The sequence below is a fragment of the Glycine max genome, chromosome 5, assembly GCF_000004515.6.
Source record: "Glycine max cultivar Williams 82 chromosome 5, Glycine_max_v4.0, whole genome shotgun sequence".
In the NCBI taxonomy this organism is placed as follows: domain Eukaryota; kingdom Viridiplantae; phylum Streptophyta; class Magnoliopsida; order Fabales; family Fabaceae; genus Glycine; species Glycine max.
The window spans coordinates 20,056,014-20,128,102 of NC_038241.2; the positions used below are offsets into that span (position 1 = coordinate 20,056,014).

General features: G+C 36.1%; 2 protein-coding genes, 1 long non-coding RNA gene and 1 pseudogene across 7 annotated transcripts; 1 reads left to right on the top strand and 3 right to left on the bottom strand.

The window, feature by feature from the left end:
• Window positions 1-4,505: 4,505 nt before the first annotated feature.
• On the top strand, window positions 4,506-5,096 carry LOC102659837 (uncharacterized). Its single transcript, XR_414309.4, has 2 exons — window positions 4,506-4,707; window positions 4,819-5,096. It is a non-coding gene; the product is annotated as an uncharacterized lncRNA (long non-coding RNA).
• Window positions 5,097-12,136: 7,040 nt separating this feature from the next.
• On the bottom strand, window positions 12,137-15,409 carry NAC160 (NAC transcription factor 160). Its single transcript, XM_003525716.2, has 4 exons — window positions 15,270-15,409; window positions 14,018-14,223; window positions 13,581-13,867; window positions 12,137-12,277 (listed from the first exon to the last, which is right to left on the bottom strand). Exons 1-4 carry the CDS (start codon window positions 15,407-15,409, stop codon window positions 12,137-12,139), a joined length of 774 nt encoding a protein of 257 aa, XP_003525764.2.
• A 2,965-nt stretch (window positions 15,410-18,374) lies between these two features.
• LOC102669659 (exonuclease DPD1, chloroplastic/mitochondrial-like) lies at window positions 18,375-18,918 on the bottom strand (annotated as a pseudogene).
• A 27,057-nt stretch (window positions 18,919-45,975) lies between these two features.
• LOC102659624 (probable xyloglucan glycosyltransferase 5) lies at window positions 45,976-48,465 on the bottom strand. Of its 5 annotated transcripts, XM_041015410.1 has the most exons (4): window positions 47,980-48,465; window positions 47,797-47,879; window positions 47,356-47,421; window positions 46,009-47,269 (listed from the first exon to the last, which is right to left on the bottom strand). In XM_041015410.1, exon 4 carries the CDS (start codon window positions 47,001-47,003, stop codon window positions 46,278-46,280), a length of 726 nt encoding a protein of 241 aa, XP_040871344.1. In that variant the 5' UTR covers window positions 47,004-47,269; window positions 47,356-47,421; window positions 47,797-47,879; window positions 47,980-48,465; the 3' UTR covers window positions 46,009-46,277. The 5 variants fall into 5 exon arrangements, with proteins under 5 accessions (XP_014631037.1, XP_006579871.1, XP_040871344.1 ...); XM_006579808.4 differs by lacking the exon at window positions 47,356-47,421 and having other exon boundaries at window positions 46,002-46,992; XM_006579809.4 differs by lacking the exon at window positions 47,356-47,421 and having other exon boundaries at window positions 46,009-46,974.
• Between the last annotated feature and the right edge of the window lie 23,624 nt (window positions 48,466-72,089).

The following is a 72,089-nucleotide window of genomic DNA, read 5'->3' on the forward strand; positions in this document are numbered from 1 at the left end:
AAAGGATTTTTAATTGATAGATTAAGTCAAATGACTCCTGTTCTTGATAACTCACTTTTCTCTCAAAAAGATAAACTTTTAAGAATGATAAAATGAGGTCACATGAATTTTTGTACTTCTTGATTTGAAACACATTTAATCAAACGTTGTTTTCTTTTTCTTTTTACTTTACATGTTAGCACTCTCACCAAACGTGTAGAACGAGCAATTTCTGATTGAACAAACTTGGAAGTCAAACTCAGGAACACAGGTCGCTTGAGCAAATAAACCAACGACTTACATTCATATTCCAGTGAAAGTTAAATAAGCAAAGATGTAATTTGTGAGAGAATGAGAGACAAGGACATTAAATTTATCCATATTATTAGCATTGTGACTGTTGTTTACAGTAATGGCTTAAACTTGAAAATCCTAATGAGTCATTGGAGACATCTAACAACAACCTTCAAATGGCCCCATGCATAGTGCCACTTGCCAACATCATAATTCATAAGCAATTATCCTCCTCAAATTTTAGCCAACCCACATCAATTAGACTTTGTACCTTATGTTTCAAGGTCATACAATGCTCAATGCAATGCCCCGGGACTCCTCCATGATAAGCACATGTTGCATTCGAGTTGTATCCTCGGAAAAATGGAGGTTGAGGAACCTTGGCTAGGGTTATGGCTACCATTGCATTATTGAGTAGAAATGGGAGTAAGTTAGCATACGACACCGGAATTGGGGTGAATTCTACAGGCTTTTTTTCTGGAAAATTCCTTCCTCAATTGGTGTTTCGGTTTGTGTTAAGGGTGGTGTTTGGTATTGGATGTGCGGCAGGCGGGCTTTATGGCTAATTTAGGGGTGGCCTTTGTGGATGATTGGGTGTTCTTGGCTGATAGGGTGGTGGGTAATGAGAAGGGCCGATATTGGCTGAGTATTGACATTGTTGAGCTGGTGGAAAATTTGGCCATATAGGAACAACAGTCACAACATGGGTTCCTCCCTTCTTCTTATTCTCTCCATTTGCCCCAGGCTTCTTATTTATCAAAGCAGGATGATCAAATTTGCCTCTTTTTAGACCCACGTCGATCCTTTCGCCGATAAAAACTAAGGCGTGTAACCCACCATCTTCTCATAGTAGAACACCGGTAATGTGTCTACTATCATTGTTATCATCTCCCTCTCCATCATTGGGGGCACTACTTGAGCTGTCAGTTCTGATTTCAAGGAAAGAATGCAATGACCAATGCCACCAATGTGAAAAATAAACATGGATGTATGTGAATGATGCATTGTCGAAGTATTGCAAATTTTACACAGGAATTAAGTAGAACATATGGTTGAATCAATTCAGATTTTCATTAAAACAACATTGTTTGTCGCATATTCTGGAAATAAAACATGGACGTCAATAGTCCTTAATTTTTGTAAATTGGCACAATCATGTGTTGGCAATAGACAAAGAAACGATGTAACTCGATCCATCTTATGCCCCAACTTTTGCAAGCTGGTTACTTCCATACTTGACCTTGACTTGATGAACCTTTCCTTTAAAACATGTGCTTGGTTCAACCCCATAATCCAAGGAATAGAAATTTTGATTGTCAGTACTTTGACAACATATCGTAGAGATGAATGACTAGGGCATACTTATGTTGTGCATGACAAATGTAATTATAAGAATAACATGAGATGCCCGAAGAACCATCATTTCCTAGTTAACCATGCATTAGGTACCATGTTCACATGATTTTCAATCATTTTTTTAAAGAGAAATGAGTGTATAATTCAAACATGGTTTGTCTATAGCTATGATCATGGTACCCAACGCATGTGACTAAGAATGTGGTGTAACCTTCATTCTTCATTGTGACTTTCTTTTGTTCTTTTTTTTTTCTCTTTTTTTTTGTGCAGAAAAAAATGCAAGGATCATGCATGAGTGAACATAACATGTGAACGATGAAAATAGAATGTATGCAGTTGGCAGAACCAAAACATGCTAAATGAGGATGTATGACAATGCAATGACTTATGCAAATGCAATTCATGGATATGACAAATGATAATTGCAGGAATGATATGTCCATTACGATGCCATGAAGAGATGCATGTTGCAATCAAGGAACATGCTAGAGTGAGTTTGCTATGTGCCCCCTAATTCAATAACCTAATGGAAAGGATCCAAAAGTCCACTTCTAGTGATAATTCCCAATGGTGGTTTCATGTAACTTTACTGGCTTTTAGAGATATCATCCTCTTAGGTGGCGATAGGGACTATCAGCGACAATGCATCACTAAAAGAGGAAAACTCTAGATGAGGCTTCACTGTTATCAAGCGAGTCAGAGACCCAGCATGACCACAGATTTACCTCCACTCCTTATGGCTCACATAGACCCGGGTATAGGGCCTAACATCTCAATGTGTGTGCGAGGTGTAGGTGCCATGTGTGCATAGAAAAAATATTTCTAACTATGAATGTAATAGATAGACAGACACACACCAAACAAAACAACATAGCAAAGGTTATATACAAATATGGACAAAACAAAAGATAAAAGGGAAAAAGGGAAAATAAATAATGAAGAAGTCACGATAAAAACATTGCACACTGACTGAATGGCCTAACTCTCTAATAGTCCCCGATGGAGTCACCAACTGTCGCAAACTACCCTTCGACGGGAGGGCGAGGCGATATCAAATGGTGCATCTTCCCATGAAGAAAACACGTGGAGTCGCCACCAATGTTTATTCGAGGAAAATGTTAGAAAAACCAAAAAGGGGTCTGCGAAATTTGAGAATAAGGGTTCGGGAGTTGTTGACGTGTGGGGAAGGTATTAGCACCCCACGCATCCGTCACAATGGATGAAAACCTTTAATCGAGTGTGTAAAATCATGACTTCAATATTTATTTATTTTCCACTTTTTATGTTTTTTTATACTTTTTGGGGTCGACAAGAGCGTTGCCCTTGCTCCTACGTATCCTCAAGTGCGATGAGGAACTCAGACCTACGTAGTTCTTTAAAGTCTGAAAGCTTGTGTGTTACATTGATTTTATGTTTTTTGAAAGATTGAATTTAATTGCGAACAAAAGTCGTTTAAGGTGTTGGACCTTGAAACGATGTTTTAAACTTTAAAAAGCGGAGAGAGTCGTTTAAGACGTTGGACCTTAAAACGATCTTTTGATTTTTGAAAAGAGGAGAGAATCGTTAAGGCGTTGGACCTTGAAACGATCTCAAGTGATATTTGATAAAAGGAAATTAGTTATGAGTTGGTTTTATCTTGGTTTTTGCTTATTAACCTTCAACCTTTTTTAAAGATAACTTGCGACACTAATGATCGGTTAAAACTTACTTTACAAAAGAAAAGTGATTACCGTGATAGGAGAAGGAGATGAAGATGCACAAAACAATAAAGAGGACCCCCAAGGGTCCATGAATCATGTTCAAATCCTTAAAGACAAACACTAACCAGATGACGAACGAAGAACGATGTAGACGTCGCTTACGGTCGCAATTCGGTAGTGCCTCGGCCTCGTTTCCTCTTCTTTCTTCTTCTTCTTTCTCTCCTCTTTCAATTCCCTCAATTTCTGACCTTGGAACCCTTAAAACAACCCCTAGGACGCCTATTTATAAGCAAAAGGTCACTTTGGGGCAGTTGCAGCTCGCCCAGGCGAGCTGAAACTTAGTGCTGAAGCAATGAGCTCGCCCAGATGAGTTGGTTTCTTCACCATGAAGTTATTTGGTGGCCCAAGCGAGCCAGAGGCTTGCCTGGGCGAGCTAGGGTCCAGGAAAATAATGGAAAAGATCCTTTTGCCCTTTTTTTGGTATTTTTTGCATTTTTGATCAAAACACTAAATGATTATCTGTTTCGCACTATAACTGACGTTCAACACCGTAAGTCGACTAACAAGAATCAAAAGATCAACAAACGATAGTCCCTAAACGAAATTAGGATATGACACATGTATCTATAGAGTATGTTAGAGACTCTGTTGTTAACCCTTTTTAACACCAAATAATAATCAAAAGTCATGTTAAAAATAAAATTACAAAAAACACATTTCTGTTGCATATAAAGGATCTTATTACTGCAGTTTTAATGTTTTATTACTTTTGCATATAAAGGATCTTTATTGCAGTTCTAATAATATAAAAAAAATTTAACCCATATAATATATTGGTTAAAATACTAATTTATATGAAAGTTTAAATTATTTTTAAAATTTAATAAACATACATTAACAGTGTAATACAAATTTCACAGTTTTATGTTTGATAGATAAATTTTTTTGACCTTAAGATATATGAATATAATATTAGACGGCTAAAGTTCATACTTGGAACCTGTTGCATAAGTTTAATGCTCTTTATTATTGATTAATACTGTTACTGTTTTACCCCTGCCCTTTTCAATATTTCCAAATTTAAAGAAAACCGCGTTGACACATTTGCCCTTTATTTAAGAAGTTTGTTTATTTGAAATGAATTTCTTTTAGGAATATTTGTTGGCGATTAAGGGGTTGGCATTATCGTTTTCCTTTAAAAAAAAGGCATGTTCATTAAGTTTCAGTCGGCGTGGATTTCCGATGGAATTGAGGTTTTTGGTCGTGATTGTTACTAATTTCGTTTTACCGTTGGTTGACGCTGATGATCTTCCATGTACAAGATTAAAGTCACACAAAACATGTTTGTAGAAGCTGAGAATCGACAACTGTCGTTAAGGTAATGGCCATTTCCAGAGGTGACATTAAGTATGAGAGTGAAGATTTTGTTGATATGAGTTGAGTTTGTGAAATGATTTTGTATATTGTATCTGTTTGATTCGTTTATTAGGTGTTTCAGCGTGGAGGACTTAGGTAGTTTCAGTCGCTGTCACGGTGCAATGGTTTGAAGGCGGAAGTTGAACATCAATTACGGGCCTCAATGGATTGTGGTGATGGACTATTGATTTGTTTGGTTAATGTTTATCCGCTTATGTTTTTGAAAGATATTTGTATCATGGGAACTGCTTGGGGCACCAGCATATTTGCAGGTACACCCAGCAGTTTTCAAAAACACCGAAAATATCCTTATGGGTATTTTCGGTTATAAAGAGCAGATTAGCTTTTTCATTTTTGCAGTGCCTTTTTTCCGTAAAATCACATTCCTTAGTGTAACTTGCTTTCGTTAGCGTCCTTTTGTAAGTATTTGTTGTCGTCGATGGTGTATGTGCGTTGTTTATGAATATACGGTGAAGTTCAGTAGTTTTTCGTCGCCGGAGAAGAAGAGATGCATATTAAAAAATATAATTTTTTACATATATAAATTTTTATGGAACTTATGATTTTTATTTACAATTTATATATGTAAACAATTTAATTATTAGATCAAAATTAATTGTCATAGAATTTATTATCTAAATTTATATGTACATTAAATATACATTAAAAAAAATTTAGTTATATATAACGACATTAATTATTTTATAACATAATTGACTTATTAGCTCAGTTGGTTAGAGTGTCGTGCTACTAAGGCAAAAATCATAGGTTCGGTTCCTGCATGTGTTGACAAATTATGATGGTCATTTTCCATGCTTTGTCTCCTATGTTGTGTATTGGAGAGAGAATGATTTTGGTTGTGTGTCATGTCTTTCATAAAGCTAAATGGTAAGGGCTTGGTTGTTTGTGTCCTTTTCTTAAAAGAAGGTATAGGCTTGTTTGTGCTCTCAAAAGTTGATGAGATTGGATTTTATATTAATTTGTTATTTAATTAATCTACTAGTATGAAGCATTAGAACATTTCATGTCCAATCCTAATAAAAACACTTATTCTTGTGAAAAGATTACGGTTAAGTAATTTAAGTACCAATAATATAAAATAAAATTTAACAACAATAATAATATAATTAACAATGCAAGAAAAGAAACATAGGTACAACAACAACTAATTATGAACAAAAAAAAAAAAAAAACAAGAGACACAAAAACAACAAGTATGATTTGGTGTTTCATAAAACCTTCTTTCTTTTCCTTTCAAAAAGTTTTGATGGTGGGGGACGTGTCGACCGTGGAGGTTATGAGGCATTCAAAGCTTCAATAAATCATTTAATTTCAAAATTTGTTGCTTTGAAACTTTGCACATAACTCGATTGGGCCTGAACTTTGATAATCAACAAAGGTTGATTGCATTGCGGCGATATGATCCTCACTTTCAAGCTCAAATAAATTGTAGCACACACGCTGTAGGCGATCTCTACCCGTAGGGCATCTGTCATAAATCTTTGATAAATATTCATCCACATTGTCTTCCATTCATAATGTTTCTAGAATTCATTGCTTAAGTTGAATATAGGTGCAACTGTCAAGACCTTACAGGGTTGAGGCAAGGAAGACTTGAAGTATACTCCTTATTCATTTGTTAGTATGTATCCATTGTGATAAACAAATGAAGCTGAGGAATTTGTCAAATGTAGAGTTGATGTTTGGCCGATCCATATCATAGTTAGGGCCTGGGTGACAAGATGATTTGTCAATAGAGTAAAGTTTTCACATTAACTTGATTTTTATAGGTAGACTATATCGCACTACAAGAAAAATGACTTATGCCTACGGACAAAAACCATCACTAAATGTTAAAAATGCGTAGGTAAAGGTAATAAAGACTTTGTCCTACAGACATGTTGGCCGCCAACTTTGAGAGGGCTTACAGTGACAGATTATAGTTTGTCAGTAGAGGTTTTACCTATAAATTTACTTTCACCTACAATTACATTTGATTGTCACTATATGTTATTCCTACAATTCACACTGTGCGTAGGTAAAAGTCATTAACTTATATATCTACAACCTCTAACGGTAGGTAAAAACTTTAACTTGTACCTACAATCTCAAACTGTAGGTAAAAGTCACTAACTTTGCCTACCATTGAAAGACTGTAGATACAAATCATTTACTTGTACTTATAGACTTTAATTGTAGGTAAAAGTCAGATAATAAAAGTCACATTGCTCGTTATCTATTGAGATGTTTTGTTTCCAAATTATTATGAATATTATTATTTAGTTATCTAGATAAAATGATTATCAATTGTATCTATATTAATTGTCTAAGCCTTTTATAAGTTCAAGAAACTAATCTATGCAATACAGTAATTGCCTTACTTTAAAAAAGGATTTCTGGTAATTTTGAAACATTGGAGCAAACATTGAAAATTGGAGCAATCTATTCTCCAATAGAGAATAACACATTTCACAAAGAGGTGCCCAAAGGTGAGTCTTTTGCTGAATAAACGAGATCCTTAATCTAATAAAGTACTAAGATATAGGTGAAAGAAACGTTTTCATGGGGAAGGATGGAAATTTCATTGTGGGTGGAGTACTATTTATTGTCACTAGCTAATTCACGATTCTTGTCAATAAGCATCTTCATAGCCTCAACATTTCCTGATTTTATTACATCAAACTGCATTGATGAAGGATGAGTTATCAAGTCCATTATCCTATTGTGTTCCAATTGGTTAACATGAAATGAAACAAACAAAAGTTAAATTAAAATTTTAAATAGCGGACCAGCTTCTGATTCCTTGTTGTCCTCCATGCCTAGCAAGAGGTATATATAGTTGATTGGTCCAACCAATGTTAAACATGAAATGAAACAAACAAAAGTTAAATTAAAATTTTAATCTTATATATGAAGCACCATTTATTATCTCTATTTATAAAATTCTATATTTTAATACGTACATGAAAAAAAAATTGCAAGATATTTTTACTCATGTGACTCGTGTTGGCAAACATTAATTAATTTGTGTTATTAGAATAACTCAACAAACATCTAATACCATTATTATACTGGATATTGAAAATTAAGCACTAATTCTTAATTTTTTATATAAAACAAAAATATATATAAATTTCTAAAATAAGAATAAAAATGGAAATGATGTCAAATAATATCTAATTTTAGCTTAGCACACAAAAAAAAGCCATTTTCAACTCGTACGTGGTTTTTTATATGCAATGTTGTAAGGTGGTCTTCATTTCTTGCGATGGCCAGAGTAGTTGGATGTTTTTCAAATAATCGCATTGCCAAATCTATTGTATGCACAAATTAAATAGTAAAGGCAAGTTAAAACTCCAACTAAATTGAAAAACCACGTACGAGTTCATATATATATATATATATATATATATATATATATATATATATATATATATATATCCATCTTGGTTAAAAGGCAGAGAAGTGAGAGAACTAAATATGAAGAAAATCTCCATTCTGTTTGTTGAATCATTTACTTATTAGTACTTACCCATTCTCCATTCTCCACATCTTGGTTTTCCGAGTTACCCCTGCCTGCGGTACGGAGTATCAAAGCAATTGTCATAACAATCTTTCCAAGTCCCATTGCATTTGCTAGAATCTATAACCTAAGATGAATAAATAATTAAATAATTGTAAGCAGGTAAAAATGTGTCTTTTGAAAATTGATGGCCTCAAAAACCTCACTCCTCTTGCCATCTGCATTGCCTTAGGAAGCTTTTTTGACACTTCTCCAGTAAAGATGTTCACATAAATTGTCCTTCTGCTAGAAACCATGTAAGGTTAAGTTGCATACTGATATTGGGGGAAAAACTCCATTCTGTTTGTTGAATCATTTACTTATTAGTACTTACCTATTGCATAGTGTAGGCTGACCAGCAGGGATGTAGATTTCTTTCTGCACTCTCAGTATCCATCCCTTTCTGCAGGAAGCTCCATTGATAGAAGTGCTACTGAATACTTTCCCAAGTTCAACTACGGAATTGGATGGCAAAGCTGAACTTTCTTTAAGCATAGATTCAACACGTAAATATAGAGTACTCAACCTCTTGAATGTATGATTAATAAATACATCTGATTTCTTATTTACATATCCTAAGGGTATAAGTCAATAACATTAGCTCTAAGACATTCAATTCCTCTACAAAGTAACCTATAAACCTACTTATCAATTCTTTAACCCTCCTATCAAGCTTTCCCAGTTTGAATTCCAATTTTCCCATTCCCTGAGCATACAACCTTTTTGCAGGCAACAAGTCGTCCCATACATCTACAAGAAGCTCTATTATCTGGAGATATAGTGAAGTAAATGTCAAAGCATCAACATCACTGGATCCCAAAGAATCAAATTTCATAGTGGTTAGCTCCTTCAAACACTTGCATCAATGACATCAGCACCCGAAAGGAAGCAATGATTAAAATAAACAAAAAGACATTAATAGATGCATGCATGGTAAATTTAAACAATCAAAAAATAAAAAAAAATGTCGTATTAAAGAATATTATAAGCTTGCAGGACATCTTAAATTTCATGCCTATAAACTGAAGAAAGGCACTGCTGACTAACTAGTATCCCCATATTTTGTATGTAATATAAACTCATCACAGAATTATACATCGATATGCCCAAAATGAGTTATTGTAGGCAAAGTCTATACACATGTTTGGGATTACTTATATTTAACATACGCATAATACAAATATTGGAAGAAGCAACAGCAAATGCCAAGGCGCATATGTTAATGAAGTTGTACTACAATTCATTTCCTCAAGGACCTTAGCACTTCACTTGTATGACTTGACTCTATAGCCGGCCACATATCAGGGAGCTTTGCAAAGATGTAATTTATCAAGTTTGTAACTTCATTATACACTGATTGTTGTTGTTCTACCTGATCATTTGCTACCTCTTCTGGCTCCCTTGTGATATGTGAATCAATTTTGGAGCCAATCACCTCATTGCTAGCAAAATTTGAAGCATCACCTTCAAATAAAGGCAATTATTGCTCCCTTTCTCCAAGGTTAATATTTCTTGCAGAATACTCAGATATGATTTTCTCACATAGGCAGGCCAAAAGGGTATCCCTATCCAAGATATCACTAAGAATTATAAATTCTACCTAGGAATGTAACTGCATTTTATCCAAGATATAGAAAGAGTTTAACAGTGCAATTATCCTTGCACTGTTAAATTCTATATTTCCTTCCAAAGTTGTTTCTACCTGTAAAAGCAAAATAAAAAAGTAATCAGTGCCACTCCTTCAAAGAAATATAGGTATAGGAAAAAACTTAGACACATACCATAAGTACTATTGGTATTGTTCTCCAGTCAGATTTGGAGTTTCACCTTGGTAATATAGGTATAGGAAAAAACTTAAATACATCCAAAATAAAGCCTACATCTGGTAAGCCTTCTCCTAAAGACATATAAGACGCAAAAGGATTGATAACAAGAGACACTAGAGATAAGTTTGAAGATAAAAATTGAAGTTGAAACACTAAGTTCTCTATCCTTAGGTTGTAGATTTTTGCAGCTCCAACAAGTTTAGTCAAAGCTGACTCTAAAAGAGCTTGTTCATCATTATTTTGCTCTACAATGGGCTCACCACCCTTTCTTCGCTTGATCAAAGGCAACGCTGAAGCTTCATCTGGATTAGCCTGTTAGCATCAATAGGATAATTAGGCCATTTTGCATGAAGAGATTGCTTACAGAATCAGGCAATATTCATGACATACTGATATGAACCCTCATGGCACAAGAGCTGACTTAGGATCGTCTAGGATTAAACCTTGATGGAAAATGCGGAAATTGATTAAGGAAAGGATGGAAAATAAGGTGGTTAATTTCGTGGGTCTTACTAAGGTGGTTCTTGGCATAAAATGGATGAATGGAATGGTAAAATGTAGGTTAAGTGGTGGCTGGACAGAAATATAGAAATGGCAATAACTGAAGCTACGGGGCTCCAAATGAGGTGATTCCAAAACGAGGTGAAAGCTCTCGTTTTGAAAGTCAATTTAGGCTCAAGAATCACTTAATTTGAGTGTGTAGAATGAGAGTTATGGCCACAAGATAATTCTGGGCAGAGATGGATTTTCTGGAATTGTGGTTTGAAAGAACAAGGGTGAAGATGAAAGGAAGGAAAGAATCACTCTTTCCAGCGAGGGCAACACACATAGGTTGTGAAAGTCCTTTGATACAACCAGGGTGTTCTTGAATCACTCAAGAATTTAGGAGAATCACTCTCACTAAGATAAAAGAGATAAACTCTAATTTTCTGAATAAAACTCAACTTGTGTTTATTGATAAAATGGTTCAGCTTATATAGAAGCTTTACAGCAGATTTTAGTAATGACCCACTAACCTAGAATTAAAATAACTTAATGCCATTAACCTAGGGAATTAAAAAAAAACTTAATGGCTGAGTGTAACTGAAATTGTGGCAACCAAAAGTCACCCCCAACAGCCAACAAGTCAACCACCATTTGGTCTCCCAAAAGGCTGATGCCTAGGTTGCCAATTGGGCCCTTATTACAACTTGAACTAAACCTAACTAAAGCCCTTTTAGTTGATTAACCCAAAACATATTTTTGGTTAGCCAACTTTACAAGGATTGGGCCATTATTTAGACAAACTAAACACTCTAAAATTGAAACAAAGTGGTGTCATTTAGTCCTCCTCCATTTGGGCCATGATACAACTCACAACCTTGGACTTTTCTCCTTGAAACTTGGGCTTGTATTCAAATAGTATGGACAACACTTGTTGAAGAGCTTCCTTGGCTTTCCTTGCTCTAGCCCTTGTCATAGGTCCTCCAAGTCCTTCAAGTGGATCCTTGCCCTTGCTCTTGGTCATGTCCTCATCACATACTGACATTCAATACACTATCTTAGACATCTACATCATTTAATTATATACATGCATACACATACATACATATATACACACACACTTACAAACATAAAAACATCATTTAATTTTCAAAAGTACCAAGTCACTAAAAATCTCAACAACAATAAATAACAATAGTCATTAGTTATTACCTCTCCATAACACTTGGTTGACGCTCGAACAATCCACTGAGACTTACTGGGGTAACTCCGACACGGAAAATTGAAATGAACGATTTCATTATCCACCAATCTACTCACTCTTCTAGCCGTTGAAACTGCAACCTCAACCTTCTTACCGAGAAGGAACCACCTACACTCTTCCAGAAACTCACCTTCCTCGAGATTCAAAATATTTGGAATGTTCCTCTTCTCCACAGGCTTTTGCACCTCCACCGTCTCCACGTCATCACCGATAACCGCTTTCTTCTTCTGCACTAGTCGAAACATTTGCGATCCCCTCAACATCGTTGAACCGGTTGTGCTTTCTTCTGCATCGGTGGAACCGGTGACGATTCAACTTCTTCTTCTTCATCCATTTCTTCTTCCAGCGATGCCATCATTGATTTCAGAGTCTCCTCTTCGGTGGTGACTTTACAATACTACAAAAAGCACATTTAACATCGTACGTTTAACATCGGTTTTCCTCAAAACCGATGTTAACGTTAACATGGTGGCATAATTGTAATTAATGTGAATTTGTTAACATCGGTTTTTTAGAAAACCGATGTTAATTAGCTTATGTTAACATCAGTTGTTTAAAAACCGATGTTAACATGAAACTGGTAACATCGGTTTTTGAATAACCGATGTTAAAGTCAGTATGTTAACATCGATTTTTAGAAAAACCGATGTTAACATAAGATAGGTTAACATCGGTTTGTTGTAGAAAACCGATGTTAATGTTAACATCATTTAGTTAACATCGGTTTTGTATTGATAACCGATGTTGTACATACATTTTAAAATATTAGATTGCGAGCCCTATTTTGCTCGCGCTTTATTCTTCTCCATCGAAGCTTCTTCGTCTTCTCAACTGTTCTTCCCAACTACTCTTCTTCTGTGCAAGTGTTCTTCTTCTTCGTCGCAAGTGGTTTTCTTCTTCTTCGCAACTGCTCGCGTTGTACTCCATCTCTTCTTCCCTATTTTAAAATGTTTGTTTCTGCAACCTAATGACGATTGTTGTTCTCCATCTAAGGTTGTTCTTTGCACTCTGTTGTTCTCCATCGAAGGTTCTTGTTCGCGCTTTGTTTTTCTCCATCGAAGGTATGCTTCGCGACTCTTTGTTGTAAGGTTGTTGGAAATAGTTCTTTTTATCAATATAATACATTCTTTGTAAGTCTCTGGCAGTATTCATAATTTGGGTGTAGTTGTTTTTATCAATATTTATTACATTTTGGTTCACTATGAGAAGATAAACCTTGTGTATGTGTTGTAAAGACCTAACATCAATATTTATAGCATTTTTAATTTTAGTAAAATATGAAAATTTTATGTTCTATTATTCGACTGATATGCCTTGTGAATTTGGTTTGTCATACTAATTGTGTATACAAATGCTTGGAGGTGTGATTGTTGGCTTTCTTACTGAAGCAAGTATGGATTGTGCAGATAAAACTTACATACTATCACTCTAATGGATCAACATGATGCTGTAATCTTAATCTTATGTACTAGTATCTTATCTATTATTTGATCCTGTAATTTAAATGAAGATCTTGTCTATTAGTTACAACTTAGTTTAGATTAAGATAGATTGGATCTTTTGTCAATCAGTTGTACATAGACTCTATAAGTGTACTATACAGTATCAATGAAATGCAATTGAGAATTTCCTCAATAATTTACACTATTGGTCATTAAAAACCACCAAATTGAAAAATTGAACTCATGAAATTGGCCTACTCTCATGGACCCTCCTTGCTTGGAATTGGAGATTGTGGAATCATGCAATCTATACTCATGCATGATCCAATCGGTTTTCGATCCCTTTGGTGGACGACCCTTGTAGAACACGAGTGCCTTCTTGACAACAATGCTCTTTATCCCACAGGAAGTGAAAATGGGTTTGTCAGTCCCAATAGCCTTCCAATAACCAGAAGCAGCTGCTCTATTAGGCCTCACTCCATTGGGATACTTCCTGTCTCTAGGAGTAAAGAAATACCACTCATCCTCCCTAAACAAAGCTTTGCCTGTTCAAAATGAAAAGCTATCATTCCTTTAGTAATTACTACTTCAAGACAATAGCAACAACAATAACAACAAAAGCCTTATCCCACTGAGTAAATACTTCAAGAAAAGAATGAAACACAAACTAAAACAGTGCAATTGCTAACATAGACTTGGGAGCTCCCATGGATTATAGTTGTAAAGATCTATTTCTGCTATGAATGAAGTAGGAAAGGGTGATGATGTCACTTTGTTTCTCAGATAGTGAACAATTAGCTCCTCATCAGAAGGGTGGAATCTAAATCCAGGAGGGAGTTGGATTTTTGAATTAGCATCTTTATCCATGAACATGAAGGTAGGATGCCTCAGGAGGAACAACCTAGGAAATGTATCAATCAGTTACCGATATTATCGATCAAAATGTCTGTAAGCTTGAAAGATTGTGCATGGATTATATATATAAGCTATGAGTAAGGGACCTACCATAAAATTTGAACTTGACTTAATAATTAAGGGACCTACCATTAGGAAATATGCTATGAGTATTTATTAAAATTTTACTATTGTAGCCGCCCATTAGCACCACAATTTCAAGTGAAAAACTCTCATCATGTGAGTGTAACTGTGTGACTGATTTTGTGGCATTACATGATAGCTTGTCCATCAACTGGAATTTGAATCCCAGCATAGCTTAGGCCATGTTGTTTCTGTGGATGAACACCTAAGTAGTCTCTTCTTTCCCATTGTTTCCACTGTGCTTCCTTCCTTATTTGTTTTCATGGGAAACTTCTCTTTTAATCCATGTAACCTTTCATTTCATTCTTATTAGAGCTTGAGGTGAATTCCTTTGTATTTCGTTCATTAACAGTGATAAGTAAATGCATGCAATTAGGAATTAATAGGATTAGATTATATTATTTGATGTGTCATGTGTCATTATAATTAGCTAGTTGTAATAAATAACATTGTCATTATTTATATTATTGGTTAAAAAAGGATATTTATTATGTAAGGATAAAAATTGTTAGAAACCTTAATAGACAGAATACATGTTGGTAAGCTGGAGGAAGTTATTGCTGCCCATACTACAAAAAGAGCACATGCAATTTGTGTACATCACTTTCAGCACACAGACCTAGATTGGTATGCTCTCATGTCTCTGTTGATCACTACTCTCTCTTATTTCTTTGTTGAAAACCATTGATTTGGAGCTGAAAATGTCATTTTCATTATTAATTAAAAAATCATTATGAAAATCAGTTTTTTTAAATTAAAAAAAGTAGTTTGACAACCAGTTGAATTCCTAAAATGAGTTCATTCTTATATTTAGATTAAAAACTGATTAGGTTTGGTTTTAATTTTTTTTAGAAACTGATTTTTTCACACCCCTAATTTGAATCATGCATTCCTTCCAGTATTGTATACACAGCAGCTGGAGGTTTTGGTGCTGCTTGAGCAGAGAATAAACCATTTGGGTTGTCAACAAATTGAAGCTTCCTTTCCTTTCCCGGTGGAGCTCCCACTGTGAATTCATACGGCTTTAAGAGAACAAAGCACCCACGCATCAGCATTCAGCACCACTCAAGTCAAGTAAACTTAAGCAACCCTGCACCTTCTAATAGTATCTAAGAAATTTATGTTCTTTTCTGTGAATAAACTAATTTTTTTTATAGAAGAACAAAATAAGAAAGTAAAATGAAATGAGTTTCTCTTATAAACTAAAATTAACTTAGACACTTAACTTTTTATAGAAGTTATCTCATCTAATATTTTACAAGTACTCGTGAAAAAGTGTATATAAACAAGGTTTTCAAGACTTTGGACTTGGGAGACAAAATTCAAAAATATAGTAAGAGTTCTGAAAAAAGTTGTACATTTTTTCCACAAACTGAATGTGCCATGGAAACTTCTCTGCTTCTTCTTCTTCCTTTTGAATTTGAAAGCATGCCACCACCTCCAATTAGTAGAAGCACAGGCGCAACTTTGGTTGAGAACTGATAGCGCCACTTGCTGAGTAAGGTTTTTTTTTTAAATAGATTGTGGCTAATTGGAGTATGGTTGCGGAGTTACCGCAACAGATGCTGGAGGTATCGACTTTCGTCACACTCGTCGCTGATGATAACTCGTCGGTTTCGTTAGCGGCGCCAATGATTCGAAGGACTTATCATTAGCGGTTACGTGCACTGTCTGATAACACCATTTTCATTTAGCTCATGGCCACAATAAGTTATCCTCTCAGACACCTGATCACATGTCAAGATGGCTAATTATCAATCTTTATTATCTATTGGGTGAAACAACTACTAAACTCTCAAAATGATTATTGATATTGGAATACAATTTTCTGCTTGAAAGCTTTGTGCAGAAGTGCCTTTTTTTCATTGATTTTACTTCTAATAACACCATTTTCATTGAGTGACATTTTTAGAAAAAATATTTACTAGTTGTTTCATTTGTAATAGGTATTTATTAAAGCCATCAGTGATCTCAGCACTATCAGAAATTGCCTTAAAGCCCAGGTGTGAAAATACCATTGCTATAGTTATACAGATAATTATCATATTCTTTAAATCAACCCCACTTAGAAAATTAAACTATCATATTTAACAAGTTTTTCATTTGTACAAGACAAAAAATGGAAATGAAAGAAATAGAGTGAAAAATAATAGAGAGAACAAACACAACCAAACATAATTTTCAGGTTTTGTGATTTGTTTGAACTGGACTCTATCATCCCCTCCTTTCTCTCATTTATAAATCCCTTCCCTTTTCTACTTTTTCCTAATGTTAACTCTCAAGAATCCTCTTTATTGACACATAATGAACTTCTTAACAGCTTTTGGCAGGTAGTGCCTTGGAGGAAAGAAACAAATTTGAAAACAAATTGCTACCGGAGATTAACTGCTTCTAGAAGGTTAGTGCCACCACATCCTTACTTCAGAGTGTTTATGGTGTGTTTTTGCTTGCTTATTGTGCCTTCTTCATTCTGCCTTGATTAGTTATTCTGCATGCTATGTTTTTGTTGTTTCCAAAATGGTTTGTTGCTGCATATTGTTGTTGTCAATTATTGTTGAAAGACCAAGCATTTGTTTCTCTCCAATCTTCCCTACTCTCCATGTTCTCTCCCATGTTCAGCTCCTAAGCTTACCAATGTCATTAACTCCTTCAAATTGTACTCTCCATTTAGTCCCATATCTACTAATGCCTCAAGTGGGCTTTTTGTCACCTCAAATTGATGAACCTTCTTTACCAATAGCACCTCAAGTTGCCTAAAATCCACAGCCTTAAGTCCACTTACACTCTCAAGCACCACTACACCAAAACTACCTAGTCGTGGCCACCACAGCCTTAAATCCACAACTCCTAACCTTAATTTTTTTTAGAAACTGATTTTTTCATAACTGAAAGTGTATTTTCTAATAGTGGCAAAACAACATCAAGTTGTGATAGTGTAGTTATAAATTATAATACTATCATATTTCCATCACTTTATTTTCAAACATTAGAATTAAGCTTATTAGGAGACAAGTAATTGTGGTTGTTCACTCCTTAGCAAGGGCTGCTACATCTAAGGCTACTCCCCATTTTTATTATTTAGTTCCAACTTGTATTGATGCTTCTACTACTATGAAAATGATATAAGTTTGTTCATATTAAAAAAGTCATTTCGTATCAAGAGATTTAAAGACTTACACATCATATTTAACCAATTGAGTAAGACCTTCAATTTACAAGTTAGTGTTTTTTTTCCCTACAATGGTGACAACGAGGTTTAAATCCAAGACCTCATACAAATTATCTCAACTCTTCACTATAGGCTGACCCTTAAATATTAGAGAGAAATAGAAAAAAAAATAGGCTTGTTGATAAGGGGTTTAATATTTAGGGATGTTCAAATATCATTGCTCCAAACAAGCTATGTGATTGGCTACATTAAATACCTTAAATGTGAGGAACACAAAATTCTGTTCCAAACAAAACAAATTACGGTGTTATTTTCTTTTTCATGCATGACTTGAAAGTCAAAAGCTCATCAATATTAATTTAAGTTACAAAATTTACATAGTAACGTAGCTTCAGTCTTATGAAGTCCATAGTGACAATGATTGAAGAGAAGTGAGGGGAAACAAGCCTAAGAATCCTTAAATGTCTACAACAAACATATATTGCCTACTAAAAAGTCTAGGATACTAGGATCCAATATGTAGGATTATACATATTCAAGCAAGAGAAGCCCCAGCTTGTGCCCTGCACTTGACTCTAGACTCTTGTATGATCTGTTTAAAGGTAATAATAATCCATCTTTCTGTATCAATAGCAACTTGCTAGTTGTGACTTTTGCATTTTTCCATGGCTCTTGGTGCTGCAGGAATCACACGTAGGTAAGTACACTAATAAATTTGTGTCTAATTATCTATTTATATTGTAAAAGATAATAGGTCTATATTAGAAGCAAATGGGATGGGCCACAACTGAGAGATCCCAAACTGGCCCAATAATTAGTTATTAGAGAAGTTGTTAATCATTTAGTTACATTTGTATTCTAACAATTAGCGAAAAAGGGGCTAGTTGAGATTGTTGGTGAGATAGAAGAGTCTGAAAAGTGGTGTTCTTGCCACCCTGAACATCTCCAAGTGCAATTTCAATGATTTTGTCATTCTCTCTGCTAAACCCTGTGGTCTCGTTATGAAAAACAATAACAGTATAGCATGACAAGTCTTTATTCTCAACAATCTCTTGTATGTCACAATACTGAATTTGTTGGGATTGATCTAGCTGTGTTTTATTTACATTTACAGTAGGATTTGCTAAAATGTTTTCACTCAATCTAATGGTTGATACTTTTTGATTTGGTGCTCCCCTTGCCATGTATATTTGTAGTTTTAGGTCTTGTCCACTTCTTTCTCTGTCCTCCCTGCAGACCATTAATTCTAGAACCAAGCAGCCTGACGCTAGAATTGTTTCCGTAAGTTGTACTGAAACTGTGGAAGGTTTCACCCCAGCAATTAGCTAAGGTTTGTATTCTAAATCTAGGTACATTCAATAATGAATAAATCATGGAGCCTGTCTTCATTTGAATTCAATTATGACGAGTTATTTGATCAATAATTCTTCATCCAATGAGTCAGCAGCTACAACCTGAAAGTAAATAAAACAAAAAAAGAGCGCATGTGTCGCCTCCATTTAAGTAAAGTAGTTGTTGTCATTATCTTCATGTCTCTTTATTCATCATTAAAATCACTCCATTTAACCTCATGTGTCGCCTCTTTTATTCTTCCTCTGGTGTATTATTGTTTTCATCTAATTGACTTGTATGCCAAGCTGCATCTTGTTTCTGCTAATAAAATTATCAATGTATAAACTTGTTCCAATGCTAAATTATAATACATTTGTGAATATTAAGTGCCAGTGTGCCACAAAACTTTATGTTTGGGAAATTTCATGGTTGATTTCAATTTCATATTAAATTTGACAAGTAAGAACTATGGAAGGGGTGTCATAGAGTATTCATGTTAAATAAATGTTTGATGTTTGTCCTCTTTGTGTGAAAGCTGCTTTTGAGAAATTTTACAGAAAACCTACTAAATTCATAGGAAATATCTTCCTTTGTCACTTTGCCATAACTATCCCTCCCTTACCTATGAGTTTAAGGTATGGAGATTTAGGATTTACAATTGTACATGAGTTAACATTAAGGATAGATAATTTTGGGATCAGGTATCTCTTAGGGATGAAAAGAGAGGAAAATTGAGTACTTCGAAGTTTGAACTTATTTGGAGTTGCTATGTGATGATTAGTTTAAAGTTTAGTGACTGTAGTTCCATTTTTCATTTTATTTTCTTGTATATTTGTCTGACCTTAATGCACCAGTGCCTTTGGCTCTAAGGTCACTCCTCCTCCATTTTAGTTTGGTTTTGGTTGTACTTTTTTCTTTTTTTCATCCATTAAAGTTTGGTACTTACAACAAAACACTTTGGTATAGAGTGAGTAATTCATGGTTTAGATTGAAGAAAAAAGAGCGCTATAGACCAAAACTTAGCTACAGTAGTGCTGGTTTTAAGAAAAAAACTGAAGCCAATAACCCGAGACCAGAAACAAGAACTGCTTGTCTTGCAATGATGGTGATTATAATGGTTGAGTCCAACAGATGGAGACACACACATATAGTGACAATGGTCTCTACTTCACCCTTCAGTACTTCTTTCTTACCATCCATATATAAAGCCTTCTCTACTTTTCATTTCAACTACCTAGGTATTACCATTTTCTGGTCCACTGGCCACCTTCACATCACTCACTACCCTTTTTTATATATATTCTCAACTTCAACTCCTCACTCCACCATTTCAATTTCCATTTCCAAAGCCGCAACCAAACACAAACCCATCAAACCTCTCCCACTTTTCCTTTCCATTCCCCCTAATTATTGCACTACCTTGTTTTTAGATACTATATATAGCTACTACCTTCATTTTTTTGCTTATTAGCCTTTTCCATCCAGGTGAGCTATTGTTTCTTAATATACCTGCTCATAACACAGTACTCTACTTAATTACTTTCACCAACTCTATCTAGCATTTATGCTAATAACTGTTGACTGGTTTTTACAGAGTTTTCTTGGAGCAGAAAATTCAACTGCATTGGCTACTCTTCAAGGATTTGACTCAGTAAGTCATATATAAGTTAATATATGTTACTGCCATTGTTGGTTTGTGATAGAAACCTACTGTAAGTGAATATATGTTACCTCACAATGCTCATATGCCCTAATTTTGTTATAAATGAGAAGATGTTCCTCTCTCCCAATATCTCTTCTATATATATAAATGCAAACATGCCTTATTTCTTCAAAGTCAAAATTGTCTGTAATCATAATTTAGATTTTGTATGTTCTTGTACGTCATCAATGCAATTTTCTATATAAACAACTGTTGTTCATGCTGAGTGGACCTTAGATTCCCGTTTGAGACTGAATGCAATGATTCTTGCGGAATGTTTGCATTAGTCATTGTATTTAGTCTTGAATTGTCCATTTGGGTAGTTTGGGGAGACTGGTATTTTTATGTTAGATTCATTCGTTAAGGTTATTATTATTTTGATTAATTTGATGAAATTTCAGTACAATGCATGAAAGTTGTTCTCTGAGTGCATACTTGATTGTCGGGAAATTACTTTCACCGATGTCATGTCGTGTACTTGGAGACCAATGCGAAATGCTGCCGAAATTTAGTCAAAATTTTCAAAATAATGCTAACCCTGACATATGAAGCTAACATAAAAGATAGTCTTCCTAAATGGGATAGGGCCACACCTATAAATATAAAAGTGAGATTTTCATGCATGGAATTGCTTAGATGGATCAAAGTTGGATGAATCAAAGTCGCATGAGCCCAGAATATGAGGATGGCGTCGAGCAGTTCTTGCAACTTGCTTCAGAAAGAGGTCAACCGAATGAAGAAGGAAAATATTATTGTCCTTGCATCAACTGTTTGAACGGAAGACGACAACTACTGGACGACATAAGGGAACATCTATTGTTAAGAAGAATTACACGACGTGGATATGGCATGGTGAAGTGACAGACATGCAGAGTGGGTCCCAAGATGAACCCTTTGATGTAGAAATGGGAGATCGCTTGGAGGACATGATTCGTGACCTTGGACAAGAGTCTTTTCAACAAGCACACGCCCCTATGTATGAAGGATTGCAGAGTGATTCAAAGAAGCCTATGTATACAGGGTGCAAGAATTCTTTAACCCTGTTATCTGTAGTGTTAAGTCTGGTTAATGTGAAGGCCAGGTATGGGTGGAGTGACAAAAGTTTTACCTCACTGCTTGAGGTAGTGCACAATCTGCTTCCAGAGGACAACACGCTGCCTAAAAATTACTATAAGGCGAAAAAGATATTGTGTCCCATGGGTATGGAGTATCAGAAGATTCATGTTTGTCCCAATGATTGCATACTGTACAGGTATGAATTCCAAGAAATGTCCAAATGCCCTATCTGTGGGACTTTATGGTACAAAGTGATGGATGAAGAGGAAAGCAGTTCTGATGAAAACTCAAAGAAGGGCCCTCCAACGAAGGTTTTATGGTATCTTTCAATCATTCCAAGGTTTAAGCATTTTTTTGCTAACGAGGACGATGCAAAAGACCTTACATGGCATGCAAATGGAAGGATTTTTGATGGAATGGTCCGTCATCCGGCTGATTGCTTGCAGTGGAAGAAGATTGATGGTTTGTATCCGAATTTTGGGAAAGAGCCAAGAAATCTTAGACTTGGACTAGCCAGTGATGGAATGAATCCATATGACACCTTAAGCACTCAACACAGTTCATGGCCAATTCTGCTAGTAATTTACAATTTGCCTCCTTGGTTGTACATGAAGCGAAAATACATGATGTTGTCTATGATGATATCGGGCCTAAGACAACCAGGAAATGACATTGATGTTTATCTAAGTCTGTTGGTTGAAGACCTGAGAAAGTTGTGGGATGAGGGGGTTTTAGTGTTTGATACGTTTCGCAAGGAGACGTTTGAAATGCGTGCAATGCTTTTTTGTACCATTAATGACTTTCCAGCATATGGGAATCTCAGCGGTTACAGTGTTAAGGGTCATCATGCATGCCCCATCTGTGAAGAAAACACAAGCTACATACAACTAAAACATGGAAGAAAAACAGTCTACAGTAGGCATCACCGTTTTCTGACACCCAATCATCCTTGCAGACGATTGAAAAAAGCTTTTAATGGAAGTCAAGAACACGATATTACGTCGATACCGTTGACTGGTGAGCAGGTATACCAGTGGGTTCAACACCTGAATACTGTATTTGGAAAAACCCAAAACAAGGATAAAAGTAAGACTTGCATATGGAAGAAGAGGTCCATTTTCTTTGATCTTTTGTACTGGTCTGATATAGACATTAGACATTGTATTGATGTTATGCATGTGGAGAAAAATGTATGTGACAGTGTGATTGGAATGCTCCTTAACATTCAAGGCAAGGTGAAGAATGGCTTGAATACCCGTCAAGATCTAGCTGAGATGGGGATACGATCACAGTTGCATCCAAGGTCTGATGGGAAGAAAATTTACTTGCCCCCAGCTTGTCATACTTTTTCCAAAAAGGAGAAGATAAGTTTTTGTCAGTGTCTTCGTCGGGTGAAGGTTCCACAAGGATACTCTTCAAATATTAAGAGCCTTGTGCAGTTGAAGGAGCTTAAGCTTGTAGGGTTAAAGTCTCACGATTGTCACGTGTTGATGCAACAATTGTTAGCCGTGGCAATACGAGACATCTTGCCAAACAAAGTCAGGTTAGCCATAACTCGCCTATGCTTTTTCTTCCATGCCATATGTAGCAAAGTCGTTGATCCTGTCAAGTTTGATGAGCTGAAAAATGAGGCCGCCATTATACTGTGCCTGTGACATCCTGGAAATTTCTACCCAGAATTTTGTAAGCGATATATTTTAAATAATTATATATATAAGTATTATTCAGTGTATATATATATATATATATATATATATATATATATATATATATATATATACACACAGAGATCAGCGGAGTAAGATCAAACGGACAAATAGGAAGTAAGAATGCAGTATGATAAAATCAAACGTAAGAATTATAAACTTGTAAAGCAGATATCAAGGGCACACCGAAACGGCTTACAAACCCAAGTTTTTGAAAACAAAGAAACCGAAGCGGCGGTAGCGCCGCACAGGATCGGTGAGGGGAGAAGGGAGATATGAAAAATAGAACTTGAAATTTATTGAAACCGAAAGAAAAGCTTACAAAGAGTTTTTCCCTAGGCAGAGCTTCTCTCTCTAAAACCTGATTCTGAGTCTATCTGAAAGGGTGCCTCACAAAGGGGACGAGGACTCCTTTAAATAGACCCAATTTTTACTGTTTCTACACTATCGGTAATGTTTATCGGAACTGTTACAAAACTTTTTACAAATTACATTATTTAAAAGAAACTGACAAGTTAGTTACAATAATTCATGATTATTACAACTAATTAATCGTCGTCCAATGATATACCAAAACAGTCATCTTCATTCTGGTAGAATGGATCATCTTCTTGGTCATCATTAGTCTCTTATGATTCAGTTTCCTTCTTGGAAGGTTCTTCTTCCACTTCCTGTTGAAGTAGTTGGAGAACTTCTTTGAGATTCTGAGCAAGACTTTCTTTAGATTTTGAGCTTGCTAAGAATGCTGCTAGTTGCGACTTCTGATTTAGAAACAAAGATGTCTCCGGATCAGCAGGTTTAAGGAACTCAGGATTGCTCTGGAACCAGTTCTTGACTTGATCTGGAGCAGCCTTTGAAGTATCAAATTGTGACCACCATTTTACAAAGGCGTGTCTCTGTAACGGTGGATATTGCTTGTTGTTTTCAGTTTTTCCGTATCTGTATTGCCATGAAAAGATCCATGACAAGGCAAAACTGGAAAAATACTTTAAATCTGCCGGAATTCGTGATTCCTTGCTATTATAGAGCTTGTTGAATTGTTCGAATCCCTGTTGGACTTCTTCTGGAAATATTTGTGGAATTGGTCCGAAGTAGTTCCACCATTGGAAGAACCAATTTGGAAAATTATATGCAGTATTATTTTTGAAGTAAATCAGCCATGAATGCTTGAATTTACTATTTTGATGCCAGAACACATTGGTCCAGGCGCCAACGTAATCCCAATAATTATACCCTGCATGATCAAATGGTGCAGAGAATTTTTTGGGTTGGTTTAAGTTTGAGCCATAATGTCGTGGCTGCATAACCTTCAGGATTTGGATTGTGGAATGGGTATTTAAATTTGGATCTTTGGGGTCTTTGAAGTGTTTAATAGATACTGAGTTTGTATCTATTAGGATGAATTCGTAGAATTTGCGAGTTTTGTTTGCGGCTATTGGCCTGTAATGGAATCCCTGGGGGAATACTTTGGCGGTTGCTTTGAAAGGATTCTTGTCCCAGTATTCTGGTTCCATTTGTAAAACATTGAAAAATTTGTTTTTTGAAATGTAACTGTTACCGGGTTGTGGTGTTGATTCTTGTTGAGTCAACGATTGGCTTGGTTTTTGGTTACAGACGGTTTTGGTCTGTTTGGCTTTTTGGATTTGTTTTTGTAGATCTGTTTCAGAATCATCGTTTGATTCTGAGGCCATTTCTACCCAAGTCTTTTTGGCTAATTTTGGTATTTTGGTGAGGCCTATATCCTCTAAGGCCAGGAGAGTTTGTATTGACCAGGCATAGTCAGCCACGGTCTGTTTGGTTGTTGTTGGTTTTGGAGATTCCTGAGTTGATGACTCAGATTTGACGGTAGTTGTTTGGGTCAATGACCCTTCAAGTTTTCCTTTCTGGGTTGATGACCCAGTCTGGGTAGGTGACCCAGAAGATGTTGTAGTTGCCTTTTTGGTTATTGGCTCTGGTAGAGCCAGTAGAACTTCTTTACCTTTCGTACTGGATCTTCTTCCTCTGCCGGAGGAACTAGACACCTTAGGAGGCATCGGGAATTTTCTGTAAAAATTCACGGGTGAGGTAGTCAGGTAGAGAGTTGGAAGAGCCCTTGATATATTCTATATTAAAATCAAAGACACTTAAAATTGCTTGCCATCTTGCAAAAATCTGTTTTGAGGCAAGGTTTTTTACATCCTTCTGTAAAATATCTTTGGCTGATTTGCAGTCAACTCTTACTAAAAATTTTTGATTTAATAAATCAGATTGAAATTTGGAAATGCACAAAACAATTGCTAAAACTTCTTTTTTAACAGTTGAATACTTTAATTGTGCAGGATTCCAGTGTTTTGAAGTATATGCGATGACATGTTCTTGACCATGTACTTGTTGTTTGAGGATGCCACCGTAACCGATGTCTGATGCATCAGTTTCAACAATTTTTAATGCCTGTGGAATGGGAAGATACAGACATTTTATGGATTGGACTTTGACTTTGATTTCTTTAACTGTTTGGGTATGGAGGTCAGACCAAGGAGGCGGATTTTTCTTTAGCCTATCATGCAATGGTTTGACAATATTGTTTAAGTAGGGGACAAATTCACCTACGTAATTTAGACAACCTAGAAATCTTTGTAACTGGGTTTTGTCTAAGATTTGGTTGGGGAATTTGCTAGCAAACTCAATTGACCTTTCGATTGGAACAATTGTACCTTGATAAATATTGTGACGAAGGAATCGAATTCGTGTTTGGAAAAGATTGATTTTTGATTTGGAGACTGCCAAACCATTTTGTTTGATGATATGGATGAAAGTTTGGAGATGTTTGAAATGCTGGTCAATGTTTTGGGAAAAGATTAAAACATCATCTATGTAGACAATGACAAATTTTGAATAGGGATTAAAAATATCATTCATAATTTTTTGAAATTCTGAAGGGGCATTCTTCAGTCCGAATGGCATTACGTTCCACTCATATTGCCCGAAAGGTACAGTAAACGCTGTTTTGTACCTATCTGATTCTTGGATTTGGATTTGCCAAAATCCAGATTTCATATCAAACTTTGAAAATATCTTTGCAGAATTTAATCTGTTAAGCAAATCTCTTTTGTTTGGAATAGGATATCTAATCCATTGTAATGCTTGATTTAGTGGTTTGTAATTTATGACTAAGCGGGGTGTTCCACGCTCAATCTCAGATTGTTTGTTGACATAAAAAGCCGCACAAGACCATGGGCTTTTGCTTTTCCGGATTAGGCCTTTATCAAGCAAATCCTTGATTTCCTTTTGACAGTATTGAAGAAGTTCTTCATTCATTTGGATCGGTCTGGCTTTTGTGGGAATTTGTTTTTCCCTAAAGTCTTTCTCATAGGGGAGATCAACAATATGTTTCTTTTTGTCCCAAAATGCATGTGGCAAATCAGAACAGACAGTTGATTCAATATGATTTAGTAAAGATTGAATTTTATCTTTTACTTGGGGTTTTCCTAGTTGTATCTGAATATTATTAAAAGATACTTCTTCTTTTAAGAAGTTAATTTGATTAATCTTATTTTCTATGAAATTTATATTTCTGGAAATTGGTTTAGTAGAAAAATTAAATATAATCTTTCTTCCTAAATAATTTGTGGTTATTCCTTCATTAGATATTTGGATGGGAAACAGGGCTCTAATGAAGGGCGTTCCTAAGATTACTTCATTCTTAAGGTTTTTTACCAGAAGAAAGTTTGTGTTGATCCTAAGACCTTGGGTTTCAATGATTGCATTTGATAGCTTAAAATTAATTTTTAATTTTGAGCCGTTTGCCGTACTTAGTTTTTCTGAGGTTTTCTCAAAGAATTTTGTAGGAATTAATCCTTCTAAAATACAGTTTGAATCAGCCCCTGTGTCAAATAGGGCCATTGTTTCTAAAATAAAATCATTAATAATTATCTTTATGTTTATGTAAAATTTTTGGATTTTAATCTTGTTGATTAATCCCATAAACATATCATCTTCTAAATTTTCTGGTTGATTTTCTTCACTGTTGTTGGCATTTTCAGAATCACTATCTTCCTCAAGCTGAGAAAGAATGATCTGATGAATTTCTTGTTGTTGACGAAGTTCTTTTACTTCTCTTTTTAGATTGTTTATCTCTGTTTGGAGATCTTGAATTGTCATTGGCTTTGTTGAAGAATTTTCTAGTCTCTTGAGTATGTTACTTACATCAAATTTGTTGTTCGTGATAAAATCCTTTTGTCTAGGTTTTACCTCTAATGTTTTCTTGAGTTTTTCCAGGAAAACCTTCTTTTCCTGGGGGTCAGGTATGGAATTGATTGCTTCAAACAAGAGATCTTGTTCTCTCGTTAGAGTATTGACTTGCCCATCATCATCTGTTGATGATAGTTGGTCATCTTGTTGGATTAGGTTTAGGTTTTCATCGGAAAGTACGGAGGATGAAGTTTCTGTTTCTGTTTCCTCCTCCGAGGTTTCTATGAGCAAATTGTTTATTTGCTCTTCAATTGAGGGTTCTAGGTTAAGGTTACTTAACTTCTTCTTTAGTCTACAATATTTGCTAATATTGTAGACTAAAGAAGAAGTTAAGAAAACAAGGCCACATTAGCAAATATTGTAGACTAAAGACGAAGTTAATTAGCCTAGGCCAAATTTTTGCATTCAAAAGGTCAAATTTTTCTCTCCTTGTGGCTGAGTATGAAGTCACATCAAGGGGAAGAGGTGGGCCCCTTTTGCTCCACTCAAAATGAGACATGTGGCATTGCTTTTAGAAAACGGAAAGAGAAAATCATTTTTTTTTTATAAAAGCCAAATTCTCTCTCTTCCTTCAGCATAAATTCAGAAAATTTTTCCTCCCCCTTACCACGTTGCTTTTCTTTTCTTCTTCCTCTCCATTGAAGCCTCCATTAAAGCTCCAAAATTGCTCATCACTTCTACTCCAAATTGCAATAGGAAGCCATTTTTGGAGTCGTGAAGCACACCTCTACGTTGTGGGGCTTCAAATTTCAGGTATGGGTGGACTTCTTCTCACATGAAATTCGTGGGTATTGGGTCTTTGGGAGATATGATGGGTAGTTCTACTAGGTTAATGCCTTAAGGTAGTTATTTGTGAAAGAATTTGTTGAAAGCGTGCTAAACTTGACATGTTTGATGTGAGTAAAACTACCCATTCTGTTTTAGGGTTTTATGATGATGCTTTGTGATATTTGTATGTTGAAATTGTTGGTAGAAAACTGGTAGAGATGATGGGGAGAGTTAACCTAGGGTTAAATATGAGAATGGTAGTGATGTGAGTGGAAAAGTGTGAGATTTTGAGGGTTTGAAAAGCCAAATTTGGGGTTAGTGGTAATTGGAATCTAAAGTGAGTTGATCCTAGTTTAAAATGTCAATTAGGACTTGTAGGTAAGCTTGGGCAGAGCAAATGAGAAAAAATGAGTGACAAAGGTGAAAGCAAGAGCCATTTCTAGGGTAAATTGGGTGTTGAGGGATCAAATTTTGAATCGGTGGAGTTTTTTCCTTAAAACCAGTTTGAGCAAGTCTAAATCAATGTTATAGACTTGATTGAGATGAGAGTTACCCCAAAATTACCCAATTCTCATTTTCACTTCTCAAACCTTGAAAATCCATTAAATTGATGGGTTTTAGATACCTAGATTTTGAATTGCCTTGGTTTGAAGCTTGTTTTTGGTTTAAATATGATTTATACATGATTTAGGACTTGTAGGATCCAATTTGAGCAAAATTGGATGTGGGCAAGATGGATTTCGAAATCTGCCCTATTATGCAGAAAAATGTTGTTGAATTGTGCAGGAGATTTTTGATGTGTGCAGAAAAATGCTTGTGCATTGCTGGTTATGGGAAAGGTAGTACATGTTGGGTTCTAGACATTTCCTAGCAGATCCCAACGGTCAAAATGTAGATTTATGTACTAGGAACCTCCAGTAAAATTTTCAAGTTAATCCAATGGTTAACGAATCAGAACGAAGAAAATGTTACTGGGATATATGAGTAAGGAAAGCTGTGATATGTGAATGTGTTTTGGGCAGAGTTTTCTGCCTCTGCCCTTTTTTCTTGGTTTAGAATAGTTTTATGGTATTTGGAATTGAATTTCTTGGATATTGTGGAAGCATGGAGGGGTTGATGGGGACCCGGTGTTGAGAGGAACGAGGATAAGGGCTACGTGGGAGTGCGTGAGCTCAATTTGAAGGTGGGCAACTGGGGATGGTACGTTAATTTTTGATTTGTGGAAGTGGGAGAGTTGATTTGCGCCATCGCCCGATCGCCACCTAGTACCACATATGACGGGTGCCCCATAATCCACTAAGCTTGATGTGAGAAAGCGTGGAAGAGTCAGTCTTCCTACTTTTGTTTGTTGACCACAAAGTGGTACCTGAAGATATGTCGCGGGGGTCAGGAGACCTTGGGGACGTCAGGTAGGGTGCTATTTCGCAAAACCAAGCTTGACCAATCTCGACCCAACCCGGGCATAGTCAGTCAGTGAGAACCTGTGACGTACCTAAACAGGCGAGCTCCTGGCAGTCAACCAATAAAAGAACAAAGTCCACAAAGCAAGGAGGCTTGTGTGGCGGCTGGCCAGCTATGAATCTTGAGTGGTATCTGGAATTTGGCCTCTGGTAATCGATTACCAAGGGTGTGTAATCGATTACAAGGCTTAAAAATGGAGACAAGATGTTAAAATGGCCTCTAGTAATCGATTACCAATTGTGTGTAATCAATTACACGGAGTAATAGGACACTGGTAATCAATTACCAGTTTGGTGTAATCGATTACACAGGGAGATAGGACACTGGTAATCGATTACCATTTAGGTGTAATCGATTACACAGTGTAATTTGTAGGTTTCCATGTGCAAAAGCTGTGTAATTCGAGTTTGGGTACTGGTAATCGATTACCAGAGAGGAAATCCCTTGAGAGACACCTTTTGACTATACGTAGCGGTTATGGGGCGCATTGTATTGTTGCCTGTAGTTAGATTTCTTGTGAAAGAGTCTACCCCCTTTCTTTTATTTCTTGTAGATCGCGATGACAACGCAGTTAATCCATGATCGCGTGGTGATGGAGTGCCTAGAGGGAGTTTGGGAGACCCTCGAAGGCAATGAGAGGTGCCGATTCCGTGGCACGATTCGACTCACTGCTACTTCATTAGTACATCCGGAGGAACCCGCACGCACGCTTCAGTAGCCTGTGGAGTGGATACTACCTACACCTACTCCATATCGACTAGTGGAGCTAGTTCAAGTGATAAAGGTGTCATCCTCTGAAGAAGATCCTGAAGAGGACCCAGAGGAGTTACCTCCTGAGCTTGCTGTGGATGCTCTTGACTTTCCAGAGGATGATGAGGACCCACTCCCTGATGTGGATTCTCCAGAGGATATCATGACAGCATCTGAGGCAGACTCTACAGAGGAGAGCGGCCCTGGAGGGACAGCGAATAGTGAAGACTCTTCATCATAGTAGACGACTCCTTAGATTAGGTTTACATACTTTTTGTGGGTGGGTGTATCTAGTTCAGACTGCTAGGTTTACTCTTTTGATTTTTGGGTGGGTAGACCTATTGTATAGAAATTTTGATGATTGTATATATGTGGTTGAAGCCACCACAGTTGATACCTTTGCTCTGGATGTCACTATGTATTTTGCAAACTCCCATATTTTGGACAGTTTTAGATGATGAATGCAATTATGTTTAATCTTGTTATTTGAAAAGGAAGTGTTAACAAACTTTATTGAAAAGAGTTTATCGACCGCATTTTATTATTTTTCACGTGACGACCTAAAATGATGGCCGGTATATTTTTCTTTTTTAAAAAGCGAAATAGTTTAGAGGTTATGAGTGATCAGAAAGAAATGACTCTAAATAGAGTTGTGAACTGGCCATTCAGGACTCTATAGTGATAATTTTCCTTCTGAATTTAATTACCGTGAAAAGAGAGAGAAAATAAAAGAAGAAAAAAAGAAAAAAAAGAAAAAAAAGAAAAAAATTTCCCATGGTTTCTGTTATTTAAATTATTATTATTAAACCAGTCATTATTTAGGGACGCCACAGTGCCAGTTGGAGATGTATTTTCCCTCTGCTTTCTTTGACATCATGATTCACTTGATTGTGCATCTGGTCAGAGAAATCAAATGTTGTGATCCTGTTTATTTGTGGTGGATGGACCCGGTTGAGCGATACATAAAGATCTTAAAAGGGTATACAATGAATCTATATCGTCTAGAAGCATCTATTGTTAAGAGGTACATTGCAGAAGAAGCCATTGAATTTTGTTCATAATACATTGAGAAGGCTAAACCTGTTGGCCTTCCTGAGTCTCGGCATGATGACAGAGTGGGTGGTAAGGGCTCAAGAGGACTGCGTGTGATCATTCCAAGTCTAGAAGATTTGTTACAAGCTCACTTGTATGTCTTGAAAAACAGTAATGAAGTTTTGCCATACATACTTAAGCATGAAACTTTAGTCAAACAGAATAATCCAAAAATGTCAAAGAATCGGGTGTTGAAAAAGCATAATAAGACTTTCTATGATTGGTTTAAAGATACAATTTTTGCATATGAAACTGCTTCATAAACATTAAGAAAGCTAGCAGATGGGCCTAAAAGAAATGTTATAACTTGGAAAGGATAGGAAATAAACAACTATTCATTTTACATAAAATCACAAGACGACAAAAGTACAATGCAGAACATCGGGGTCACCCTAAGGGCTAAATCTCAACACTTTGCAAGTATGCATGATGCCAATCCCTGTGTAGCTTCCATCTCTTTGGGTTCATTGATGAAATTTGGGAGCTTAACTATGTGAAATTTACTGTTTGTGTTTTCAAATGTAAATGGGTTGACAGCAACACCGGTGTGTGCACTGATGATATAGGATTTATGTTGGTAGACCTAAAGAAACTTGGTTACCACAATGACCCTTTCATCATGGCAGAACAAGCTAGACAAGTATTTTATGTGCAAGACCCTTGTGATGAAAGGTGGTGCATGGTTCTATAGGGCAAAACAATTGGTGTTAATGTAGAAGATGATGATTCATACATGGACACCTATGTTAGTCCTTTGTCCACACAAATCACTCCTAACGTTGTCGGAGAAGAAGAAGCTGACGATGTTCATGCTGATCGTAATGGTCATGATGAAGGAGAATTAATTAATATCGTCTAATGTAATTTTTTATAGATATATTTGATACTGCTACATTCATTTACATAAGTCATATAGTTGTTTTTTGTAATGTTTATTAACCCTGGTTTTTTTGTATGTAGGATCATGGCTTCTCCACATGCCTCGCCTCCTCCTCCTCTTCCTCCTCCTTCTGACGCATTAGCTTTGCCATCTTCCATGAAGTGGACACGGAAAGCCTCACGTCTACGATCCTTGTCTACTAGACCACCTGATGCTGAGAGACCAGTGGTCCACGTTAATCCTGCTACCGGCAAGGCTGACGGTCCCCACAGGAAGAAATTAAGAATATATTTGGGGATTGTGGCACGTGATAAGGTGGACGTGACGTTCGAGAACTGGAAGGAGGTCCCTACTGCTTAGAAGGACTTGATTTGGAAGGATATTCAGGTATTTTTCTTATCTTATTTGATGTTCTTTAATTAATAGTCAAAAAATACATTATTGTAACAAATAAACCTTATTTATTATTGTTAGGCGGAATTTGAAATCCCAGAAGCTTCTGATAGTAGGACGAAAAAGAAGTTACTTTAGACTGTTGGCAAGAGAATGAGGCAGTTTAAATCAGACCTCATGAGGAAATGGGCCCTTGCAGGCGATCAGGACGATGTGGACGACACTGTCTGTGAGAAATACGACATAAGCAAGGAAAAATGGGTCCAGTTTTGCCAGACTCGCAAAGACCCTTCTTGGGAGGTATGTACCTTGCCATTTAAGTTGTTTTTCAGAAAACATTATCTTGTTATAATTCATTCTAGCAATTTCAAACATTATTGTTTTATTTTTGCAAGATGTGCGGAAAAAGGCACAGGCCATCCAAAAATAGAACACTGCCCCCCGTGTTATGTCTCGTGGGGGTTATGAATATTTGGAGCAGAAGCTCCTGGATGAGAAGATGAAGAAGAAGCTAGAGGAAGTTGCAGAGTTAGGAAGCGTTGATGGTGTCATCGACCCTCCATCCCCCGTCAGACGCCACGCGAAGTGGAAGGTGGCCTGCACCAAGAAAATAGGGGAGATGACGACTAAGGCCACAAAGGAAATCACTGAGAAGATCGTAAGTCATTTTCAACTAACCATTAGAATTATATTTCAATATTTTGTGAATGCCATGTGCAACTGTGTCTTTTCTGTGCAGGATTCCTTTGAGGAGCAGGTGACACCGGGATCCTTCGTCCCCTATGGGCGTCAAGATGTTCTCACCGCTGCTATTGGACGTCCAGAGCACCCTGGACATGTCCGTGCTACTAGAGCCGGTGTCACCATCAAGCAATACTTCGAATCAGCTCCATGGACGTCCCACAGCTCTTCCTCGTTGCCTCCTGAAGAATTGCAGCAGCTGGCCCAGCAAATCAAGGACCAGCTAGAGGAGTCGATCACAAAAAAAGTGACTCGGTAGCTTATGGCATCATTCAGCCAGATGCAGTCCCCGTTTTAGTCGCAGATGCAATCCCAGGGACTTGCACTGCCTCTAGAGCCTCTGGTTGGTCCCTCAGGTCCTCGAGTAAGCACAAAGGAGAGTTATGTTGATCCTTTAGAAAACGATCCTGAGACGGGTGACTTAGATATGTGCGGCTTGTACATCGTGTAGAAGCAAGTTTCATGATGATGATTCAAGTATGAATCAAGTAGTTTTGATGATGACAAAAAGCCCAAAAGAATGATTTCAAGATTGAGTCAACAAGTTGAAGATCAAGATTAATTTCAAGATTCATGAGAAGAAATCAAGAAGATTCAAGAATTCAAGAGAAGTTGATTTCAAGATTCAAGAGAAGATGAATTCAAGATTCAAGAGAAGAAATCAAGAAGACTTCACAAGGTAAGTATTGAAAAGGATTTTTCAAAAACCAAACATAGCACAGTTTTGTTTTTCAAAAGAGTTTTCTCAAAATTTTCTAAGTTACCAGAGTATTTACTCTCTGGTAATCAATTACCAGTTTCCTGTAATTGATTACCAGTGATAAAGTTTGATTTCAAAAGCTTTTAACTGAATTTGCAATGTTCCAAATGATTTTTAAATGGTGTAATCGATTATAATATATTGGTAATTGATTACCAGTGTATCTAAACGTTGAAATTCAAATTCAAGTGTGAAGAGTCACATCTTTTCATAAAAGGCATTGTGTAATCGATTACATGATTATGGTAATCGATTACCAGTGACAAGTTTTGAATAAAAAGTCAAGAGATGTAACTCTTGACATGATTTTCTCAAGGTTATAACTCTTCCAATGGTTTTCTTGACTAGACATGAAGAGTCTATAAAAGCAAGACCTTGACTTGCATTAAAACATCTTTTTTTTGATAACTTTTGAACTTCTTTGAACAACTTTTGAGAAATCTTGAAACCTTTCCTACTCATGTTTCTTCTTCTTCTTCCTTTGCCAGAAAGCTTTCTAAGTTTTCTGTTTTCCAAACCTTGTTCTTCTATAGAAAACAAAAGTGTGCTATATCTTTTCATTCCCTTCTCCCTTTGCCAAAAAGAATTCAACAAGGACTAATCGCCTGAATTCTTTTTGTGTCTCTCTTCTCCCTTTTCCAAAAGAACGAAGGACTAATCGCCTGAATTCTTTTGTGTCTTCCTTCTCCCTTTTCAAGAGAATTCAAAAGGACACAGTCTGAGAATTCTTTTGATTCTTCCCTTTCCCTTAAACAAAATATTTCAAAGGACTAACCGCCTGAGATATCTTTTGTTTCCCCTTACAAAGATTCAAAGGACTAACCGCCTGAGAATTCTTTGTCTTAACAAATTGGAGGGTACATCCTTTGTGGTACAAGTAGAGGGTACATCTACTTGGGTTGTTGTAACTGAGAACAAGAAAGGGTACATCTCTTGTGGATCAGTTCAAGTGGAGGGTACATCCACTTGGTTGAACAAAGAGAACAAGGGAGGGTACATCCCTTGTGGATCTTTGCTTGTAAAGGATTTTACAAGGTTGAAAAGAAATCTCAAGAATCGATGGTTGCTTGGGGACTGGATGTAGGCACGGGTTGCTGCCGAACCAGTATAAAATTCTTGTGTTTGTCTTCTTCTTCCCTACACTCTTTAATTTCCGCTGTGCACTTTAATTATCACTTTTACTTTTCGTTAAGTTTCTTTTTCTATTCTTTACTTTCTTAACTAAGTAGTAAAAGTGATGTGCCATCATTTTCTTCTATTTTCTAAACCTTTTTTGCACCATTTTAATTACTGGTTGGTCTTAATTGTCAATTAATTAGGCAGTTTTATTATTTGGGCTCATTTAGCTAATTTGATGTTTTTAATCTAATTTTAGGAATTAATGAAACATTGGGCTTAATCCGGATTTTGGTTGTGGACTTGAAGAGGGCAAATAAAGCAGTGCTTACCTTAGTTAATTTCTAATTAGGAAATTTCACAATTTTATTTTATGTGGTTCAGTGTTTATTTCGTTTTGGGCCAGAGTATTGTAATAGGGCCCAGTGACTTTGAGTGACTCTTTTTAAATAGCAGCCTTCGGATTCGTGCAAGGCTATTCTATTATGTTATTCATTATTCAGAGCTTTGTTGAGGGTTTTACGTTTTTCTGCTTGAATGCTACTGTTTCGTTCTTAATGCAATTTTCCATTTTCTGCTTCTAATAACAATTTCGTTCTTGTTTCTTCTTCTACTTTCATTTACGTTTCTGCTTCATTTATGTTTATGCTTTTAGTTTCATTTGCGTTTTCTGTTTGAATCTACGGAAGGCTAGATTTTCTGGTGTTGTTTCCTTTCGAGGACGAAGCCCAACTCTCTTTGAGGTTTCGTTTATAATGTGACTTCCTGGCAGTTTCCCCTTCACCAGTTAACCCAAATTCGTGAACATTAATCAGTGCACGCTTTGTGTTTGATTAATTGCCTCTGAGCCTAACTTGTGTTCATGCTTAATGGACGAAGGGCTAACTGGTGTATGTGTTGCCTAATCACGTATTGACAACCCTATGTTGATTTTCGCTTAGTAAATTGAAATAGGGTTGGATTAAGTGGTTAACTGTTAGGGACAAATTCTCCATAACCCAAGATAAGAGAATGGCTTCTGAATCAGAGGAAACAACCCATTTTTAATATTAGTAGTTTCGTATTCCAAGTTACTTGTTCTGTCCCTTAAATCACAAAACAAACAAACACCCCCCCAATCATTACTATTACTGCAAGTGTATTATGAACATTTGGTTTATCATTGCTCGTTGGGAAACGACCTAGGATCACTTCCTAGTTACTGCATTTTCATGTTTATTTGATTCGGGTACGGCCTTGATCAAAAAGCCTAATTGAATCTAGTAACATTAAGAAGGATAAGTTTTAATTAGTCAAGGTACATTAATAATTAATTCAATCCCCCCTCTTAATTATTCCAAGGCCACTTGATCCAACACATCAAAGCAAATCCTGCCCGCCTGGTTGCCCTGGGGAGAGTTTATGAGGGTTCCACTGTTGTTCATAACACTCCTTTGTTGCCTGGCCAAGTAAAGGTGGGTGTAGAGGAAGTTAAAGATCCAGATGCTCCCGTTCTTGTACCCACTGATGAGGTTTCCTTAGTGAGGCAGGCAATTCACACCTTCCTTGCTTGGCTGACACATTTGGTCAAGTCTTTATCACATCAAGTACTTTACTCTTACTATATGTTTCTTCTTTTTGAATTAATTCATTCAGCGTGCCTCAAATTAGGCCATTTAACTTTGTTTCATGAACAACCTGTTGTGTCTCCGGCAAAACCACCTCAAAAGCTAGATCTAGAGGTCGATGATCCACTTTATTTGATGACATTGACCATCCCAGAGCTTTTCTTGAGGCCTTACCAGGTTACATGGGATGCCACCGTGTTCGGGGTCTTTAATCCAGACTTCCCGCTCTACATAAAGCACGAAGACTTCTCCGAAATCACACACGGTGGTCTATGTCTCAGCATATCAGTGTTACAGTTGTGGATTCTGTAAGTCATTTTAGATTACTTTTAATTACCTAAGTTATTGCTTTCAATTCATAAATATTTAACTTTGACTTAACATAAACAGGCATCTGACTGAAACAAGTATGCGAGCGGGGAATTTTGATATCTATGGATTCCTCGAGCCACAGTCCATTCAGAGGTTTGGGCAATCGCAGTTTAAGACTGAAAGTTACATAAAGAGTTAGATGCAGAGTTCAAAACGCGATGTCTACCTTGGAGCCTACATGAATGGGTAAGTCACACAAAATAACTGAATTTAATTAATGTTTACTAATATACTAACTCATATTCATCCCCACTACAGCGGACACTCGCAGATGGTGGTCATCGTGCCCAAGGAACACCTAGTTGTCTAGTTTTGTTCATTGCATAACAGGCCAGACAATTACCTTAAGGGGATAATTAACAGGTCAGTGTTCTTTTCAATGCATTTGCATTCAAATACCTCAATAACACCACTTTTTAATTGTTACTCGTCTGGAATAGTGCTTTAAAAGGTCTTGATGATTCTCCACAACCTAAATCAAAGGCTCCTGCTAGGTGGATTGTCATCAAGGTACGTCATTTACATAAAACTTCCACTTATATATACTTCTTATGTGTCTGTACACTAATTGTTTAATTAATATCCAAATTTCATTATGTATTTAGTGTGATAGAGAAAAAGGAAGTACTGAGTGCGGCTATTATGTCATGCACTGGATGTCCACCATCATTTTAGGGAGTTTCAGGAATAACTGGGAAGCGGTACGTTTATTTCAAACAAATTCAATTTTTTATAATTTGTATTACATCATTAACTTATTATCATTTATTTCATCATGCAGTATTTTAACGATCCTAGACCATTGGAACCAGAGAGATTAAAGGCGTTGCAGATCCAGTGGGCACAATATTATCTCTGATTTAGGGACATTAAGTTTAGCTTTGTTTACTTTGGTTTAACATTTTTGTCATTTCCTATGTAATTTGAACATTGAATTCATTTGTTGATAGTTGTTAATAATAAATCAATTATTCAATGTTTATTGTGATTAAAACGGCTTGAAAGCAGAATAAAATGTTTATTTGCTGTGAATTGGGTCTAAAATTGCATTTTACAGGTACAATTTTGGGTTTATTGTAAAAACGGGAAAGTTTATATAAAAAAAACTTGAAAACAACATCGGTTATTAATAAACACCAATGTTAATATAGTAAACAACATCGGTTATTTACAAAAACCGATGTCAACATGCACCTTAACATCGGTTTTTCAATAAACTGATGTTGGTTATTTCAAATAACATCGATTATTTATACATAACCAATGTTAACATACAAACGTTAACATCGGTTATTTATAAATAACCGATGTTATATATAACTAACTACAAAAAAATAAGTGTATAGATGATGGACGTTGACATAGGTTTTCTACAAAAACCAATGTTAATATATTACTTAACATCGGTTTTCTATAGAGTTAAAAACATTGAGTCATACCTCCTAGAATCTTAATAAGGATCAGATATTCCAATTTCAAATCTTACAATATGAATCCATTCACTAACACTTTTTCAAAACACGTTTTCCTTCATTGGTTGAAATTCTTATGGATCCCACTACTTTGGGAATGAAATCCACAAAATGAAAAACGAAACTCGCTCAACTCACATGTTCAGCAAGAGCCATATGAATTTCACCAAAACATTTCATGCTCGAGGCATAGAAAACGAAGAAAATGAAAACACATTACAATACTTCTTGTTCAGCAGTTTAATTACATATACTTTATTATAAATTTGAAGACATATTATAAGGTATATTTTTCCACTAGATTTCAATTGTATCATATCATCTGTTGTATAAACTGAAGGTCTAGTTTTAATTCTCTTTTTTTCTTTGGGTAAAACAAAGAGAAGCTGAACTGAGTCCCCCAAAGGGACTGGTTTTATTTCTCGGTAAATTGATTTAAATTGTTTTTTTTAAATGGAAAATAAGTCTTTTGCTTTTTGCTCCCTTTCTGAATATTATTTGAGAAAAGAATGGATAGATTGTTATTTTTGCTGAGAAAAGCCACAAGTTCTGTATGACCATGAGGTTATGTTTAGATTAATGAAATTGGAAAGGAATGGAATGATATTTGATCTCATTGTTTGGATTGTTTGAAATCAAACTATATGTGATGCATTTCATTCTTTTTCTTCCTTGGTCCAATTTTGGAGGTACATATGGAATCACTTTTGTTTTCTTTCTTTTTTTCTATGGCATCATAAAAAAATTCAAACAATAGAAGATTTTAACTTTGTTCCATACCATTGTACTTTATTTTGTTCTATCTTATCCTATTCCTTTCCACTTATCATTATCCAAACATACCCTTGGCAAAATTGATTGTCTAAATTGGTATAGTATGTGAATATATACTTACAAATTTTCAGGTTAATGACTTTGCCTTTAGCAGTTTGATAGTTGAAGGTTGAAACTTGAACATGAGAGGGAGGAAAAGGTGGTGGGATAGGTGCGTGATTTGGGGTTGTAAAGAAACTGGAAATGGGGAAGCTTTTGGTTTTTTGGCCTTCTAGAGGCTGTGAAGTGTGAACATAAATGTGGATGTTGTAAGATTTATAGGAGTAGGCTAGGACATTTAATTGCATAAAGCCAGTGATGAATAGAAGATGCTGTCTTGTTGAAGTTGGGGAGTAGCATCTAAAACTAAAGCTTACCTAAATATCTTGAATTTTTATGAAGTCAACTATGATAAAATCCAAAGTTTACCAGCTAAAAAGGCATTGTTCCTGATTTTAATAAGCGTGGCTTGTGACGATGAAGGTTAGTATAAAGACTTCAGCCCTAGGCTAAACAAGTTTAGGATAGTGTTGTTTCTGCACCAAAAATGTTTAATTAACTTTGCACTTAGTTTAAGGGGGAAAAAGGAGATAGAGTTTAGGAATATGTATCTTTTAATGTTTTTGGTTTCATAACTAAAAAAGAAAGAGGATCTAAAAAGGTGTGACGAAATGAGAGAAATTATCCACAAGGTTGATTGATACTTTTTTATGAAAGAGACCCATGGGTTGTAAAAGCTTTCAATACATTGCAATTCACAATATTAATTTGTAATTTATGCATATTAAGTATGCCTTTTTTTTAATATTTATTTTTCAAAATCTCTTACAGGAACTTACTATAAAGAGTATGTTTTCTTCTTCATAAAAACAGTAATATAAACCCATGAGGTAGATAATTTTTTTCTAAAAGCACCTGAGGTTTTCATTCTCTTTATTTTAGTTTAAATCTAAATCATAAATTTGGGTACCTTGCTGAAAATGTGTTAGTCATTAAAAGAGCAATCTATTTATCCCATTATGTGTATGCTGAAATCTGACTTTATGCACTTTATTACTTTAAATCAAACTTTTGGTAAAAGACCAGAAAATGAAAACACATTATAATACTTCCCACTTACCAATACATCTAATGATCTAAATCAAACTTTTGGTAAAAGACTAGAAAATAATCAGTCGAGAGTATCATCTAGTTATTTATTTTTTGCCCAGTTAGAGTTACACAGAAATGAAAATTTTAAGAAATGTTCAGAATTTAAAAAAAGGAATGCATGCAAGGCCAAAAAGGTTGAGATAATAGTGTATAGTTTTTTTTAGTCAAAGATCACAAGTGTCTCTCAACCCACTAATCTTGTTTGTAGTGTGTTGTCGGTGTTGGGACCTTTAACACACGGGTTCTGATGCCAATTTTCATACTTCGAAATTAGAATTTCCTTTCCAATCAAATTTTTTTATTTTATTACTAAAACATCATATGAAGTGCAACATAGGGACTAAAAGGTATAACTTATTGTGGGTTTCATCTCATAAGCAGGTAGTCTTCATTCCTCTCAACCCCTTTTAACTACAACATGCCCTTTACGAACTTCCAAATAATTGAATTAGAGATTAGTGATATTTATCAGAATAACCATTGGATGAAGCACCCCAAGAATCTGAGTTAAATTATAAATGACTACTTACATTCATGCAAACTTTAAAGTTCGAAGACCAAGTAAAAACCTATAGCCTAGTTAACCAAACTTTTGAACTAGAAAAGAATAAACTTCCCTCTAAAAACAAGAAAACAAGCAAGTGGTAAAACAAATCCATGCAACCTTTTAGGTACCTTAGCGACCTATTATGATTTGCACATTGTAATTCTTAAACCTTTTCTCCATTTGTTAAAAATATTGTTTGTCTGTTCATTTGCCTCAGGAAAATTTTTTTCAAACAAGGAATTGCAGCTTCTTATCTAATAATAAGTTGTTGCTGTTCTCCCTCCCATCATCGTACCTAGTATTACACAACAGCGAGCAAGGATCAAACTTGGATTACATAACCTCGCATAAGAAAAGCGTATGAACACGGGGTTGAAGAGTTTTTGTCATTTTCCCAAATAAATTCACCAACCACAGATGCAAAGTTTTTCCGCCCTTGCGTTAAATGTGTCAACGGCAGGCGTCACTCGTTGAATGACATTAGATCACATCTGATATGTGATGGCTTTAGCCCCACTTACACAAAGTGGATATGGCATGGTGAGTTGGTTGGTCATACAGCAACATGTCCACCTCATCCGGTTGAGCTAGAAAGCGAAGATCGAATGGAAGACATGATACGTGATCTTGGGCAAGAGGACTTTCGGGAATTTCATGCAGATATTTATGATGATCTTCAAACAAATGCGCAGACGCTGTTGTATGTTGGATGCAAAAGCTTCAGTAGGTTATCAGCTGTGCTAGCTTTGGTTAACCTAAAGGCCAGATTTGGTTGGAGTGACAAAAGCTTCACTGAGTTGGTTTTGTTGTTGAAAAATATGTTTCCTGAAGATACCACATTACCGAAGAGTCACTACGAGGCCAAAAAGATATTATGTCCCGTTGGCTTGGAGTACCGAAGAATCCATTCATGTCCGAATGATTGCCTTCTGTATAGAAATGAGTTTGCGGATATGCAATTCTGCCCTACTTGTGGACTTTCACGCTACAAGGGCAACGATGGGGAAGGTACTGAAGGTTCAGCCACCCCTAGTAGTCGTCCATCAAAGGTTTGTTGGTATTTGCCAATAATACCTAGGTTGAAGCGGTTGTTTGCCAGTGTACAGGATTCTAAATACTTAAGGTGGCATGTAGATGAAAGAAGAATGGATGGTATGATCAGACACCCCGCTGATTGTACACAATGGAAGACATTTGACTGCTTGTATCCAACTTTTGCACAGGAGCCTAGAAACCTAAGGCTTGCGCTTGCCTCAGATGGAATGAATCCCTTTGGTAACCTGACCACCAATCATAGTTCGTGGCTGGTATTATTAATGATTTACAACCTTCCTCCATGGTTGTGCATGAAGCGCAAATACATGTTGCTGTCTATGATGATAGCCAGTCCAAAACAACCTGGAAATGATATTGACGTGTACCTGGATCCTTTGATAGAAGACCTGACCAAACTGTGGGTAGACGGGGTTGAAGTGTATGATGCAAATGAAAAACAGTCATTCAACTTGCGTGCTATGCTCTTCTGTACTATTAACGATTTTCCCACTTATGGTAATTTGAGCGGATACAGTGTCAAAGGACACCACACATGTCCTATTTGTGAAAAAAATACTTGTTACATCCAACTAACCCATGGGAAGAAGACAGTCTATACAAGGCACATAATATTTTTAAGTCGAAATCACCCATATCGGCGTTTGAAGAAGGCATTTAATGGAGATAATAAGCTTGAAATAGTTGCTGAACCATTACGTGGACATGATGTTTACCAAAGGGTCAGAGACATAGAAACTACCTTTGGTAAGACATAAAAAAAGGACTTGTCTGCGAAAAACATTTGGAAAAAAAAGGTCAATATTCTTTGATCTTTCATATTGGTGCAATCTGGATGTTCGGGATTGTATGAACGTTATGCATGTGGAGAAAAATGTGTGTGATAGTTTGATTGGCACCCTTCTTAACATTAAGGGGAAGACAAAGGATGGTGTAAAATCTCGTCAGGATTTGGTTGAGTTGGGTATACGGGAGCAACTACATCCAGTTTTGCGAGGTGCTAGAACATATTTGCCCCCAGCATGTTAGACAATGTCCACAACTGAGAAAAAAAGTTTTTGTCATTGTCTAGTAAATGTGAAAGTTCCTCAAGGATACTTTTCAAATATGAAGAGGCTTGTGTCAATTAAGAAATTGAAATTGATTGGGCTGAAATCCCATGATTGCCACGTACTAATGCAACAACTTTTACCAGTGGCCATTCGTGGAATCTTGCCTGAAAAAGTTTGTAATGCCATCACTCGGTTGTGTTTTTTCTTTAATGCTATCTGCAACAAGGCTATTGACCCATCGCAGTTGGATATTTTGGAGAATGAAGCCGCCATTATTGTTTGTCAATTAGAGATGTATTTCTCCCCCTCATTCTTCGACATAATGATTCATTTAATTGTTCATCTTGTTCGCAAGATTCAATTGTGTGGCCCGGTTTATTTACGATGGATGTATCCGGTTGAAAGGTTCATGAAGGTGCTGAAAGGATACACAAAGAATCAATATCATCCAGAAGCAAGCATAGTTGAAAGATATGTTGTTGAAGAAGCAATAGAGTTTTCATCAGATTATATAAGTAACGCACAACCAGTCGGGGTTCCTCAAAATCGGCATCAACCCACGAGTCAAGGTAGGGGAAGTCAAGGATTTGATGTTGTCACCATCAATTAGCAAAGGCTGTCCCAAGCTCATCTATATGTCTTAAACAACATAGCAGAGGTGATGCCGTACATACATTCTCACAAAAACCAATTGTCAGCTAAAAACCCAAAAATGAACAAGATGAGGTTGTTGCAGGAACATAATAGAACTTTTGTTAACAATTCAGGCAGTGTATTTTTGCCGATGACACAGCTTCTGATACACTCCGACTGTTAGCCATTGGGCCAAATCTGAATGTGCCCACCTGGCAGGGATATGATATCAACGACTATGCTTTCTACAAAAAGTCACAGGATGCAAGAAGTACCATGCAGAACAATATGGTTAGTGTTGACGGTGAGTCAACTCACTTTAGTAGTGTTTTTTATAACAATTCGATTAACGCGTCAATGCCGTACTTTGGAGTCATTGAAGATATATGGGAGCTTGATTACGGTCAATTTAGAGTTCCTGTGTTCACTTGTTGATGGGTTCATGCGAATACAGGGGTCCGCAAAGACAAAATGGGCTTTACTTTAGTTAACCTCAAAAAGGGTGGTTACAATGATGACCCATTTATAATGGCAGTGCAGGCCAGACAAGTTTTTTATGTCCAAGATCCATCTGACCCTACTTGGTTCGTGGTTATACAAGGCAAAAAATTTGATATGACCGAGTATAGTCATTATGCAACATTCGATGTGACTGATATGCCACCTGTCAATGAACAAATACCCGTGATGGAGGCCACCAACGAAGATGATGTTGAACATGCAACTAGACATGACCATCACGAAGGGCTATGGGAGAATAACGACACCTAACTGCCTATCATTTATCTAGTAACCCACTCCACCTACCGTTGAGGAGTGTTATGGGTTCAATTTAATTATCACCTTCATTAATACTCAACCTTCATAACTGCCTAATTTTAAAGTTGTTGATTCAGTCGGTGCCTCAATGGTTTCCGTCCTATTCCTACCCGTTATGTGAGGATATTAGTTTGTAAACAACATATATGATAGCATGATTAACATGGTATAATGTGCGCAGTTAAACAGTAATGTTTATCAGCAATGAAGTTTTTGGCTTACATATCCTAATTTGTGAAGCTGAGAGTATGATAGTGTAAATGGGAACCAATAATGGCTATGAAAATTTTATCTGAACGTGTTGCTTTCCTTATTTTTCTATTCATAGTTGTAATGTGAATTTTCAATTATTTTTTCTTTAAATTTCCTTTTTATTTGTGTGTTGTTCTGTGATATTTAAGTCAAACATTCCATGTTCCTAATTTATGGGTTTTTTTGGCACATAAGCAGTACAGGAAGTGAGGGACCATCACCAAGAAACAACTCTCATTGTAAGTATGCATTCTTAACATACCTTATTTGTGTTTGCATCTCCTTAGGAATAGTATTTTTTTATGACTTCCTTAGGAATAGTATTATGGGTGTCATGACTGATGAGCATGCATTTGTTTTTAAATTAAATTGTGTATCATTTATGCTTCCATTGTGATACTAATAATAGTTTGATTCCATTTTTAAATTACAACTTAAGTGCAGCTAAATCATAGGTAAAAGTGAAAATCATAGGTTTAAATACTATCAAGTGAAAATCATGTCTTCTAACTTTTTGCTTATTAGAGTGACAAATACTTACATATGCCTCAATACTACAAACCACCCACCAATATTACGACTAAAAATTATCTTGTCAATTATTAAGTAATGTTGTGTATTACAGAAACTGAAAAAAAGGAGTTCATTATTCTAAGTTGTGCAGGCTTAAAAAGTATTTTTGCTTCTAATTAGAGATGACATGTGCAAACAAGTTATATAACTTCTTAAGACATTTACCAAATCTATTAGAGTAAATAAATACAACAACAATAGTCTTATCTCACTAAGCAAGGTCTCTTACATGGATTACATGATGATGTCAGTAACCTTAGTTAAAAACTAAATTAAATTCTTAGGTATATTATGCATCATGAGATCTCTTTTAATAATTTCCATTAAAAGAGATCTCATGAAATTTGCTGCTACATTAAATAATAGCCACAACTTAATTTACCATTTAAGGGTGAAGAAGAAACAAAAGTGTGAGGTCATACCTCCCTCTCATTACACATGGGAATCTGAACCAGAACCATTGGATGGCTACACGCAGATCCTTCAATATCATCAACCTTGAGGGCATCCCCATCAATCTTAGGCTTAATCCGCTTGTACTTTATCCAAAAGCACCCAAAGCAAAGCACCATACGGTCCACTGACTGTATAAGAAACAGAACAATACAAAACTTTGAAAGTGCCTGCATTGGTGGAGCAATGTACTCGCCACGGAACCTCAGCCAAGCAACATAAACCAAGTGCATCAAGCCTTCCAAATCTGCGGCACGAGGAATGTGCAAACTGGGATTCCCAAAATGCCAACCTTGCAAATAAGCCACCACCTCAAACACCAGAACCACCAAAGAACTCACAAGGAACACCTTGATGACCGTAAACAGCACCTTCCCCTTTTCCATTTTCTCACTCTCCAAGGTCACACCCTCCCTATCAATCAACCTCTTCCTTTTAGCTCCCATCAAAGACCACAAAACTGTGGCAAACCAAGTTACACAACCAATAGCATGGTAAGCCTTGAGAAACAAGAACCATGTGACTTGCTTAGCATTCTTGCTGCGGGTTTTCTCCACTGGCCTGAATGCAGCATCAACACCATTAATCTCCACAACCGAGAAAGTGGGGTTCTCCATTGTCACCACAACTGGGGTACTCTTCTGAGTCTCCTTCATCCACCTATTGGAAAAATCAAAGCTTGGAGCCATTTCCACACAGATTCACACTTCCACACAAAAACCACTCACTACAAGCACACATATAGCCTTATATACACATACATACAAAAGACTAAAGACACTAACTTTATAGATCTTTTTCAGTACCCATTATTGTGACAAAGACTAAAGACTCAGATCTGAAACACCCCCATGAAAATGAGACCAACCATTTTGTGGCAAAAAAAGCTAGAAATTCCTACTTGGTCCAGAAGGAGAACCCTCTTGAAGGTTCAGCATTTATTAGGTAAATGCTGCTGCAGGCACAAAAAAAGTGAGAAACGTGAACTGAGTGAGAAGGGTCTTTTGTAGTGTGCAGGGTCTCTAGAAGAAAGAAAGGTACCTAACATGGGAAAGCCATCATTATGAGGGAAGGTATCTCTATCTATCCATCTGCAGCTGTAAGATGCTAATAACAAAAATATAGTCTGTCATTTCATATTAATCATAGGTAATTACTATCATCTTACTGGAAAATTGGTGAAAGTTGAATTTCCCCAATACTTAAGTGTAGCAGATTCTTCTTCATCATAAGCCCCAGCAATATTTAAAAAATAACATCTTATCATCATGTTATACATGATTAACCAAAATCTTGGTTCTCATAATGAAGCTACTCACCAAGGTAAACTATTAATCAATGCCAATTCCAGTTCAAGTTCCAAAAGGAAAGGATGAACATGAAAACATGCTAGCATGTTAGCAAGGAGAAGCAAGTGAACGAGAAAAGCTAGGCAATATATTGAGAAGTTGATGCTAAAGCCAAAGAGGAGGAACTATATACCTTGCTTCCCTTTCTTCTTCTGTGTTATGTTCCAAGAGAGTTTGTCCCACTAGTGAGCTTCATACCGACCCGTCCATCTATGTCTGTTTACAGTCTAATTTGGATTAGCAAATTCAACAAAAGACAAAAGTAGTTAGTGGTCTTTGAAACTATAGAACAATTGGAAATTCCTTCTTATATGACCTGTTAACACCGCGAAGTCTTGAGCTTCTCTTTGTTGTGCTGATTGAAGAATTTTCACCAACTTCTTGCTGTGGTAACTGCTGGTGGTGGTTATCATCACCGCTGCTTGCTGCTGCAGCAACCTCTCTTTGTCGTCTCTTGACACCCCATGTTCCTTGGAACTCACCTTCTACCATAGACATTTGGCTCCTTCCAAGCCTCACTTCAATAATATTCTCTTTCATCATTACCATTTCTTTTGTATTGTGATGTTCTAACTGTTTGGTAGAGTCTCTTTTTATCCCTTCTCAACTGAGCTTAACTTGATGCAATGTTTGTGAGGTGTGTGTTGTTCTTATAATTTGCATATTTAATTTGTCCTTATTATGCTTTGGTATTTATCGTTAGCTACAATATTGAAGTTACAAACAAGGAGGACGATAATTACGGGGGAAATTAGAGAACAGGTTTGTGTTGTCCCTATTGCCAGCTCAAAGTCCATGAGTCTTGAATTTGCTTTGGTATTTATCGTTAGCTACAATATTGAACAATCCTAGATCTAACAGCACCAGTCAATTATTCCAATTTAATTAAGCTAACTCTAACACGTTGAATTTTTGCACTTTACAAGACTACCCTTTCTAGCTTCTAATTGCATATAACCTTATGTTATGTGTTTTAGTTTAAATGTTTAAAGTGAGTGATATTCATAATAAACATTCGGATGATATAGGTTGATTTAAAATTGGAACAGGCTAGAAATCGAATTGCTTAACTCATAAACTATATCTTCTTGTTGTTGTGATCTTTAAACTATGTCTTAGTGAATGAAAAAAATGACAAAAATTTAGTTGCATTCAAATACATGCAAGCCTTCAAATTGCCAATGGAATACTTTTTTCCCCTTCTTTACTTAGATTTCACAATCAATTTTAATAGTTTTTTCCAAAAAGGACAAAAGTAAGAAATTAACAAACATAGCCTTGTTGACAACAATTTGCTTTCCCTAAATCTCCTTCTGTTTTCAAAATATGGCTACTGTTTCTAATTAACTATCTTAAGGGAGAAAGAGAGACGAGGTTATTAATTTGAGAGGGGGACCTTGTGGAGTTTGAATATAGGAATCTCACGACGCCTTGTAAGCCAACATTTGGAGTATTTGTATGTGGTGCATAATTTCGAGAAAATTCACAGATTGATGATGTATCTTAAGCGGTTGACAATCTCCCTCCAAAATTTGTACTCCAAATTCTATGTTGTTAGTGGAAGACCACTTAAGTAAATTGTTTGTGTCTAAAATTAAAGTTTTAAATTTTTTTTTTATCAAATAACGTTTATTTTAAAAACTAAATTTTAATGTAAAAATGTAATTTGCCAAATATCACCTGAGGTTTAAGTGAATTTCACACTTTTTCTTCATATTTGTCTGAGTTGGATATCATCCACAAACCTGTGTTGTCTACACCTTATCTGTGATTGTGTCATCATCTCATCCTCCTTCTTTAAATATACCTTTTAATTCTTCTCAGTCTCAAAGTCATGTCTCACCATCCTGTGTTGTTCTGGTACTGTTGTTCCACAGCCTACTGCTCAATACTCAGTGTCTTATCCTAGTCTTGCGCAGTCTCCAGTTAATGCTACAGCAGTCGCTACTGCTATCGGTACTGAAAATTGTTACACCGTTGATTCTCATGATCAACCTGAAGCAGCTGCAACTGAATCACAAAATTCACCACAACATGTTGCTAGATCAGTCAATGTTCATCCTATGATTACTAGAGGCAAAGATGGCATAGTTCAGCCAACAATTCATCCATCCTTGCTTCTTGTTGATGCTGAACCTAAATTTGTGAAACAAGCTCCTCAAGACTCCAAGTGGCATTCTGCTATTACTGATGGGTGGCTAAGGATTTTAAGTCAGAAGTTTGGTTTTGATTTTAATGAACCAGAGGTACTGAAATAGAGCAATAGGTGCAGATAAAATTTATGGATACAGATGAAATTTACATTTAATAGTCGCAAAAGTAAGAATGCATGTATAGATGCAGACATAAGGAGCAAATGTACTCGAATTAGCTAGGATTCAATTTGTGTACGATTGTTTCCAATAAAATAATAGTGTCATGTTTATAAAAAATAACTAATGTTACTGACTTTGGAAAGATTGATCCCTAATATTCTGCATTGGTATTTGTGCTACTAAATTAATAATTTGTGTGCAGTAATGCTTACTTGCTGACTGTTGTCCCCGTGTATTTATCTCACTGTTACTGACTGTTGTCCTCATGTATTTTGTTTCAGCACGGTCCTTCGAATGACGACACCCCCACCATCACCTACACAGGCCGAGATTCCTTCTGATGGGACGTCTAGGAAAACTAGACAAGCCACTCGACTAAGAAGGTTGACAGCAAGAACATTGGATCAACCAAGGGCAATAGTTAGTGTCAATCCAGCCACTGGTAGAGGATCAGGACCTCACAAGGATAAGTTTCACAGTTATCTTGGAGTTGTGGCACGAGACAAGATTCCAATTGTTCACTCTACCTGGAATGATGTACCAGAAACACTGAAGAACATGATATGGGATGGCATATTTGTAAGTTCGGCATGCTGGTCATTTAATATTTGTTACAAACATTCATGTGTTTGCATTTTATTTTCACACACATGTTTTGTAAGCAAAATTCGACATCCCCGAGGGTGATAATGCCAAAAAGAAGGTCATGTCAATGGTGGCAACACATTGGAGGCAATTTAAGTCGTCTTTGACAACAAAATATGTGTATGGTAACAGTGATGGGCAAGCAAAAGATTATCCTTTGGTTAAATATGGCATTGATGCAAAAGATTAGGCCGAGTTTGCAAAAATGAGGCAAACCCCTACCTGGCAGGGTTTTTTCAGTATTAATGTTTTCACCTCCTTACATATTGTTCATGCTTTTCCTTGCAACACATGTTTTGCTTAATCATTGACAAATGCTTCTTTTTTATTTCAAGGGGATACAGAAAAAGGCACAGGAGATTCAAAAATACAATGACTCTCTACACTTGTTGTCTAGGGGAGGGTATGAGCTGCTAGAAAAAAAATTAATGGCTGAAAAAAGGAAGATACGAGAAGAACAAGCAGCATTTACTGAGGACCCTTCATTGTTCCTCCCATCGTCCCCAATTTCTAGACACGAGAAGTGGAAGAGTGCGTGCACAAAACAATATGGTCAGATGACATCTCAAGCCGCCAAAGAAATAGCTGACAAAATTGTGAGCAACTAACATAATAATTGTTACTGACAAGCAAATCAAACTTTTGAATGACAACTCCCTTTATGGCTTGATCTTGTTTCCTGTTATTTGAACAGGACTCTTTGGAAGAGCAAAGCATACAGGGCAGCATTGTGCCTTCAGGACGTGACGATATTTTGAACATGGCTATTGGAAGACCGGAGCATTATGGTCTTGTATGTGGGGATGGGACAGGGGTTACAATTAGCCAGTACTTTGGTCCAGCATCACGTCGGTCTACCACTTCATCAAACTCCATCACTGCATAACAGTTGGCTGATATCATTGGTAACCTAAAGGAAGAATGGCGAAGAGAGGCTGAACAAGAAAACATAAAAAGAGAGGAGGCGTGGATGAGGAGGGTAGAAGAGGAAAAACAATGCACTATGGACACATTTAAAGGACAAATACAACAAGCTATCAAGTTGGAGTTGTCACAAATTGCATCACAACATTCAGCCCCACTCCAGCCACATGATATACAACTATTAGCAGCAAGGGTAAGCATGAATGGGAGCTATGCAGCACTAGAGACAAATGCGTTAGCTAAAAAACCCTCTCAGTTGCATGGTGGCAGCGTCGGCTGCATGTAACTACCGAGAACTCCAACAAATTAGTGGCAGTGGGCAAACAGTGCGACACTTTTGGCACCATCCACAACATGCCCTATTCTGATGATGTTGTTCGGGTGAGTGTGGTCGAAGTTATTGTCAGTGATGCTGAGGTTCCAATCCCTACATCAGAAATAAAGTTTCTGAAAGAAGCTTTAGGGAGTTTTGTTCCATGGCCAACACATTTGGTCAAACCCATGTTGCCTGAGGTAATTACATCTTTAATGGATAGTAACATTATTGAGTTTGTAAAATGGTTAGTTACGTAACTGTTTATTATGATTTGTACTCCCTATAGGAATAGACAAGGATGTCAGCTCACCATTGAAGACTGTTGAGGAGGAAAAGGCAGCTGTCGTGGTTGATCCATTGGGAGAGTTGGTGAAGAACTTGTTCGAGATTTACCAAAGGCCTGTTGGGGTGTCATGGGATGGCGCTAAATTTGGGATCAATAATGTCAAAGATGGCTTCTTCATCACACACGCTGATGTGAGTGAGATAATTTTAGGTGACAAGTGTTTGAACATCTCCATTCTACAGTTATGGCTTATGTAAGTCTATATCTTTATTAGGTGAAACATGTGTACACTGTACAATTTACTTAGTTTAAATAACCTATTAACAACTTTTATGAAAAAATGTTTTAAATAGGTTTATTCATGATTGGAGTGCAAGCATAGGTTATGGAGCATTGTATGGGTTCCTTGAACTTCAGTGTATCCACAATGCAAACACTAGACGTCAAGAGTGTGAAAATTACATTGGAAGATGGTTGAAGGGAGCAAGAAAACAAATTTACATAGCACCTTATTTAAATCAATAAGTTGAGTTAATGTTGGTCAACTACGGTTATGTTGAACATATTGACTGAATGAAGTTCCTTTATCTGTTCAGGGCCCATCTGCAGCTGCTCGTATTGTGCCCAGGTGACAATCTAGTGGTTTGGTTTTGTTCTTTGCTAAAGAAGCCTGATGCTTCCATTAAGGGTGTAGTAAACAGGTTAGTGTTGCGTCTGCCATAGTCAATGACATAATGCAATCGTACATCAAACCACCAATGATCATAATGCTTTGTTTCTATATTTAAAATAGTGCAATGAAATCAGTCAGCAAAACTGCAGAGGGAAAGCCACCTCAGCATGGGCCTCAGTGGATTGAAGCAAAGGTACATCTTATTTTAAATTCCAAATGCCATATGGATGTCATCTGTGTTTGCGTTGACTGAATTGACAACGTTATGTGTGCGCGTATGTCCTGTAGAGTCATGTTCAAACAGGAAACTACGAGTGTGGATACTATGTTATGCATTGGATATGGTGCATCGTAAGTGCTGGATTGAAGGATGAATGGATTCACGTATATTTCTTGTTATTCATTTTGTTGTTATTGTAATTAGACGTCACTAGTTTTGACCTCGTGCTACATCATTTACTAAATTCATATTTACATATGTGCAGTGGTTTTCTGATTGATCAGCGATAACAGAAGAGACCATGACCACACTCCGACATAAATGGGTGGCATATTTTCTCCAAATGAAGAAATGCGAACTTAGAAAAAATTAGATAACTTAGGAACTGTTTTCGTTGAAGGCAGAATTTCTTTTTTAACTAGAAGGCCCATTCTTCCTTTTTCATATGTATTTTATGATTAAACTTCAATTTACATGATGGAAACAATTTCCTATCCAGCCCTTCATTGTGGGCGTGTGCGTTGAACAGTACATTGTTTCAGTTAATATTTGAGTTGTATATTGAAATTAATTTTCAAGCAGGAAAGTGGTTGTTTGTAATTAAGCTGCATTTCAATTCAGTAAACGAACAACTAACCAATAGGTATACAAATGTTGTTGTAGTGTACTTGTGGTTTTTACAGATACAACGCATATTGTCACCATAATCGTCTGTTGATGCATCAGTGGTAGGTACAATAATCCTTCATGAATCAGTAAAGCTCTTATGTTTTCGGTTATGATGATTTTGATTGACCTCAGGTGATATCATTGAGCAAATATTTAACTTTCAATCACGAGTTCTTTTGTCTGTGATTTTTGTAGCACAAGAGTGTCTCAACCTTTTTCTGGTTTGGGCTCATTATTAATTTAGTACCTCCTCACCTATGATAACGCCCTTCTGAAGTTGTACTTAATTGTCTATCATAATGCTATGGTGTGATTAACATTAAAATTTACTTTGCTTCTTTACTGTTTATTACTATACTATGTACGGACATGTTGCGAAGCTACCTGACGAGATTAAAAAAGGAGCTACTTCTTTTGAAGGAGTAGAAGCAAAGCTATGGCAGGTTTGTAATGACAAGTCTTTTGAGTTATAAGCCTCTGTCTTTCACATTTTCAGATTACTTAATGTCTATGATGTTGTTATTCATAAAGGTACCTAAAACAATCTGGGAATTTTCATTATGTATTTATGATGTTCTTATTCATACAGGTACCTAGCCTGAAACACTGCCTCAAGAGGTCCTTGGGAAAATGGGAGCACCTCGAAAGACTAATGTACCCCCAGAAAGGCAAACAAGTTCTCAGAAAGGCAACCAATTGGTACAACAACTCAGGGTGGTGGTGACAAGGACTACAAGGAGGCACCCCCAGCTCCTTTGTTTGAACTTGGTGAGCTCAAATCATGGTCCTTCTACAGAGCTGGAATTGCTGAGTTTGTGGCAACTTTCTTGTTCCTCTACATTACCATCTTAACTGTCATGGGTGTCAACAAGTCACCCTCCAAGTGTGCCTTTGTTGGCATTCAAGGCATTGTTGGATGTCCGATCTGAAACACATTTTTTTTGTTTAAAGTTTTTGAACTAAGCCAGATCTGTGTTTGTTTGTTGTTGTTGCTATAGGGGGACACATCAACCTAGTTGTGACCTTTGGTCTATTTTTGGCAAGGAAGTTGTCCCTCACACTTGGTTTTGCATATTCTGGTGATCACAATTTGTTTTTTATTTTAAATTTCTGCAGGTTGACATCTATTACTCAGCTTCTTCACCATGGGATGATTTTTGTGCCCATTGGTTGGTTACTCAGCTTGATTTTAAATTTCTGTAGAGTGACCTTCTGTTTTCTTTTGTACTTCAAGTTCTGATATTACCTTTGAATATTGCTACTTACATTAAACAGGTTGTTAGGGTTATTTTACAGTTACAAAAACAATCCTGGCTTGATACAAGCAAAAAACACTCCATGTCTAGTTTTTCCAACACCTCCACCAGCTTCTTCAGGTTTGTTGATGCCTGTTTATTTCTCCCCATTTTTAGGATCATGTTCATTACTGAAGGAGTGCACGTACTATTCTTTGAACATGCATCCACAAGGCTTGGATACAAAATATAGTCCTTTGTATTACATAAATTGTTGTTTTAAAAAAAAACATTCCACGACGGTTCTTTTGACACGATTGTTGTAAAAGCTGCACATTTCTACGACGATCACCGCGACGACACCGTAGTAGAACTGAGTGTCTCTTACGACGGTCATGGGACAAGACCGTCGTAAAATTAAAAACTGACTACGACGGTTAATTACGAAAGACCGTAGTAGTATTAAGCTCATTCTACGACGGTCTTTTCGACACAACCGTCGTAGAATATATCAAAGACTACGACGGTCTCTGGGAGCAGACTGTCGTAGAATTCGACCATGATCTAAGACGGGCAGCTACACAGGATCGTCGTACAGTACGATTAAGTCTACGACGGTGCTGTTCCCATGACCGTCGTAGTCTTTCGTACGTTCTAAGACGGGTCTGTCCGGCAACCCGTCTTAGAATTGGAGAATATCTACGACGATTTTGGATAACCGTCGTTGAAATCGTCATAAGTTTTGATATCGTCTGAGACGACAACGATCATTAACCGACGTAGAATATTGTTTTTAACCAATGTTGAATTCTGCTTTTGTAATAGTGACCAAATAATAGTAGGTACAAATCTTTGAATTTTACCTATGACAAACAATTGTAGGTATAAGTATTTGTTGACTTTTACCTACCGTGATTTATGGTTGTAGGTAAAAGTCTCCGTAAGTATATATCATTTTTCTTGTAGTGATCCTTTAAATCTACCGTGGATGTTGCATCAAATATTTCAGTGGTTTAGATTAAATGAGTATGTTGTTTGGTGTGATGAAACTTTTGTTGTGTAGTACTTTAACGGTGAAGGTGGGAATTTGTTTACGATCTTAGAAATTTAGTAATGTAATGTCAATACAACTATATATGTAGCTTTTATAGGCGTTGCATCAATGTAGGGTGGTGTAATTGTGCATGTACTGGCAACAAGATTCGTTCGTTGATATACTAAATCAATAATAAAAGCAACAAATATTGTCATTGTTCTACCAACATAGAGGCAAAATTGAGTTACCTTAATTAAATATATTGTTTTATTTTAAAATTGATTATGTTGAGAGGACTTAAGGTATAGATGTTGCCATGAATATCAACCAAGCATCCAACGAATTATTACAATTGATACACATGTAGATTTTAAATTAATGTTCGTTAACTAATGCATTAGTATGAATTGCAAACAAATAAATTATTTATTACATGTTGAGTACAAGTTCATTTGCCCGTGTCATCAAATAATATTTATTTCTGCAACTACTTTTCAACTTACTTATGCACTATTTAATTCAGGATTGTCTTGCACTATAAAAACACCAATGTAGGTCATTATTGGATTACAGTTGTAGGGTGCGAAGGTAAATTATCGTAGGGATCATTGAGCGAGAGTGACAGAAGTTAGCATATATTTGCGTTTTCTTGGCCATGTATTCATCAACCATTTTCGTGTTGGTCTACTTTGATGGTGAAATAGTTCAGTAACACAAGGTGACATTCATCAGTGACCATACGAAATTCTTACATGTTCGTAACAACATCACTCTTCGTGGTCTGAAAGAGCTTGTTGCAAACAAGATCTATTCGTCTAGTGAACAAACTATTTTAGGCCTTCAATGACCGTGTCTAATTTCTGTGGTTGATGGTGGTATCCATTATATGACTTACAACCTCTGTGATGACAAAGATGTGCGTCACATGTTTGTGATGGTTGCTGAAAACCCTAGCGTGACGTGTCCTTAGATGTACACATTCTTAAAAGAGGTTTTGCCAACAACAATAACCACCACTATAGACACGAGGATGATCCCCAACAAATGCATTTGAGACAGGTGAGAAAAAGGATGGCACACCTAATAATGAAGATGACATTAACACACCAATCATGAGAGAATTAATGGATGAAAAAGACGACTACTACACAAGTCATCCATGGTACCATGCAATATATATGGGAGTGTAACTTCATCGGAGTGGGATAAATGTGGGTTTTGTGTGCAACTAAGTATCTGATTTAGATTAAGCTACTTTTCATCTTCTTTATATTTTATTTCCATATATACTCCGTTGGGATGTATATCATACACCAACAATAAAGTGTCTTTAATGTTAGTGCATTTCATTTGGTATGAATATTAGTTAAGTACATGTGACAATGATGATAACCTAGGGATACGACTTAGGCTAACCCTAACTCAAAAATTCTGACTTAATAACACTGTAAGGATCAAATGCCTCTGCATGGCTTGTTCACGGAACACGTTGTAACGTAAAAGACTTGTGTTTGTTGTGTTGAATATCTTATAAGGACAATATTAATGACTATTTGACCTTCTTTAGATAAACCCAAATTTTAGTGTCCAAGTGTATAGCCAAATAAATAAAAGTATTTTATAAACTTTAATGTTATTTATACTAAAATAGACAATGGGACTAGCCAAACTAAGAGGGGGGAGGGGGTGAATTGGTGTAAAATCAAATTGCCAAAAAATAGAGTTTTAAAACTTTTGTTGCCCAAAGGATCATATCACAACTTTAATTTAAAACAATATTGAATCAATCACTCAAACATAGTACTCTTTTGTTAAAGTGGATCAATTTGAAATATCTTTGAAACTTAGCAAATTGATAAAGAATGCAATAAAAAGAGATGAAAGTTAAAGAGAAGATAGAGAACAAAATTTATACTAGGTCACTTTCTATTTCTAGAGAAGCTAATCCAATTATCTAATTCAATCCGAATTAGATTTTCTCTATGCAATGTGAGTTTTACTAGCAATCACAATCAATTTGAAATTCTACCTAGAAAATGAAACTTAGGAACCCAACCCTAGGGTCCTTAATGAATATAAGCCTAAGAGAAACCTATTCTTAGCTTCAAACTAGAAACACCTATTCTAGCATCTAGTAAAACTCCAACACATGCAGCAACAATGTGTAAAAAGTATATGAAACAGAATCAAGGAGAGATACAACCTTTACGTTAAAATTCAAGAACAAAAGACTTGATTGAATGAACCTCTCTTGATCTTAAATGTGTTTACAACTCACTAATCACATAACCTTCAAAGAAAATTTGCTTTAGAAAGCTCCAAGATATGAAAATTGAAGTTTGTGAGTTGTAAAAGTTTGTTAAAAGATTGTTGAAAGTGAGAACACAAGGTGGGTGTATGTAGAGAAAACAGTTATAACCGTCTGTAATCGATTAAATTGACAATGTAATCAATTATTTTGTGAAAGTAATTGATTACATTTCCCATTTAATCGATTAAAGTGTTCTTTCCCAATTCTGAAAAACATTCAAGAATAATGTAATCGATTACACCCTTGATTTAATCGATTATAGTGTTATTGATCACTTATGGGAACACTTTCAAGAACAATGTAATCGATTACTATATCCTTATAATTGATTAAACCAAAGACCCAAAAAAAAAGTCATGGTCTCAATTTGAATTATGTAATCGATTACACACATGCAATAATCGATTAAACTAGTGAGTTTTATAGCACAAAAGATATACCTTATAAAGGACACAATTTTCCTACTTCTATATGATGATGCATGATGTACACATAGATTGACTAAGGATAATAAACAACAAGCAATACAAATGCCACTTAATATGGTGTTGGGCATGTAAAAGTCAAAACTCTTCTTAGTCGTGATCTTCATGTTGCTTCCCTATCTGTAACATATACATCATATTAGTCTTACACAATAATAGGGAGGTACAGGTTTTGTGACATTATCCATCTTATTGTTAACCCTTGGGAGGGTTACTTGTAATATGACTTTCATTTAATGCATCGCTTTGATGGGAGCATTTCTGAGCCCAATATAAAAAAATCAATTCTCATAATACATTGGATTTATTACTACCAACTTACCCTAGAAAAAATTCACCAAGAGCAAATGGATATCCATGGTGTTCAGAGGTCCAACTATGACAAAAGAAGTTCTTGTGTGGAATCCATTGAGTATGAAAATACACAAATCTTTGTACATGGGCACTGATGTGCCATTATTTTCTCCTATTTCTTAACCCTTTTTGCACCATTTTAAGTACTGATTAGTCTTAATTGTCAAATTAATTAGGCAGTTTTATTATTTGGGCTCATTCAGCTAATTTGATGTTTTTAATCTAATTTCAGGAATTACTGAAGCATTGGGCTTGAATCCAGAATTGGGCTTGGGCTTGAATCCAAAATTGGGCTTGGACTTGAAGAGGGCAGACTATTTTATTCTACAAAATTAGATCTTATCTTATCTAGATATTATTTAGATTTGATCTCATCTAGATATTATTTCATCTAGATCTTATCTTATCTAGATTTTATTTTATTTTATTTATGGGCTTGGATTTAAAACAGATTTGTAAGCTTTGGGGCTGGAAAAAAAAACTATATAACAGCACCAAGGTTCTAGTTTAGGCTCTCTCTCTCCTCTCTCTCTTTTATTTTTCGTTTTTAGTTTTGGTCTCTCTTCTCTTTCTCTTTTATTTTCGTTTTTTACAATTCCAGTTCAGACTTTTAGTTTTATCAATAAAATTTCGTTCTCTATTTGATTAATGAAAGGCTAAGTCCGCAGCGTTGTTTTCTCTTGAGGATCAAGCACAGTTCTCTTTGAGGTTCTATTATTACTGTTAAATTCTGTTCAGTTTTTCCTCTTCACTAATTACTCTGAATTTGTTGCTATTAATTCATGCATGGTTAGTGCTTGATTAATTCTCTCTGCGCTTAATTTATGTTCATGCTTAATGATCGTTTATAAGTAATTGGTGTGTGTGATGCTTAATCACATAATGAATGCTTTATGTTAAATTTCGCTTAGTAATTTAATTTAGGGTTGGATTAAGTGGTTGAACTGATAAAGGATAAATTCTCGCAACCTAGGATAAGAGACTTGCTTGTGAATCAAGGGGAAGCAACGTATTTTAATTTTGATAATTTCTAATTCAATTTTACTCGTTGTTTAATTTACAAAAGCAAACAACCCCCCCCCCCCTCAATTTGTTCCTATTTCCTACTATCTGTTATGAACATTTGGTGTATCATTGCTCGTTGGGAAACGACCTAGGATCACTTCCTAGTTACTACATTTTAATATTTATTTGATTCGGGTACAGCCTCGATCAAATTTGGCGCCGTTGCCGGGGAGCAGTGTCCAAAGGTTCATAATAGCTAGTGTCGTGTTAGTGTTTAATTCTTCCGGGTTTTATGTTTAATTGTTAGTGTTGTGTTAGTGTTGTTTAGTGTCTTGGTATTTTGTTTAGTGTGTGTTCTGTTTTAGTTTTTCTGTTAAGCGTTTCCCCTGAATTAGTTTTGGGTGTTTTGCTGTGAATAGTGTTTTGCGACGGATTTAGCGACCACTTTTGCTTGCGGCAAAACAGAGTAGTAGTGAAAATCATGTAGCGACGGATTTTAGCGACCACCCTTGCTGAATTATTTGGGATTTTTTGTTTTAGTAGCTAGAGTTGTTATTTTTGGCTGAATTTTTTTGTGGTAACTTCTTTTAATCTATATTTTGTGGGGAAAATAGCTAGAGCCTTTAGTTTGGTCAGATTTGAAAGTTCCAAAAAAGTAACAAATTTGATTTTTGTCAAAACTTCAAACGACCATAACTTTTGCTCTGGTTATCAGAATCGCAATTATTATATATGTATTAGGGGTAGAAAAAAAATTTCTACGCCGTGGCAGCTAGCCTATTTTTCCAAAAAAAGTTTTTTCTATCAAAAGTTTTTATTTTTCAAGTATTATTCTCTTATTTTTCTTAACTTATCATTTTTAGCTTATATAGTTAGACTTTGAATTTTCATTTGAAATTTTTTGTGCTATCTTCTCATCATTTTATAAGGTTGCTCACAAAATTTCAAGTCATTTGGATATCATTTAATGGTAGCTGTAGTTCAAACCTACATTGTTACTTGCATAGGAAGGCAACTAGTTGTGCATACTGAATGTAGTATATGACTAGAGGCAATCCATCTGACTTACAACCCTTTGATCCTGAGATAGATAGGACATTTCATAGATTAGTTAGGCATAGTGTGCATCTTGATCATTCTGTGCATTTTGAGCATTCTGAGTATTTTGTTGCTAGTGATTCTGAATATTCTGATTTTGAGCATTCCACTACTAATTTTTATACTGAGAACATGACTCAACCTCCACCTCGTGAGAGGACTCTTAGGGTGATGGCTGCACCTGATTTCACTTATGAAAGCTTGTGCATTCAATATCCTGATGAGGGTGTTCCATATGTTCTCAAGACTAGACTAATACATTTGCTGCCCAAGTTTCATGGTCTTGCAGGTGAAGATCCTTATAAGCATCTTAAGGAGTTCCATATTATTTGTTTCACCATGAAGCCCCCTGATGTCCAAGAAGATCATATCTTTCTAAAGGCTTTTCCTCATTCTCTGGAGGGAGTGGAAAAAGATTGGCTATACTACCTTGCTCTCAGGTCTATTTTCAGCTGGGATGACCTTAAGAGGGTGTTCTTGGAGAAATTCTTCCCTGCATCTAGGACCACTGCCATCAGAAAAGACATTTCAGGCATCAGGAAACTTGGTGGAGAAAGCTTGTATGAGTACTAGGAAAGATTCAAGAAATTGTGTGCAAGCTGCCCTCACCACCAGATTTCTGAGCAACTTCTTCTTCAATATTTCTATGAGGGACTTAGCAACATGGAGAGGAGTATGATTGATGCTGACAGTGGTGGAGCTCTTGGTGATATGACCCCTGCTGAGGCTAGGAATTTGATTGAGAAGATGGCTTCCAACTCCCTACAATTCAGTGCATGAAATGATGTTATTGTCCTTAGAGGAGTCTATGAGGTGGCCACAAATTCATCTTCATCTACAGAAAATAAAAAGCTTGAAGGAAAACTTGATGCCTTGGTCAACCTAGTAACTCAGTTTGCCATGAATCAGAAATCTACACCTGTTGCAAGAGTCTGTGGTCTATGTTCTTCTGCAGATCACCATACAGATCTTTGTCCTTCTTTGCAGCAATCTGGAGTCAATGAGCAACCTGAAGCTTATGTTGCAAATATTTATAATAGACTCCCTCAGCAGCAAAACAAACAACAGCATAATAATTATGACCTTTCAAGCAATAGATACAATCCATGTTTGAGGAATCATCCAAATCTGAGATGGACAAGTCCTCCACAACAACAACAGCATGTCCTTCCTTTTCAGAATGTTGCTGGTCTAAGCAAGCCATATGTTCCTCCTCCAATGCAACAACAGCAGCAGCAGTCACAACAAAGACAACAAGCAACTGAGGCTCCTCCTCAACCTTCCTTAGAAGAGTTAGTGAGGCAAATGACCATCCAGAATATGCAATTTCAGCAAGAGACAAGAGCCTCCATTCAGAGTCTGACAAACCAGATGGGGCAGATGGCTACTCTGATGAATCAAGCTCAGTCCCAAAATTTTGACAAATTGCCTTCACAAATTGTGTAGAATCCGAAAAATGTGAGTGCCATCACCTTGAGGTATGGCAACCAAATTCAAGTGCCTCTACCAGTAGCAGCACCTGCACCTCAGCCTGTTAAGCCTCATTCTACACTTGAAAAAGAGGATGAGATAGCTACACAAAAGAGAAAGCTTCCTAACAAAAATTTTCATGCAGGTGGACCTTCTTCTAGTAATTCTGACTTACAACAGCATCCTATCCCTCTTCCACTCCAACCTAGAGCAATTCCAAATAAAAAAATGGAAGAAGTGGAAAAGGAGATCTTGGAGACCTTTAGGAAAGTAGAGGTAAACATACCTCTGCTGGATGCAATAAAGCAAATTCCAAGATATGCTAAATTCTTGAAGGAGCTGTGCACTCATAAGCGGAAGCTTAAAGGAAGTGAAAGAATTAGTATGGCCAAAAATGTCTCAGCATTGATTGGTAAATCTGTTCCCCAAATCCTTGAAAAATGTAAAGATCCAGGTACATTTAGCATACCTTGTATTATAGGGAACAATAAGTTTGACAATGCCATGCTAGATTTAGGAGCTTCTGTTAGTGTGATGCCTCTGTCTATTTTTAATTCTCTATCTCTTGGTCCCTTGCAGTCAACTGATGTGGTAATTCATTTAGCTAATAGAAGTGTTGCCTATCCTGCTGGTTTCATAGAGGATGTCTTAGTTAGAGTTGGTGAACTGATTTTCCCTATTGATTTTTATATTTTGAATATGGAGGAGAAAGTTTCTAAAGGATCAGTTCCCATCATTCTAGGTAGACCTTTTATGAAAACTGCTAGAACTAAGATAGATGTATATGCAGACACACTATCTATGGAGTTTGGTGATATAACTGTTCATTTTAATATTCTTGATGCTATGAAATACCCATCTGAAGATCTTTCTGTATTTCGTGTTTAAATAATTGACCATATTGTTGATGAATACATGACTAATCTTCATTCTAATCTGCATGCCTGTCACTCTTCATACATTGAACCTGAATTTGTACTTGATCATATATCTGAATTTGATGCTGAGAGTGAATCTAAATTTGATATTGATTACATGTCTGGTGATGTTTTACCTCTTGAGATTGATCTTATAGAGTCAGATGGAACTAACCATGTTTCACGAAGTACACATACCTCTGACTTTCTTTATGAGGTACAGGCTGAGAAACCATCTCTTTTTACCATTATCCAGCCGCCCACACCAGAATTGAAGCCTTTGCCATCAAATTTAAAATATGCTTACTTAGATGAGAGCAAAAGTTTTCCAATAATTATATCTGCCTCCCTTATTGATGAGCAAGAGGAGAAGTTGTTATCAGTTCTCAAGAAGCATAAGAAGGCTATAGGCTAGACCCTGGCAGACATTCCTGGTATTAGCCCATCCACATGTATGCATCGGATAAATTTAGAGGATGGGGCTAAACCAGTAAGACAGCCACAGAGAAGACTCAACCCGATAATTCTTGAAGTAGTGAAGAAGGAGGTAATCAAGCTTTTGCAAGCTGGAATCATTTATCCTATCTCCGACAGCCAATGGGTGAGTCCTATCCAGGTAGTCCCGAATAAAATTGGCCTCACTGTCATAAAAAATGAGAAGGAGGAGTTGATTCCTACTCGGGTGCAGAACAGTTGGAGAGTCTGCATCGACTATAGGAGGCTGAACCAAGTTACCAAAAAGGACCATTTTCCACTGCCATTCATTGACCAGATGCTTGAACGCATGGCAGGTAAATCTCACTACTGTTTCCTTGATGGTTTTTATGGTTATATGCAAATCACTATTGCTCTTGAGGATCAGGAAAAGACCACATTCACTTGCCCCTTCGGCACTTTTTCCTATAGGAGGATGCCTTTCGGCCTGTCAATGCCCCTAGTACCTTCCAGTGGTGCATGATTAGTATTTTTAGTGATTTTTTAGAAAATTGCATAGAGGTGTTTATGGATGATTTCACTGTATATGGATCCTCTTTTGATATTTGTTTGGATAGTCTAGAAAAGGTTTTGAATAGATGCACTGAAACTAACCTTGTTCTAAATTTTGAAAAATGTCATTTTATGGTTGAGCAAGGTATAGTTTTAGGCCACATTATTTCCATTAAGGGCATTGAAATAGATCCTGCAAAAATTTCTGTTATTTCACAATTGCCTTACCCCTCTTGCATTCGAGAGGTGTGATCTTTTCTTGGTCATGTAGGATTCTACAGGCGCTTTATAAGAGATTTTAGCAAGGTAGCCCTTCCACTATCCAACTTGTTGCAAAAGGAGGTGGAGTTTGACTTTAATGATAAATGCAAAGAGGCCTTTCATTGCCTCAAAAGAGCACTGACTACCACCCCTATCATTCAGGCACCTGATTGGACAGCCCCATTTGAGCTAATGTGCGATGCATCCAATTACACATTGGGGGTTGTCCTTGCTCAAAAGATCTCCATACTTCAGCTTACTTCTTTTCCACCATGACTTAGGGAGTTTTTCTTTTCCTATCCCCTCCTTTACTTTTATATCACATTTGTCCGATTCTATTTGATGGTTTAATTGCCTTTAATCTTTTAATTGTGCTACATTGAGGACAATGTGTTGTTTAAGTATGGGGGGGAGTGTTCTTTGGTTTTGGTTTTGCTAGTTTTGTTAAATTTTTTAATTTTGTTAGTTTTGTTGGGTTTCTAGTTTAATATTTTAGGTCAATTCTGTTTGCATGTACAACTTTGCATGTTTTTCTTTGAATTATAGGATATGTTCAAGTAATGGGTAATTGTTCTGAAAATAGAAGTCTCTTGACATTTTGTGATTTGAAATCCTTGTTTTTCCTCTACATGTCATGATAGTTTTGAAAGCTCAATTTGAAAGTGATAAGTTTACCTTTGTGAGAATTTGAGTCATCCATCATCATAATCTTTTGGTGTGTTTTGCCCCATTGATTGCTTGCACAATAGCCTTGGCTTGATTCTTGTTGATGCTTCCTAATTCACATGCATATTTGGAAATGATTTAGGCAATTTTGTTCTTATAAACTTCTAGCCAAATGGACTTGCCTTGAATTAATTCCTTTGATAGCCCCTTTGAGCCTATGTTCCCCTTTCTTTGTTTTGAAGCTCATTACAAGCCTTAAGTGAAAAATCATGATATCACCTTACCCTTACAGCGTGTTTGGATGGAGGAATTTAAAATTATGAGAAATTTTAAATTCTAAGAATTTCAAATACTTCAATTGAAATTCTTTTATTTTCAAAATTTTGTGTTTGGATAAAAAAAGTTAAAATTATGAGGTTGAAAAAAAATGAATGAAAAAAAAGAAAATATATGATTGGTGTGTTAGTTATAGGTGTTCCTCTACGTTCTCAGGCCCGAACGATGTTCCACAATCTCAGAAGGTGTTTCTTGAAGAAGACGGTATGAAGAAAATTTCAATTTCTCACCTTTTAAAAGAAAATTGAAATTCCAGATTTTTAGTTGTTTAAAATTTTGTTTTAAAATTCTAAAATTTTAAATTCTTCACAAAAAAACATCCAAATAATGAATTCTAGATTATAGAAATTCAAATTCTCTGATAAATTACTTTCCTCGGTTAAAATTCTCTATCCAAACATACTCTTAAGGAATTTTGGAGCTTTGGAATTGTTTTGGGAATAAGTTGGGAATAAGTGTGGGGGGTATATTTCATTGGAAGATATAATTTTTGGCCATGCTTAATGTTTTATTTTGGCCATGCTTGATGTATCTGTATATTTCCTAGTTCTTGCTTTAATCTTCAAATTCATACTGTTAAAAAAAATGAAAAAAAAATATTTCAATTGCTGCAAATTCGTTCTTCAAAAAAAAAAAGAGAAGAAGAAAAAAAGTGAAGTTGAATAAATGAGGTCTTGTTATGAGGACTTGATTTGGGAGCCTTGGTTGATTTTGTTGATATTAGAGGGTTTGGGTTTACTACTTGTGCTTAATTTCCACTTATTCCCCATTGCTCCTCTATTCCTTTGGGATTTAGCTACTTATTCCATATTTTTCTTCCCTACCTTGTCCTTGGCCCCATTACAACCTTTAAAGACCTTTTGATCCTCATGTGCATGTGTTTGTCAAGTTGTTGTCAATTTTAGAATTTTGTCAAGTCTATGTGGTGTTTGTTTTGATGGGTGCTTCTAGAGTAAACAGTAGCCTAGACACTTGAGAGATAGAGTGTATATCTTGTGAGGCTGTATCACTTTTCATTCTTGAGCTAATTAACTATTTTGCCATGATTGGGTTGCTTGGATGATTTTCACGAATGTCTTGACTCTTTGGACCTCTTCATGTTAGATGTTACCCATTCCTTTCATTCCTTGATGTTCATTTAGAAATATGTAAATGTTTTTGTTTGTCTCTCTTTGATATCCTTGGATTTTGTTCTTTATTTCATTTTGCCCAGGAGTGCAAAAGGCTAAGTATGGGGGGTTTTGATGTGCCATTATTTTCTCCTATTTCTTAACCCTTTTTGCACCATTTTAAGTACTGATTAGTCTTAATTATCAAATTAATTAGGCAGTTTTATTATTTGGGCCCATTTAGCTAATTTGATGTTTTTAATCTAATTTTAGGAATTAATGAAGCATTGGGCTTGAATCCAGAATTGGGCTTGGGCTTGAATCCAAAATTGGGCTTGGACTTGAAGAGGGCAGACTATTTTATTCTACAAAATTAGATCTTGTCTTATCTAGATATTATTTAGATTTGATCTCATCTAGATATTACTTCATCTAGATCTTATCTTATCTTATCTAGATTTGATTTTATTTTATTTATGGGCATGGATTTAAAATAGATTTGTAAGCTTTGGGGCTGGGAAAAAAAACCATATAACAGCACCAAGGTTCTAGTTTAGGCTCTGTCTCTTCTATTTTTCGTTTTTAGTTTTGGTCTCTCTTCTCTTTCGCTTTTATTTTCGTTTTTTACAATTTCAGTTCACACTTTTAGTTTTATCAATAAAATTTCGTTCTCTATTTGATTAATGGAAGGCTAAGTCCGCAGCGTTGTTTTCTCTTGAGGATCAAGCACAGTTCTCTTTGAGGTTCTATTATTACTGTTAAATTTTGTTCAGTTTTTCCTCTTCACTAATTACTCTGAATTTGTTGCTATTAATTCATGCATGCTTAGTGCTTGATTAATTGTCTCTGCGCTTAATTTACGTTCATGCTTAATGATCGTTTATGAGTAATTGGTGTGTGTGATGCTTAATCACATAATGAATGCTTTATGTTAAATTTCGCTTAGTAATTTAATTTAGGGTTGGATTAAGTGGTTAAACTGATAAAGGATAAATTCTCGCAACCTAGGATAAGAGACTTGCTTGTGAATCAAGGGGAAACAACATATTTTAATTCTGATAATTTCTAATTCAATTTTACTCGCTGTTTAATTTACAAAAGCAAACAACCCCCCCCCCCCCCCCAATTTGTTCCTATTTCCTACTATCTGTTATGAACATTTGGTGTATCATTGCTCGTTGGGAAATGACCTAGGATCAGTTCCTAATTACTACATTTTAATATTTATTTGATTCGGGTACGGCCTCGATCAGGCACCACATTTTTATTTTAAAGGTTGTGTATTGCCAACCATTTGTTTAACTTGTTTCATTAGTTGCTAACAATGTTGTATGTTGTAACATCCCAAAACTATCTAGTAATTCTTTAGAAAGATTATCTAAATATATCTTTTAATAAAAGAAAAGGGTAGGTTGTTATAATCTTTTTAGTAAAAGAAAATATTAGAGATGTTATTATAATAATTTATTAGATAATTGATTTAAAGATGATAATAATAATAATAATAATAATAATAATAATAATAATAATAATAATAATAATAGGAAAAAAGGGATTTGGCTTTAGTCAATTTGATAGCCCTATATACGTAAACTATTAGAAGAAGAAAAAAGAGAGAGAAAGTTGTGGTTGGTTATATTTTTTAATTAGTAAGTAAAGATAATAAAGATAAAAGATAAAGAAAGATTGATTAAAAAAAATTTCAAATTATGTACAACACTCATATAAGGATAGATAGTTCATTTTCTTAGAATCATACACATAAACAATCTCTCTTGGCATTAGTGGGTTGCTCAAGGACTGAAAAGAAGGGAGAAAGTGGGGGAAATTCTGTTGACACAATTGGTAGAAGAGAAGAAGGATAACGAAGAACACCAATTACTTACTTCAAGAGGTGAGTAAAACAAATTTTTCTTCTAAACCCTCCATGGTACAGTTTGTTAAAAAAACAAGAAAATATAAAAAATTTGATTTAACATGATTATGTTTCCATGTTGGTGAATGATGATTTATACTTTGTTGTAGTAATATATTTTGTTTGAATATTTTTGGAATAGATCTCTCCTATCTCCTGCATGTGAAATAGCTAATTTGAATGTGATTTGGTGTTACTGATTTCATATTTAAGCATATAATTAACAGAAAAAGAATTATAGATTTGGTATTAGTGATTCTTTGATTTCAAACATAGAATGCCACACACACACACACACACACATATAATATTGACATGTATGTGGTGTAGATTTTATATATTATATGTTATAATGTACTTATGTAATGCATGAAATTGGGAGGATTTATTTGGTAGGTATTTGGAAGTAAAAGAGATGTGTGATTGGTCATCACTTTCTTGGAAGGGATGATAATGTGCACTCTGTTTTAAAAATAGGATGAGAGATACCTCTATCTGGGATGGGGAAGAGATTTTGGATACCTTTATATGATGGGGAAGATAGTGAGATGTCATTGCATGGATGAGTTCATAGACACCTTGAAGAATCTGAGATCCGCATTGGTTTCTGGAACCAAAGAGTTGAGTCTAGTGATTCTGGGAATCACTGAATTGTGTCTGTGATGTTTATTTGAATGCATTGAAATGTTGATGTCTATTTACATATTTTTATTTATTAAGAATGTTATGGGAATAAATTATGATTGTTTTCAATTTGACTTTTATTGGAGTATGTATGTGTGTGTGTATAATATCTTCTTTTTAGTGCGGATACCATGGTTGATTTCTGGATTATCGCATCGATTGAGAACAATACTATTCGAGAACTCCTTTTAAAACTTGTTTTATTCACTGGGATTATCATCTCATTATAAGTTTTGTTTTTAGAGTACGAGGAAGAAGCTGCCAAAATTGAGGAGACTTGAAGGCATAGTTTTTGTTAGTTATATTTATTTAGCTTGGTTAGTACTTCAGAATAAGATGTATGATGTTGCTACTTATGTTATATTTTTAGCGTTCATTTAGTTTAGATGTCATATGTCATACCCTAATTTCGTTCGGGAACCATTATTTGTTGGCATGCGACCTTCTCTTGACTGCCTCAAAATGTTTAACACCCATCGTTGTGTAATCCGTAAAGTTTTACAACATTCTGGAAGTAAAAAACAAGTATTGTTGCACAATCCGTAAAGTTCCGCAACATTTCGAAAGTAAAAAAAAAAAAGCATTGTTGCGCAATCCGTAAAGTTCCGCAACATTTCGAAAGTAAAAAAAAAAGCATTGTTGCGCAATCCGTAAAGTTCCGCAACATTCCGGAAGTCAAAAAGAGCATTCTTGCCTAATCCGTAAAGTTTCACGACATTCCGGAAGGAAAAACAAGCATCGTTACATAATCCGTAAAGTTTCGTAACATTTCAGAAAGGAATCAATAAAAAAACACAAAAGGGGGTGTATTTAGTGAAAAGGGGGGTGCAGATAGCAACCAGGCCCACTTGGGCCTTCTTGAGGGTTCCAACAGAAGGCGGTGCCTTCTGGTGGAAGCAACCCTGCTCGCCTGGACGAGCTGAGCTTGCCTGGGCGAGCTGGGCGACAAGCACCTCCTTCTTTTCTCCTATAAATAGGGGAGAGAAGGCAGAGCAAAAAGGTTCGGCCCTTTTGGTATTGAGGATTCTCTCAAAATTAATGAAAAAAATTGTTTCGGTGAAGAAAATCCAAGTCGAGGTGCTTCCGTAACGCTTCTGAGACGTTTTTGTGGGCGATTTCGTGGAGATTCTTCACCGTTTTTCGGCCTTCAACTGGTAAGTTCCCGAGATCGGATTTTTCAATTCATTCTATGCACCCTTAGTGGTCCCTACTTGTTTCGCATACTTTTATTTTCATTTCGTTTGTTTTCCGTACCCCTTTTTAACGTGCTTTAACCATTTATTTAAGCCGTTATTTCGCCTAATAAATGATAAAATGAATTTCAACCAATGATAAAATGAATTTCAACATGTAACTTTACCGCTTTTGTAAGAACTACGTAAGTCTAATTTCCTCATCGCAATTGAGGATATGTAGGAGCAAAAACCCCGCTTTTGTCGACCACCCCAAGAGATCATTAATGGTCCAACGCCTTAACGTTTCTCTCCTTTCAAAAACAAAGAGATCGTTAATGGTCCAACACCTTAACGTTTCTCTCCTTTCAAAAGAATCAAAAGATCGTTTAAATGGTCCAACGCCTTAAATGACTTTTGTGCGGTTAAAATTGATCTTGCGGAAAAAGATCAAAACAACTTAACCTGTTTAGTTCTCAAAAAACTACGTAGGTCTGATTTCTTCATCGCAATTAAGGATACGTAGGAGCGAGGGAAAACACCCTTGTCGACCACAAAAAGATAAAAAAAATACAAAAGGCATAAAAAGACATAAAAACGTAAAAAAGGAAAATAAAACATTTTGAAGTCAAATTTGCACACTTGATTAAAGACTGTTGATGCAATCCTACCCCGCAAAGGCATTGGATAGAAGACTCCAAGAAGATTGGGCTAGAGATGCAAGAGAAGGCCCTAGGGTTCTCATGAGCCTTAGGGTAGATTTCGAGCCCATGGGCTAAGTATGAGCCCGCTTATCTTTGTACATATTAGATTAAGGTTTCATTATTTTTGGGTCTTGTATTTAGGGCTCCATAATATAGGTAAGGTACCCTAGAAATGTAGAATTTTTTAGCCCTTGTATTTTAGGGCACCTAGACTAGTTTTTTGTATTAGGGGTAATTTTGTAATTTCACATGCATTAAGTGAATATTTGATGTATGTGGTTGGAAATAAATTTAATTGAATTGGGAGAAGCCCAATCCAATTAAATTTTAGAGGGGGAGGTGAGCATTTACTTGCTACACCCCATTGCCATATCATATAGTCACACTTTTTGCATGTCCTTCATGATTTACATGCCTCATGACACCTAAGCACACTTAGTGGAGAATCTTGGACTTGTTCTTGGATTTGTGGGTTGAACCATAGCTAAAATTCACTAATCATAATTAGTGAAAATTTGACTCCAAAATTTGGCTCCACAAATTCAATTTCAAATTCAAGTGAAATTTGAATAGAATTTCAAATTTCCCTCCAATTTTGTGTGACACTTAGGTTATAAATAGAGGCCATGTGTG

Excerpts from the sequence above, each read along its gene's own strand:
- NAC160 (XM_003525716.2), bottom strand. The coding sequence starts at position 15,409 with ATGCGTGGGTGCTTTGTTCTCTTAAAGCCGTATGAATTCACAGTGGGA. Across the intron at positions 14,224-15,269 it reads CCAAAACCTCCAGCTGCTGT|GTTGTTCCTCCTGAGGCATC; the intron begins GTATACAATACT and ends TACATTTCCTAG. Across the intron at positions 13,868-14,017 it reads TAATCCATGGGAGCTCCCAA|GCAAAGCTTTGTTTAGGGAG; the intron begins GTCTATGTTAGC and ends CATTTTGAACAG.
- LOC102659624 (XM_014775551.3), bottom strand. The coding sequence starts at position 47,003 with ATGGCTCCAAGCTTTGATTTTTCCAATAGGTGGATGAAGGAGACTCAG.